This window comes from Sphaeramia orbicularis, chromosome 22, assembly GCF_902148855.1.
Source record: "Sphaeramia orbicularis chromosome 22, fSphaOr1.1, whole genome shotgun sequence".
NCBI lineage: Eukaryota > Metazoa > Chordata > Actinopteri > Kurtiformes > Apogonidae > Sphaeramia > Sphaeramia orbicularis.
Window position 1 is genome coordinate 24,220,745 of NC_043978.1, and position 72,089 is coordinate 24,292,833.

Here is a 72,089-nt window from a genome sequence, read left to right on the forward strand (position 1 = left end):
TCAAAAATAAAGAACCTGATTATCACTTTTTTTATATGTCGTTGATTGTCGAATGTAGTCGCAGAAGGAAGGGATGTGTCCAATGAGGGGCGGTGTTAAAGATCAGTTAGTGTTAAAGTGTTCAGTTTGGAGTCACTGCATCGAGAACTGACAACGTGAAGACGAGATGATGAGCAGTTACAGTTTGCTTCCACCTCTTTGTGCATTGAACGCCACTCAGATGTGGAAAAATACCCATACAGTCCACTATAGATACAACATGAAGCCAGTGAGGATGACTTGTCGCTTGAATCTAATCGATAGCTCATCAGTTTTAAGTGGCTGGGTCAAAAAGGCAATGATCCCCATCTGTCAGCGCAGTTTTCTCCGTCTTTTATCTCTTAAGCGTTAAGTGCAAAGCAATTTTCCCGCTCTTTCCCGATAAGCCCAGAGTCCCATCATGGACGGCTCTCACGGATGATTTACTAATCCATCGCGGGTTATGAGTAGATAGACCAGTAGATGATATTAAACAGGATGTACGCTCCAGGAAAGACGACCCTCGAGTACTTGTCTATGGCGTGCGTGTCTATCCAAATGTTCACGTAGCCTCTGGAGGGCTTCACCTGGCTGGCGATCTGCGGGTCATTCAGCGCCACCTGGGCCAGCATTCGCTCCTGGCGCCCGCCGTTCTCCGGCATCCCATAATTCCCAGTGGTGTTGACGTCCATTGACCCGTAGCCTGTGATCTGGGGGTCAATCATCATCTCGTCCGGGTTGCCGATGCCGCATGTGCACGGCAGCTACATGAGGTGGAAAGGAAAAAGGTCAGAGGTCGTAGAAGTACACATTCTTTTTTTTTTTTTTCATTTATTTTGAATATGTAAATGATACAAGCCTCCTGATTGCTACTAATTGACTTCTTTGCACAACATAATATAGAAATGAAAATTCAAGGAAGCAAAAAATAATACACACAAAAAGAAAAAAAAGTCATATTTGAAAAGGAGCAAGAAGAAGTATAGCTTATTAGCTCTCGCCCCTTTGTCTTCATATACACATACATACATACACACATACATATAAATATATATATACACACACACACACACACACACACACACTGTTACGTACATACACATATACATTCACATAGGCTTCTCTGCCTCTAATCCCTATGCCATATCAATGAGTAAATGACAATAGTCAGTAATAAATATCAGTTATAACTGCTAAACAAAATATTTTTGTATATTTTCTTAAACTGGTTAATATTTGGACTTATCATTATTATTATTATTATATATTTGGACTTCTTCACTGTACCACGAGTACAGATGGTCTGGTACGAGTATAAGGAGTGATTCAAGATCTAGAAGTAGTAGTAGTAGTAGTAGTGTAGTTTTATTTCGAGCACATAGAATCATCAGATAACATTGAACCATACAACATGGTCAAACAAATTTTTTCAGTGCTCGAAAAGGAGTGGGAAGAAGTATAACTTTTTTTTTTTTTAAATAACCTTTATTTAATTGAAACAGCGGGGTTAAATAAATTAAAAAAAAAAAAAAGTCAAATCCATATTTTTTCACAATAAAACAGAAAACATATAATAATTATTTTGAGAGAAAGTACCATTAAAAAAAAAAGAAGAAAAATTCAAAAGTAATGTGGGCATCAATACACTGGAAAAGCAAGTGATGGAGGGAAATTTTGCAACTATTTAGGTGAAATGTCAACAGGTCAGTGGCATGATTGTGTATAAAAAGATGCATTAAAGATGGGCAGAGGTTCAACAGTCTGAAAAACTGCATCAAAAAAAGGCATAAAAATTGTGTAACAATTTCAGAATAATGATCCTCAACATGGAATTGTAAAGCCTTTGAATATCTCATTATCTATAGTATATAATATAATGAAAAGACTCCAAGAGAGGCTGAAAAATCAATATTAGATGCCTGGGATCTTCAGGTCCTCAGGCAGCATGCCATTAAAACCAGGCATGATTCTATAATGGAGATCACTGCATGGGCTCTGGAACTATTCCAGAAATCAGCGTCTGTGTCGGTTCACTGTACCATCCACAAATGCAGGTTAAAGCTTTGTCATGCAGAGATGAAACCATATGTGAACATGATCCAGAAACACCGCTGTCTTCTCTGGGATAAAGTTCATTTAAAACGGACTGAGGGAAAGTGGTCTGACCTCTGATGTCCTTTGTGTGAACTGTTTCTTGTAGACACCGACACAATCACTCTACAGAATATCCCAACTTGGACTTTGGAATTGGGATGGTACATTACTGTTAAGTATTTTTACTGCAGTACTATAACACTATACTAATTCGGATGCTTTGTGTTTTATTTGAGCATTTCCTTGCATAAATGTAAAAGTGAAACAAGCAAAGTGTGTACAAAAAAATTAAGAATAAATATATAGTACACATTATATCAAACCATGACTATTGAAGTGGTTTTAGTCACAAAATATTACTATTAAAGAGCTTAATAGGCCCACTTAACTCTTTATTTATTCTCACAGGAATAATTAGCATTTTTTCCAGAGTCAGAAGTATTTTCCTCGACAGGAATAAATTTAGCTCTGTTTTGAGTAAATTTGGCTCTATATTGAGTTTGGAGAGCTCTATCCAAAGAGTAACTTTTACTCTTTTTAGAGAGGGACCAAATATTAACTGAGTAGAGTAAAAATTTCTTAAATTTGAGTAAATTTTACTCAGGCAAATTTCCTGTGCTGTGTCTTATTTCAGTCAGAAGCTGTTTTATGACTCACACATTGCAAAAGGAATCACCCTGTCAAACGCATCATATCGTCACTGTCGGGTGGAAAGGGTTATTTTTCAGGAAACTGTAAAAACGATGTATTTCCTAAATAAATGAATTAAGAGATGTAGTCACAAGCCATTTTCAACACTTTTCGTTGGTTAAATATTTCTAAAACTGTCCAATAGACCAATAGAATCATTTTATGTCAAAAAAAAAAGGGAGTTACAAGGTTTCCACCTAACAGCGACAGTATCTTTATGTACAGGGGTTGGACAAAATAATGGAAACACCTTAAAAAATCAACAAAATATAATTTAATATGGTGTAGGTCCGCCTTTTGCAGCAATTACAGCCTCAATTCTCCGAGGTATTGATTCATACAACTTGTGAATTGTTTCCAAAGGAATTTTAAGCCATTCTTCAGTTAGAATACCCTCCAACTCTTTTAGAGACGATGGCGGTGGAAATCGACGTCTTACTTGAATCTCTAAAACTGACCATAAATGCTCAATAATGTTGAGGTCTGGGGACTGTGCCGGCCATACGAGATGCTCAACTTCATTAGAATGTTCCTCATGCCATTCTTTAACAGTTCTAGCTGTATGGATTGGGGCATTATCATCTTGAGGGGAAGGTGTTTCCATTATTTTGTCCAACCGCTGTATTTCTGAACAGAATCAAATCATCTGTCACAGGTCATGTCAGGTGAAATCCAAGTCTAAGTCAGCTTGTCATGAGGGTTAGGTAAGTCTCAACTCCAAAAACTGCCTTAAATCATGTGACACAGTAAAACCTCCACCTTTAATAACATCTGAAGTAAAAGTGGAATTGAAAGTATTGAAATATAGTCAAACTAGTGAAGATCAAATCATGTGTAGGGGGGTGTAATTTTTATACAACAATGTTCATAAATATGCATGATCCCTATTAAATAAACCAATAGAATAAAATAAAAATAAATGTCAAAGACAGACACTACACCAGATACACAGCAAGTGAATTATGGGAAACAAGTTTTTAAAATACTACACAGGTTATGGCAGGGGTGTCAAACTCATTTTAGTTCAGGGGCCACATTCACCCCAATATGAAGTCAAATGAGTCAGACCAGTAAAAGAAAATCAGTGAAAAAAGTAAAATTGCATTATGATAATGTTTACATCTACAACGTTTCCTTAAAAATGTGAATAACGTGAACAGCTAGAAAAACAAGTGCAGTTTTAACAATATTCTGCCTCAGTTTATCAGTTTATCATTTACACATGTGCATTATAACTTACTTTACAATTACAAATACACAAAGCATTTAGTTACAGGTATAATACTGATAAAATTGCATTTACTCTTCTCAAGACATTTCACATTGTTCATTTTTGTTCTGGTTATTCACATTTTAAGTGAAAAGGATAGTTTGTTTAAAATGTAAACACTTTGATGTAATTTTTACTTTTTTTTTTTACACTAATACAAAGATAAAATCTACAGTTTTCATTATTTATAGGTTATTATAATAGTATTTTTCTTGTCTGACCCAATTGAGATCTAATTGGTCTGTATGTGTATGTATGGAACCTGAAATAAAATGATTTTGACACCACTGATTGTTAATATCTCCAGTGTAATTTTTGCATTTCACAAATTCATCCCACGGGCCACACTGGACCCTGTGGTGGGCCGGATTTGGCCCCCGGGCCACATGTTTGACACCTGTGGGTTATGGTATGATATGACCAAACCAGTTCATTTTCGTGACTAAAATATCAATCATTTTTACAATCCTAAAGGTAGTAGGTGTATATTTTTGTTTTATGTGTTTTTATCCCAAAAAGAGATTCTTGATTCTTTTCAGAATCACATTGTTGATAGTAACAAATCTGACCATGCAATGTCAATGTACTGTCATCTCTGTAGTTGCAGTCGTGACTATTGGAATAAAATCCTGAATCTTCTTTGTCTGAATCTGAGAGAAGAGTTTGAGACATAAATGAGACTAAGGCCTTGAAGCAGAACTCTTCTATTGTGGCTGTTTCTGTAGAAATTTAACTGAACTTCACATCATGTTCATATAATATGAAAACTATTTTTAAAGGATTGAGAAAAGAATACGCTTGGTCAATATTATTGGTTCTAAATTATTCTTGAACATGACCTTTATCAGTCTTAAATTTTATTTTATTGTTTATAACCCAATACTCTTTTAACGTCAGCAGCAAAATCTGAAATAACATGACACCTTCTCTGTGCAGCACAGTCTCTGTTTCATGTGTGTTTCAGCTTATTGCATCTTTTTGCCTTGCTATATTTGCCCTATATAATATTCAACAGTAGAAACACAAGGGGATCATCCATTTATGACTTATTTTTCCATCCATTTAACCCCTAAAGACCCACTTCTACTTTTGTGGTCGTTCCCAAATGATGTTTTTCTCTCATATTAACAGTTCTTAAACAATTTATCATATTTTTTTTATATTATTCTCCAATAAAAATAATGCATTGTCTCATTGAAATTACTGATCATGTAGATTTTCATAAAAAGCTCAGATTAATGACAGGATGATACAAGATGATACAACAGAAACTGCTCCAAATACACATGATGCGTACATGTGATGTACACATTTAAATTAATGTAAGCAGTGTGTGTCAGGTGAGAAGGATAGGCAAAAAAATAAGCTTCTGCTTCTGGCTTATTCCTTTTTTTGTGTTTATCGTGGTTGTTGTACTGTGTGTGGTGATTACTGTACAAACCAAAAATAAACCATTCATTCAGTAATTCTGTGCAATAATATTTTTATAACTAGTTTAACCCATAACGACCCAAACATCCACCAAGAGCACCTACTAATCTAAAATGTTTAATACCTGTTGATCCACTAATTCTGTCAATCCATGTAAATAATTGGTGTAAAATACAGTTTGTCATCTTTTCATGGTCATCAGATATGACCCATTTGGACATTCAGAGGGTCTGTAGTTACCATGGAAACACCGTCATCTTCTACAACATTGATCCACTACTAAAATCCATTAAGTTTGATCAATGACAGTGGATGGAGACACTTGGTTTATGTTCAGTAAATGATAGATTTAACCGTGCAATAAACCATATCCATATCAAACCTGTGGCATGATCAGCATGTGCACAGCTATAAATTGTACATAGCTTTTTTGATTTTTGATTTTGTCTTTATTTTTGATTTTGCACTTTTTTTTTTGGTCTTGTGTGCTTTTGTATTTTGCTGTTGTAAACCTGGAATTTCCCCTTGTGGGACTAATAAAGCCATATCTTATCTTATTAACGTTGAGGGTTATTATATTAGAAACAGAGAAAACTGAAGAAAATGTTATTTTTACAGCAAATATATTAGTAACTTAACATAAAACAAGTGTTTCCGTCCAAAGTAATTTTTTTTTTCCCGCAATTTATCACAATACCCTCTCCATCTTTCAGTTAAAATCTGGTATTGTCATGTTTAATTTACTCATCATGTATGTTCATAAAAGCTCAGAGTAAAATTGAAGGTTATTGTATCAAAACTGTTGCAAAAATGGCTTTTTCAGCAAAGTTCGTCAATATCTGAATGTAAAAACAAGCGTCTACAACCACTGTCATTGATCTAGCTCCATGGGTTTTACTAGTGAATCAATATTGTAGAAGATGACGGTGTTTCCACGGTAACTGCAGAGCCTCTGAATGTCCAAATGGGTCACATGAAAAGACGACAAACTGTATTTCACACCGATTATTTACATGTATTGATAAGATTAATGGATCAACAGGTATTAAACAGTTTAGATCAGTAGATGGTTTTGGTTGACGATGGATGTTTGGGTCTTTATGGATTAAAATGAAATCTTTAAGTTTGGAATAAAAATAATGGATAATTCCTCAAAATGTATTAGAACTCTCTATTTTTGTGTTTGTTTAGGTGTTGTTTTTTTGTCTTAATTCATTCTGTCTACCAATTATTTTTACATTTGATACATGTATGTAATGCCTAATATTTTAAAGTGGGCACATGTATCTACAAGCTATGTCTATTTTTTTTTTTTCTTATTCTTTTTTCTTATTTTTTAAATTAACTAATTTATTTTTATTCTCATCTATTTCCGTTGGCTCAATTAATATTTTTGTTTAGAATAGAATATATATTTATTGTCACTGTACAACGAGATTAAAAAGTGCAATCCTAAAAGGTACATTCATCTGACATAAAAACATTGTAAAAATAAACAAAAATCACATAATAAATACAATAAGAAGTAAAAAAAAAAAAACCAAAAAAAAAAACCTCACAGATATCGCATATCACAGATTTGTTACTGCTTGTACTTAATTGATTTTCTACTGCACAAAGACTTTGTTATAATGTTCTTATTCCTGCTGTTGCCCCTTCTCGGAGGGCCTTGGGGTTGGTTTGGGCATGGGGGGGGAAATTATATAAAAGGCAATGTATAATGAATGCACTGTAATTCCACTTCTTTGTATGTAATGTTATATTGCTCAAAAAAAGATAAAAAAAATAAAAATATTACAACTAAGTAATGAGCCTGTGCAGATATTTGTGTTAAAATCTAGGGAGTAAAAGTAAACAGAGTCAGAAAAATAAACACCCAGACACTTGAAAAAACTATTGAAGAACAGAGTATTTATGCTTCGTTATTTCAACCCTCTGGCAAAAGTTGGAAAAGAAGCAAAAGGAGTCTGTATACTACAGTCAATAATGCAAAAACTCAGCAAAAACAAAAACTAGTAAATAAATACTTGAGCTTCGTAAATGTTGATCATTTTTCTTCACACTCCAGGCCTTAAAATACTTCATTTACTGGCATGAAGCATTCATAGAAGGATGTTTATGCTGGAAATGCTCCTCAGGGTACGTGAGGAATTTGGCTCCATATGCCACAGCATTTGGCAGATGAAGAACAGTAATGTAGTACACAGTCCCAGAAATTCTTTGCCGTAGCCCGAAGAGCAGCTTAAAAAGGGCCAATTTAGAAAATATTTATCTGTTCATTGGAAATGCGCATAAATTATTAACTTGCATTTCTACCAGCTTCGTGTAATTTAATAGATAAAATATTTTAGTCTGAAATTAGGTCAGCTTTGCCGTGTGCTGATTTTAAGAGCTATTAATGGTCCACTTTTGCCTGGATTTGGTTCATATCTGCACTGGCCTTGAAAAGTTTCCTTATCACTGAGGATTTTCACTGCAAAGAGGGTACGTGAGGTAGTTGGAAGCAGCAACTGAAGAACTTTAGGATGTTATTACGAGAGTTTTTGTGTGAATCTTTGTGGTTCTGAGTATTTTAAGTTTTCTGTCTGTTCTGTGCACAGCTGCAAACATCTGAGGTGTTGTTTTAACCCATAAAGACCCAAACATCTACAATCTACCAAAGTCATCCACTGATATAAAGTGTTTAATCCCTGTTGATCTACTAATACATGTAAATAACTGGTGTAAAGTACAGTTTATCATCTTTTCATGGTCATCAGATATGACCTATTTGGACGTTCAGAGGCTCTGTAGTTACTGTGGAAACGCTGTCATCTTCTACAACATTGATTCACCAGTAAAACCCATGGAGTTTGAACAATGACAGTGGACTGAGACACTTAGTTTATGATCAGTTAATGATAGATTTTACTGACAAAGTCACTATTTCTTCAGTTTTCTCTGTTTTTGATATAACAACCTTTGAATTAAATGAATTAAGTGAATTAAATATGGGAAAATACATGATTTGCACTGGAAAAAACTCAAACTAAAGAGGATAATATTACAATCAATGGGGATAAATCACTTAAGAAAGGTTAAATATAGAGAAAAAATAACACAGACGTCACACTGGGTCTTTATGGGTTAAAATTAGTGCACACTCGTATGCCTTTGTGTCATTTATTTATATTAGCTGATTACACTTTTAAACTCATGGTAGCTAGTGTTGTACACTGTTACTGCTGTAGAAGAGCAGAAGAGACGCAAGTAAGTAAGCAGGAGTCATTAACTTAGAAATGGAGTCAGCTAATATCTACAAACGGCTGAAAACAAGACATTGATGCAGATTTCAGATATGTGTATGGGAACAAATATTGAATTTTTGCATTCATTTGGTTGCAACTCATTTTCAACCATTAAATTCATCATTAAGAAAAATTTCTGTATTTAGTTTTAGAACTGCTTCTAAAGTTATGATCACAAGTAATAATAATATGATGTGACATGAATTTATTTTCTTAATTAAAATGGAAGAGGATTAGGGCCACTGGGGAAAAAAATAAAAATTAAAGTCCAATATATCTTTTTTTTTTAAATTATTCTGAGAAAAAGGTTAGAATTCTGAGATTAAAGTCAAAATTCTGCAATTAAAGTCAGAATTCGGACTTTTTTTCTCAGAATTCTGATTTTTTTTTATTTTTATTTTTTATGACATTCAGGGAGTGTCATTTTCGCGTTCTGGCATGCAGGATGAATACAGCAGGCTGACATAATGATGGATTTAGGTGACTTTATATGCATCTGAGGGGTTCTGGAGGAAGCCATTTCACTATTAGATGAACAAAAAAAGGTCAGAGAATGTTATGTTTTCAAACTTGTGTACGTACATCTGAAGAAAAAGACACTAACATCAATTTCCCTTCCTTTTGCTCATCTAATAGTGAAATTGCTTCCTCCGGAACCCCTCGGACGTGTATAAAGTCACCTAAATCCATCATTATGTCAGCCTGCTGTACTCCTCCTGTATGCCAGAAAGCGAAAGTGATACTCTCCCTGAATGTCCGACAAAAAAATCTGAATTCTGACTTTTTTCTCAGAATAATAATAAAAAAATATAATATTGGACCTTAATTGTTTTCTTTTTTCAGTGGCCATAATCTTCCATGGGACTGTTATCTGGACGAGTTTATATATTCTGACCTCACCAACACCTCATAACATAGAGGAGAGGCCTCAGTCATGTGAGATATTATGAAATGAAATGTACTCAAAGTACCAAACAAGGCAAAAAATTAAAAATTTTGTTCCATCTTTTTTACGAAAAAGAATCACATGACTTGTAACAAGATGACAACGACCCAAAAGATACAAAGATGAAAATGATGTAAACGACATGAGACAAAAAAAGATAAAAGAAGAAAATGATTTAAAAGACAAAACCAAAATAATGAAACAGACGTAACGACACGAAAATGATGGAACACGATGAAAACTGTTTTGACAGCAGAAAAGTAAGTCTTGTATTTGTTAGTACAGGGTGACCCAAAAAAACGGGAATTTTTGAAGTGCATATTGGCAGACATGAGCAAGTGGCAGCACCGCGAGACAGTGACCTTGAGCAAGTAAACACACCCCCATTTTAGTAACCATGGATCAGTGGAACAGGCAACAGAGTGCGTTAGCCATAAATATGTTTTATAAAAACGGTGATAGTTTGACAGCTGCGCAGAGGGAGTTCCGACGTTCCGAGGGAGACACGACTCGACCAAGAACTCTGGATGAGTTAAAACAGAGAATTCAGGATGAAATTCACAGTATCCCAGCTGAGATGTTGCAGCGGTCAATGAGGAATCTCAACAGCAGATTTCAAGAATGCATTCGTACAGGAGGACGCCATCTACAGGAAGTAATTTTTAAAAAATGAAAATTCCATCATTGTTTCTTAAATGGCATGTTTTAAGGTTTCAGTTACTATGAATAAAATATTTTTCTTCCATCACTCTCGGTTTTATTGGATTGTTAAAAAGTTCCCGTTTTTTCGTGTCACCCTGTATTTGTTAGTTGGTGAACAGTTAATGTTACTTATCATTGATGGAAGGGATTGTTAATGTTATTCTATTTCTGATTAACATTATGTGCATTTAATTCAACAATACTCTGACAATGGAAGAGTCAGTACAAATGTAGACATCATGGTAGTTTATGAAGTAGTTTTATAAATCTAGGAGCAGAACAGATTGACTTATTTGTGAACTTTAGTTGCCACACATTCATACACTGATGCCTTGTATGAATCACGTCCTCTGTTGTAACACTGGAAGTAAAAATTCAACTCTCACTAAGGATTATTCCACAAGTTTTGATGATTTCTAACCAGCCTGTTCGTTACTATGGTTTCATGCAGTTCAATATTTAACAGCCACAGTGAAAACCACACTTACTCTCTCCCTCAGCTTCCTCTCTTTCCTCTCCTGGACAGTGGAGAGGTAGTTGACCGCCGCGTACTCTATCACCGAGAGGAAGACAAAGACAAAACTGACCCAGAGGTAAATGTCTACCGCTTTGATGTAGGACACCCTGGGCATGGAGGCGTTGACCCCGGTGATGATGGTACTCATGGTCAGCACAGTGGTGATGCCTGGAGCCCAGAACACAAACACTTTAATCACACACAGTTTTAGTTTAGAGTCTCATCTACTCTATATTTAGCAAAAAAACACAAGAGCCCTGACTTTGTGCCTGCAACCCAGAACTTTTAACTGCACAACCAGCTCACGCCCCCAAAAGAAACCAGAAAAAATATGAGGTAGATTTACATTTTATGCCCTATTAAAAATTAATTGGTTGGGAAAAAAAAAAAGATTGAAAATATTGAGTATCATGATATTGTGTTTTATCGATTCTAAAAAAAATATCGTATCGTTTTTAATTAATATTTCACATTTATAGCTTTTGAATTATGTTATGGGCATAACTGGTGGGACAGATGCTCCCTCTAGTGGTAAACTGAGGAATGTCAATATATAAAAAACATGAAATTAAATTAAAAATCACATTATTCTCTAAGTATACATACAACCACAAAAAAAAACAAAAAAAAACCCTTAACCGAGAGATGACTGACATTGGATTTAATATAAATGATTCATTTTCTGTGATATTTTAAGGTTAATATCTGCCTATTTAATGCTGATGAATGAACAGTTAGAATATAAATAGTGAAAAATGTAAGCAGAGGTAGCAAAAACTATAATATATTAAAAATCCAGAATGTTGGGTCCAATCAGCAGTGAAAAATAAAAAAAAACATTTTTATTACTGTGCATAGTTGAATGAAGTAGAGCACTACTTTATTAGTGGTCATAATGGTGGTAGTTGTTTTTTTGCTGGGTTGCATGTAAAATGTTTGAGAATTGCTAGATTTAGAAGATATATGGAGAGAAATATATGTAGAAGAGGGCGACTGATAATATTTTTAAAGATATACTGTCAATAGTTTGTGTTTCATGAGAATGCAGTGTTATTGACATGATATTTACTATTTATATCATGTGTTCTCATAAAGTCTTGTTTTGTTGATTTTTATTACCTGTTAGAAATAAACAATCTAGATTAAAAGTTAACTTACAGTAAAAGCAGAGAGCCAATTAATCAACCAAGGTAAAATTAAAAAAAAAATATATGCTGGATATGTACCATTTTGGTTTTATTAGATGCTAGATTATAAACAGTTGAACTGAAATTCTAATTCAAAGCAAAATCAACCAAAAAAAAACCCAAACCTTTAAACCATAAAGACCCAGTGCTACTTTAGTGGCAGTTCCCAAATGCATTTTTCTCTCTATTTAACCTTTCTTATGTGATTTATCACTAATTATTATAATATTTTCCTCTTTATTATGCTTTTTCTCCCATGTAAATAATTGACTTTCCTATATTTAATTACTGATCATATAAATGTTCATAAAAGCTCAGATTAAAATTAAGAGTTATTATATTAGAAACAGAGAAAACTGAAGAAAAAGTGACTTTTTTCAGCAAAGATATCAATATTTGTACATAAAACCAAGCGTCACCATTGACTGTCATTGCCACATGTTGAGTTGTACAGTAAAAGTATTATAATATCTTTTCTTATTAACCCATAAAGACCCAGTGCTACTTTTGTGGCAGTTTCCAGATTTTTTTTTTTTCTCTATTTTTAACTTTTCTTAAGTGATTTATCACCATTTATTGTAATGTTATGCTCAGTATTTTGCATTCTTCAGTGAAAATCAGGTGTTTTCCTATATTTAATTTACAGATCATGATTGATGTCCATAAAAGCTCAAGTTAAAGTTAATGTTATAATATCAAAAACAGAGAAAATGGAGGAAAAAGTGACTTTTTTCTGTAAAATATATCATTAACTGAACATAATCCAAGTGTCTCCATCCACTGTCATTGATCAAACTTAATGGATTTTACGGATGAATCAATGTTGTAGAAGATGACGGTGTTTCAACGGTAACTACAGAGCCTCTGAACATCCAGATGGGTCATATCTGATGACCATGAAAAGATGACTAACTGCATTTTACACCAATTATTTACATGTATTGATAAGATTAGTGGATCACAGGTATTGAACATTTTAGATCAGTGGACGCTCGTGGTCGATGGTGGATGTTTGAGTCTTTATGGGTTAAATTAACTATAAAAATGTTGTAAATTCTAGGAGTTCTGAGTGAGATTTTATGTTTTCAGATGAGAAGCCTGATAGTTGGTCATAGGCCAGCGCTGGTTTATCATCTAAATCTATGCAGCTCTACTAGATGAAGTATCCAAATGTCAGTTATCTGCTATATTCCTGGAGGTTAAACTGAAGCACTTTAACAGTAGTTAGGTAAATGCTGACAAATTGATGATATTATAAATTAACAAATGCGTTAGTAACTAATTAAGTGATATTTGGCTAATGTCAGGTTTCTAACACTTTACTTGTCCCATTGCCATTTTTATTTGCAATCCAAATTCCCTCTGTGTCTCTATTCTGAGCACAGATAAATGCAAATTGTGGTTCATCTATCCTGGGAAAAGATTTTTAACAGAAAACGCCATTTCAATAGTTAGGGGTGACAAATAAATATTATTCATAGATGTACAAATAGATTTTTATTTTTCAACAATACTGAGTGTCAGCATAATTTTCCTTCCCTGTGTTAAATTAATCCTTTGACATATTGAAAGGTAGTGTTTTCAGCTGATAACAGGTGTTTTGTTAGTGGTTCTTGGTTTTACAAGCATATGACACATTATATTTGTGTATGCAAATGCACATAACTATTGCTCTGCTGTTGGATGTAATAGGGACTGAGATAAATTACACTGGTCTACAAGTCAAATGCTTCCAGAGTAAAAGCAGTGAAATTTTACCACATGTGAGTCACTGAAAAAGAAAAATTAAGTCAAAAATGTTGGTTGGATGAAGTGTCCAAAATACAGCCTTGGGTCAAAATGTGAATTTATAGAATTAACGATAGAATGGGTTTAACTCCAAAAAGAATATTTGTCTCAGAGATAAAACATCTACTTTAAAACACTGTCTGCACATGACAATACATTCACTTTACAGGTTCTATCTAGTGGAAGATTTATAAATCTATTGTATAAATGTGCAAAAAACAATAAATATGTATAGTAACACTTTATCATATACCTTGAAAACATCAACAAACCAGCACTTTTGTCATTTGTTTTCTAATTAATCTTATTAAAATACATGACATTTAGCACATTTAATCTTTGGCAGATATTTATATAATTTCTAAAAAAAAAAAAAAAAAAAAAAAAAGTAGATCGGTGTTACAGGTCACACTGTTTGTTATAATTAAAAAGTAAACTCAGATTTTTGCCAAATTGCAATATCTCACAACAGCATTTTTAGTTGACGATTAATTATTGTACAAGCATTTGTGATAGTGATTCATTTGTCATTTTCTGATATTTTATGCCATTCATTTTGTTTAATTGTGAAAATAGTTTATTTCTGCACATAATTATACCTAATGGAGAAAAGGAGTCATTTATTGATGATTGATGATTGATGATTCACTAACACCTAAATTAAAAAACAGATTTCTGTGTGTGTTTTTGGCTTTGTCAACAAAAATTACACATGACAGATTTGATATAAATAGCTTAAAAATACAAAGACATTACTGACAGTGACATTAATTCACCTGAAGATGGAAGGGGCAAGAGAAAAAAAAGTAGCAGAACTGTAGAATGGTGGAAAATTATGCAGGAATAGAGTTGAGAAGTGATTTTTTTTTTTTTACTTCATGTAGCTGTTGTTATACATTTGAATGGAGATGATTATTATAACTATAAACATAAAAAGTGTTGCCAGGTAAAACAAACCCCACCCCTCATACATATTGTAGCTTATTTTGGCATCGATTCAGCTGATGTCATCATGTTACTTTAATTAATGTTATTAATTGCCTCTATATATGTGGCAAATTTGAAGTAAATTGAAACAAAACATATGTTTTTATAGACGTGAAATTTCACCCATTATAAGTAAATGGGAGAAGAAAAAAGAATTTAAAAATTAATTTAAAAAAATTGGAACTTTGACCTACTTTTCCTTAAATGGGTCCTATTCTGGGTCACTGGCAATTCATAAACCCAGTTTAGTATGAATTCAACCAATCGTTTTGCTGCTACAGACATTCGAATTTCATCAATTATAAGAAATGGGAAAAAAATATATTGTAAAAATTCATTAAAAAATTGGAACTTTGACCTATTTTTCCCAAAGTGTAATCAGATCTATTCTGGGTCACTGGCAATCTATAAACCCAATTTGGTATGAATTCAGCCAATAGTTTTGCTGCTAGAGTGTTAACAAACAAACAAAATGAACCAAAAACAATACCCCTTGCCTCCCCTTTGGGGGGGCGGGGTAATTATGATAAAGTGATTATGTAATAATTGCGACAGAATATGTGTTGCATCACTAGATTGCTGCTAAAGCATACTAGTATATATCTGGTATATCAATTATTAAACAACCTTCAGGTCATATTTATAACCACTGACAGTGCAAGTAAACATCGCTTTATTTGAGCTAAAAAAAAAACAACAAAAAACAAGCCCCTGCACTGTATCCTTTAAAGAATGAGCCCTGGTTTCCCCCATTTTGTGACTCATCCTTTAGGTCTTTGAGAAGAGGATCTGTCCTACCTAAAGGGACCCTGGCAGGGACGGCCCTACGGTCAATCCAAAAGGACACCCAGGACAGCATGACCATCAGAGTAGCAGGGAAATAAGTCTGCAGCAGGAAGAAGAAGATGTGGCGCCGCAGGGTGAAGTGGATGTACAAACGATTGTACCAGCCTGCGAAAGAGAATATTACCGTTACAGCGAGCGCCTCGTATGTTAGCTGCTGATACACTGCACAAAGACTTGAGGCAGAGGTTCTCAGCTATTCTGGTAGGAAAAGATAGAAGACAAAATCCCTTTTACGCTTCACGTTGCACTTTTGAGCTGGAAAGTGACATAAAAAAGCTGGGGGGCTTTTACACTGGCTTTCCAGCAGCCTACAAGTGGTTGGCAGTAGTTTGGTTTTCAGTTCATTGCAGAGCAAGGATTAAATATTAGTATATTCTTCCTGGTGTGACATGCAAAGGACTTCAATTACATGTAAAGGAGCACTTGATCCTTAATCGAAAAACGGCTTATAAAGTAGAAAAGAATTCATTGATGTTGTAATTCAATTGTCATGTACTTTTTGCATGCTCGACGGACACATTTGGTCCATTTGCATAATCAGTTCGGTGGGAAAAAGGCCTGCGAATTACCTGTGCTGCTGTAAAAAGCCAGCTTGGTGGTGGTGTGAAATTTCTGGATGAGGAACTGGGACAGAGATATTCTGTCGTCAGTGTTCAGGGACTCATTGCCTTTTTTCCAGTACAGCATCAGGTCATCATCAGTGTACGCATCTGGAGGGGAGGCATACAAAAAATAGAAGTACACACAAACAAAGCACAACAAGGAAGACAACACTTTAAAAAAAAAAAAAAATTCCAAATCCCCAAAAGCAGCGCCGGAAAACTCAAGTGTTTATTACACTCTGTCTCAGAGCTTCTCCGACAGTAGTTTGTCCTGAAGCCTTAAAGCGTAGCATAAAACACGACGTGTGGACAATCATTTTGGCCACTGAACGAAGCTTTACAGAGTGTGGTTGAGATTGCAGCTGTGATTTAGACTGAAATTAGGACAGATCTGCATGTTTATTACATATACCAACACCAACGAATTTTATTTTCATCATGAACTAGTAGAAGTAGTAGGAGATGTTGTCATATTACTGACAGAAAAAGGAATTTAGTGCAGTCATTGTAATGTGAGCCAGATAGAACTGTTTTAGTTAATGTGGAAAGTCCCAAATATGTGCATATAGAACACATGTATTCTACAGGGTGTCCCATAAGTCTCCATACATAGGAAAAATAAACGTTTCTTGACATAAACCATTTTTATTTATATAATATGCTCTATATGACTGCCATTTTGTCGGGAACACATTTCAATGCGTGTCCTCCACTGCTGAAGAACTATAAAGAAGAAATATAAAGAAATACATGTTAGAACCATATGTATTATGTCTCCTATGTATGGAGACTTATGGGACACCCTGTATAATGATCAGATTAATAGGACTAACAGTATAATACATGAATACAATGGACACCCTGTAGAAGCCAGTAATGTACAAACAGCCGATAACATAATAAATTTGCCATTTTTAAAATGTAATATGCCAATAACGTAATAAAAGTCCTGAACTGATAACGTAATAACTTTTGGCCAATAACATTATAACTTATGGGCTGGTTATTACGTTATTGGCCTGGTAAAAAAAAAAAATTCTCTGCAAATGTAATAACTGAGCCAATAACGTAATAATTTATAACGTAACTGGCCAAAAGCTATTACATTATCGGTTCAGGACTTTTATTACATTATTGGCCAGATATTACGTTATTGGCCTATTACATTTTAAAACTAGCTTATTTTTTTAATTATCAGCCGTTATTACGTTATTGGTTGTTATTATTACATTATTGGCTTCTACACACCCCATGCATTTGTGATATTTTGCATTAAGAATCACTCTTAAGTCATTGAACTCTGCCATATATTGTTCCATTCTCCAAACCCAAATGCTCCTTTCTGCACATGCTCAGTTCCATCGAGGTCAAAACTGGATGTTTCAGCAAGATAATGAAATACATCCACACGGCCATGGCATGACATGTTGAAACTGTCAAGAATTTAGTTTTGTAACTCTTTCTTGTAAACAATTAACAAAAAAAAAAATGCATTTGTTTGTGTCTGTCTGATGCAGCCCCACCTTTTGAAACACAAAGATTTTTCTGCAAATACTTCAGGATAATATTTGAGATTGTGACTTTTTTCTACTAATGTATAATTCCTGTAAGGATTTAAGAACACTTCATTTAGGTCAGTGTTTTTGCCAGTGGGTTTGCCTGGACTTCAAATGGGGTCGCCTGAAATTTGTAGTAATTGATAAAATAAAAACTTACAAATAAAAATATATGGTGAGTTGACAGAGACAATCCCAATCCATAACAGACATGACAAACTGTGAAGCTGAAACTGAAGCACTGTGGTACTGTTTATCTGTCAAATGTTCATTGTGGTCAGTTTCAGATGCTGCAGCTCTTTCATAATTCATAGATGTAGTTCTTGTTTGTTCAGTATTAATTGTCGGCCTTGTAAATCCAAGCTGGACTGACTGTACATATCCTGACCCAGGAAAATAAAATTCTGACTTTGTGCAGTAATCTACACCTGGCTTTTCGGCCTCCGTCCATAATAATATACATTATATAGACTAAATGTCATCTAAAATTAATGTTTATTTACAACATAGCAAAGAAAACCATTACATGATCAAAAACAAATTAATTTTAGCAAAAAAAAAAAAAAAAAGTCTCTGTTTTGAATTTCTGGAGTTGCCAGAAATTTGTGATGTTAAAATGGGGTGACAAGCCAAAAAAAGGTTGGGAACCACTGATTTAGGTCATAAAAAATAATTACAAAAAATAAAAATAAAAAATAAAAATATGATCAGCTTTTTTTCCATGTCTTTCTGCTTGAGATAACCCTTTATGCATAGTGGTCAGTACAGTGGACAGCTATTCAAAAGCTGTTCTCCTGTATATTTATGGGTTTGACATTTTAGTTGCCAACACAGTGGGACGCTTGTACATGATCCCATACACTGTCACCTATTGGCCAGTCATGGGAAGTGGTTTTTTTTTTTTTTTTTTTTTTTTTTAACTCATAACCAAGATGGCTGACAGGAAGTCAGAAATGCTGAACATCCCAGGAATATCTTGTAAATCCTTCTATATCAGGACACCCCTGTAAGTAGAAAAAAATGCTAGCATCCAGTAACATCTAAGGATTAATATCAGTGTTAAAAATTCCAGATATTTATTTCATATTGGAAGAAATTTGCAATTAATCAGATCCACTAAATTGGATGCCATGCATCACTGGCTGTATTTCAACTTCAATTCATACCATTAGTGTAACTTTACTGTTCATCGATTGATCTGCAGTAACATGTTTTAGTGTAAATCAATTGCTAATTGTTCTTAGAGTGTAATTAACAGTTGTTGTTTTTTTTTTTTTTTTTTGCATAATATCTCCATTAAGTGAGTAACAACTAGTATTAGAATATGTTAAAATGTGAGAAAACATCAGATTAGGAGCATTAAAAATGTTAGATTGCATAGTCTTCCCACAGTATATCATTTTCCGATGTTGTTAAATCCACATTTCTTTGCTTCAAAAGTTAAAAGTATGGTGGACATTTTGTAACGCCATGAAAAATAGTTTCATAAAATAAAAGTATAAAAATAGCAATTGCATTGTTTTTATATGCCTAAAGACAAATAAAAACACTCCAGAGAAAAAAATCTTGATTAAGGTTCTTATAATTCATGCATGAAAGAGTTAAAGTGCTGTTCAAGACTAAACCGATGCCCTTTGTTGGCTTTAATATTCATGCAAACGTCCATAAATACACTCCTATGTCCTACTCAAATGCACTCACAGCTTTCGATCTCCAGTGAACAGGTCTGGGTGTCCAGAGGGAAGCGGCTCAGGTCCATATTACACATGGCAGTGACAGTGACTCTGCAGGAAAAACAGCAGCAACACAGTGAAAAAATTACACAGATCGACAAGTTTGTACCAAATAGAAGCAGAAATCCTGATCCCTGTCACCGTTCACCTCTGTCTGTTAAGTAATTTTTTACAGTTTCCTCGTTTCATTGTCTCCCTGTGGTGTTGCAGCGCGAATCCTTTTACCTCTGACAAAGAATGTAAGTTTTCATTGCAGTTACTTTGTGTTTCAATAGGATTACAAAAAATGACTCCATATGAAACTCTGTAGAAAGTTTCTGCATATGCTAAGGTGGAATCACACATATATATTTTAGAAGTTCAAGGTTCCCTTTATTGTCATTACATGTAGTATATACATGAAACGAAATCAGCACTCAGGACCAGCAATATACATGGTAAAACTCCTATAAAAATGAATCCTATATTAAAATAATAACAGTAAAACCTGATAATACAGTAAAACCTAATAATAAATAATGCATAAATACTGCTGTGCAAATTAAAATGAGTTTGATTCATGATTTTAGTCAAGTTTTAGTTACTTTTAAATGGAGATTAAAAGCTCTTATCTTAATTTTATTCAGGAATTGACTGTTTTTAGTTCAGTATTTATCTAGTTTTTTCATTATTATCAGAAATGCTTTGATTTAGATAAGTTGAACAAGGCAGGATGAAGGAGTATGTGATCTCAAATATGACTTATAAAACCATTGTTTTTTTCAAAGTCCAACATTATGCAAAGATATTTTATTGTTATTCACTGTGATGCATTAAAACAATGAGAGAAAACAAACCTGATTTTACTTTTGTTCTATTTAATTCTCAGACAAACTCCATAACACAGTTGTTGTTTTTTGGCAATTTTATACAGTTTTTTTTCTACTATTTACAGCTTTGTTAACTAGAAAGCCCTTGGAGGAACCCATTAAAGTAAATTAAATGAGACAATCCTGGATTTTATTTATATTTTTTGCTTTAACTCACATTGTATTTTAATGAATCACAGGTCTGTCCTTGGGGTTTGTGCTGGATTAGTTCCAGTTCCCACTAATTGGTAGTTAAAGCAATGATGTGTAGAGTTTGCTAATCTATGAATTATTATCATTATCTGATTTACTTTTCACCAGTTGGAAAAGTTAAGTCACTGGTGACCTTTAGTATTTGTACTGTCAGTAAAAAACATCCTCTAGTTGCTTATGTTTTTGTGTGCAGTCAATCTTTCCATAAACTCATAAATAAATCAGTGTTTATTCTAACACAGGCTTCACAGTGACATTGTGCAGACTCCTGTTGTGTTTCAACCTGAGGCTGTAGAGGACATTGCCGTCAGGATAAACCCTCAGCATGACATTGTCGGTAGTGGTGTCGTGAATGAACGAGCGCTTCGAGTGGACGAAGAACATGTCCGGGACCCAGATCTTCTTCACCAGGCGGCTGTCGAAGGTCATGCTCTGGTTGTTGGTGCTGGGAAACGACAGCCGCTCGTCCTTCCAGTAGTGACGCAAGTACAGAGTCATGGTGAAATCCTGAAGGGACGAAACAACACAGCGAAGTCATCCTGTTACAGATTTATTATTCATAAAAAGTATACCCGTGTTGTTCTAAAGCTGGGGCTCACGACTTTTCCAGCTCAAGACATGAAAGCGAAATGTGTCTCCTCAGGACACAAATGTACCAAAAAAATTTTTATTTACTGCTATAAAGTCTGTTATTTTTACTGACTTTTCTGAATGCACACAAAATCAGACCAGTGAAGCAAACAAGAACGATCTCCTCTGTTCTAGCTCAACTAGACAGAGGTAAAAAAAAAAAAAAAAAAAAAAAGGGTTCTGATCCTTAAGTAGAAATAGTACCTTTTAATAATACTTTACAACAAGTAGAAGTGTCTTGTGCAGAAATAAAAGTATACTGTAAAAAACAGTGTCAATTTAACTCTTAGGGAGCTGAATGAGTGTGTGTGTGTGAATAGATATATAAATATAAAAGAGTAAGTAAGTAAGTAAAGCTTTATTTATATAGCACTTTTTAAAACAACATGATACAAAGTGCTTCACATAAAAAATGTAAAATGTGAGTAACGTAAAAGGAAGAGGGACATATATATTATTAATAATATTTTAGGAAGAGGGGGTGGGATTAAATGAGTTGCACTTCTTCCCACCCCTTTTCGGGCATGTAAATGGAACTATTGTACTGTTCTTCTGTCTAAGATTATGATTGTTGATATTTGTATTTTTATGTTTTGCTTGTTTGCATATATGTTAAATTTCATTGCATGTTCGGAATAAATCACTATATTAAAAAAAAAAAAGAAAAAAAAAAGAATTTAACTCTGTTTCAGATAACATTTGGCCCCACTCCAAATTAGAGTAGAGAGAGTACTCTATGGCCAGTGTCAAATTTTCAGAGTTAATTCTACTCAATTCAGTGTCAAAATCAACAATGAAATATGTAAAAATATTTAACACTGTGGTGTTTTCACAATGTTGAGAGTAATATGATTACACTTAATAGAGCTATTTTTACTCCAAATTTAGTTTTAAAATGACTCTATAATGTTTTAATATTTATTTCTTTATAGTGTTATTTTCTTCATCAGTCTGCACCCTACGCTAATAATGAAACAATGTAGATTTGCAGGAGTTCCAAAAGTGGGGGTCATGAAGGGTATAAGTTTGCTCTATGTGTTGCCATCATCCTGGGACATGCTTTTAATTTGAAAGGGCATAGTCCTCCACATTTTTAATGCAATTAAAGTAAAGTATTGTTCTGCCTACAGGTTTGACTAACAGTGTCACATTAAATAAAAAAAAAACAAACAAACAAACATAAAAAGGCCAATGCATGTTGTAAAACAGACATATTAACCTAAATAAACATTAACACAACACCCCCCCCCACCCCCACCCCCACCCCCGAACCCCTGCACATAAAATAGAACACAACGAGTAAAAAGTCCAGTACCCACAATCCAACACAGCAGACTGGCACTAATCTCACTCTGTAGAGTTGAATTTTACACTGCATCTGTGCAGAACTTTACACTGACATTTAACTCTACTGTTAGAGCTGGTTTACTCTCCATAGAGCTATAAAGACTCTATCTAGGTTAAAATAGTTTGACTCTAAAATATTGACACTGTATTTTTTTACAGTGTAGGGCCTACTCACTGTACAGAATGGTTCATTTCAAAGCGTTATACTATTATGCTGCATTACATTTTTGTTTTTATCATTAAACAAATATACGTTACAGTTTCTCAGTATGGAGCCATTTTCAATCATTTGTAAATGAGTGGGTAGATCAGTAATATAGTACGATATCAGATCATATATCACAAGTTTTTAATGTAAAAAGTAACTTTAAATGTCAGATAAATGTAGTGGACTGACAATATTTGCCTCTGAAATGAAATGAAGGCAAGTACAAAATGGCATACAATACTTACATTTGGTGTTAAAAGCATTACTTCAGAGTTGCATCATGTTTCGTGGTTATGAATATTTAACAGGATATATTAAATCACTTTCCTTGCTTTCCTTTTTTTCCATTTTTATTTTACTTTCAAGAAACTGAGTCAGTCAAAATGTGTTTAATCCACTGGCAGTATTTTTATTTTTATTTTTTATTTTTGCATAATCCATAACAATTTAGGTATATTTAGGATTTTTTTTTTTTTTTTTAATATAGGGCTGTTTTTGTACTTCACTATATTTACTTGAAATAAACAAAGCTGCCGTTTTAAACAGGACCAATTATTAAGAATTAGGAAAATGACTCCACATCATTTCATTTCTGTGCATTTTATTCTGTCGATGACTAATTCCACAATCCTAAATGTTTGGGAAATGCAGTTATAAATAATCTCTGATAAAGTATTTCCTTCTTACCATGTCCACCTCAGAAATAGTGTCCAGACTTTCAACCTGAACATCTACTCCCACAGGAATAGGAGGACCTGGAGGAGAAAAATATATTCATGTCAGCAAAGCCTGACAAGTACAAAACAAGTTATTTTCTACATGGGAGCATGTTGAACAGGCTTTTAGGTTTGATATACATCCCATAAATATAAACCCATAGCAGCCGGTAGAACTAGTCTACATACAAATTCATGTTTCCCAAACAAACTGCAGCTCGAACAAATTTAGAGCGACTGTTTGTGCCATGACGGTGCCACTCTGCCTGGATTTCTACTTTTGACCTATTTCAGGCTTTCTGCTCTGCATCATCCTCCAATAGTACACAAATACAATTAGGTCACAATAATGGATCAAAGTTGATGCAGCAGTGGATGAAATCCAGCTCTGTTTCTCCACTTGTAGCAGACAGAGGCACACTTAAGGACACATCGGGGAGGATTCTGGAAGGGTCACTTGGTTTGTTTCAGCAGCAGATTGTGGTCTGATTAAAAAAAAAAAAAAAAAAAAGTCCTAGTCTGATGAAAATAACACGTGTTTTCTCTCTTAAGCATCAAAGTGAACGGCCTCATGTTGTAACAGGGAATATAGTTCATGTGATGTTATTGCCTCATAAAGCAACTAAAAGGCGACGACAGCTACAGATTATAAATCAACTGTATACTCCATTTCAATCTTCCGCTAAAGACAAAAGCCCGCCTTTATCTCGACATAATCCTGCAGTCTAAAAAGCAGACATCAAATCTCTCTAATATACGAGGCAAAAGACATGTATTAACACTTGATGTAAAGAACTGAGCCGTGTGCCTGCGCGACTGGAAACTGCAGCACAGCTTGCATGGATGGTTTCATTAAGAGCAGGAACAGCTTAGCTCACAGGACGAAGCAATGACCAATGTACAGACCTCGATCAGAAGGATTTGAAACGCAAGATGCAGTCGCTTTAATGCAAAAGAAGGAATTTGAAGACAACAAAGGAGTCTTATGTCTGATAATTCATTCATTTCATTCATTTATTTGTTGTGAGCAGAAGAAAAAAATAAATATAATATCCGAGCAGATACATGACTCCAATTCACCAACGCACAAACTTATATTATGCACTCTGTATAAAACTGTCTAACTTGCTCTATGTAAAAAACTCTAAAAACTATTTGCACTACAAAAATATAAACATAAACATATATATTTTACTGACTGTATTCCTGCACATATCCACTCACTGAATAAAAACTTCAATTTGCCCTTTCTGTACATGTTACAATATAAAACCCACTGTAAATAATATAAACATAAACATATATTTTAATAGATCGGATCCACACATCCACTCACTGTATAAAAACTCCAATTTGCCCTTTTTATGTACATGTTACATTATAAATCCACTGTAAATCTCAACCCATTGTTGTCTTTGTCTCTAGTCAAATGTTTGTCTATATAATGTCTAGGTCAGTGTTTTTCAACCTTGGGGTCGGGACCCCACGTGGGGTCGCCTGGAATTCAAATGGGGTCTCCTGAAATTTCTAGTAATTGATAAAAAAAAAAACCAAAACCTTACAAATAAAAAATACATGGCGAGTTGACAGTGACTATCCCAATCCATAAAAGAGATGACAAACTATGAAGCTGAAACTGAAACTGAAGCACTGTGTTTATGTTTCAAATGTTCATTGTGGTCGGTTTCAGATGCTGCAGCTCTTTCATAATTCATAGTTTGAGTTCTTGTTTGTTCAGTATTTATTGTCAGCCTTGTAAATCCAAGCTGGACTGACGGTACATATCCTGACCAAGGAAAATAAAATTCTCACTTTGTGCAGTAATCTACACCTGGTTTTTCTGCCTCCATCCATAATAATATACATTATATAGACTAAATGTTGTCTAAAATTAACATTTATTGACAACATAGTATAGCAAAGGATTACATGATCAAAAACAAATTAATTTTAGCAAAAAAAAAAAAGTCTCCGTTTTGAAAGTCTGGGGTTGCCAGAAATTTGTGATGTTAAAATGGGGTCACGAGCCAAAAATGGTTGGAAACCACTGTTCTAGGTCCACATGTTGTTCTGGGTTCATGTCAGAACTGTATGTCGTGAGCAATGTAAAAACTGAAGCCAAATGCCTTGTATGTGTTGACATACTTGGCCAATAAAGCTGATTCTGATTCTGATTCTTATACATTAACAAATAAAGGGGATCAAGACAAAATAGCAATTGCCATTTAAACTAGTAATAACAAGATAAATTCAATAAGTATTGCTCAAAAAGGGGTGGAAAGAAGAAAACTTATTAAATCCCACCCCCATCTCACATTTATACAACAGAACACATTAGTTTTGCTTCCTTAGTGATTATATTATAATAATGATAATGAGTCAGATTTTTTTATTCCAAAAAGAAAAATCATCTTGTCAGGGATGTTTTCATTAGAAAGGTAATCTCATTTTTGGAAAATATATATAACATTGTCTGAGTTGGATTCAGCACTCACTCTGCTTGGAATCAGTTAAAAAATGAGCTGAAATTTAAGAAGTTGGTCTCATCGGACACTTTTAGAAAGATTTTAAACAACATGCAGGTACACACATCTGGCCACAGATACGTTACCTGATTCATTTTTATATTATTACAGTTTATTTACATTTTAACATTTTATTAGGGCCTGAATGCCAAAAAATCAAAGATGGAGCTGCTATTGTAATTATTATAATCATCTCATTTTATGATTACTAATATTGTCATTTGTCTTTGCCGTCATCTCTCACACTTTTATGGGGACAAAATATGCTCAAAAACTCATGAAGACTTGTAAACACATCAGAAGAAGCAAAAAATTTTATATTTCACAGCGTTCACACTGCAAAAATTAAAATCTTACAAAGTGTATTTTTCTCATTTCAAGCCAAAATATGTCATCACACTTAAAATAAGACATAATCACCTAAAGAGTAACTTTTCAGTGAGATATAAGAACTTATTTTTAGACAATAGATCTTGAAAATCTTATTTCAAGAAATCTTACCAAGATAATTTCCACTTGTTCTATTGGCAGATTTTTTTTTTTTTTTTTTTTTTTGCTTAATTCAAGATTTTATTTTGTATTGGGTTTTTTTGCTTAATTTAATTCAAGATTTTTTTTTTTTTTATTTTTTTTTTTTGCTTAATTCAAGCAATTTAAAAATCTGCCAATGGAACAAGTGAAAATTATCTTGGTAAGATTTCTTGAAATAGGATTTTCAAGATCTATTGTCTAAAAATAAGTTCTCAGTATCTCACTGAAAGGTTACTCTTTAGGTGATTATGTCTTATTTTAAGTGTGATGAAATATTTTGACTAGAAATGAGAAAAATACACTTGGAAGGATTTTGATTTTTTTCCAGTGCGCAAATGTAAAAAAATGATTGTAGTTCCCCTTAAATACTACTGCTCCTGCTTACTTTCACTGATTAGAAAGAAATTCTGGACACATATATGTCATCTAGATTTACAAAAAGTCTCTGCACCCATAGTGTCAACCCAACAGGAAGTTGGCCATTTTGAATTTTGTGGCCATTTTTACAGATTTACTCATGTTTATTATTTTAATGAACTCTTAAAGATTTCATTCTGTCGACTTCAAATTTGGCCAGAATTATTTAAACATATTGATTTTATCATGAATTATTTGGGTAACCTACCACATGAGATGAGGAAATCTGACCGATATATTTTGTTAATATTAATAGCAGGGGCAAAAAAAAAAAAGCCTTAACTCGAAAATGGATGTGCAAAGATCAGCCAACACTTCTGGACTGGACACATGTTGTCAATGAAACTTATGACATGGAAAGGCTGACCTTCTCATTAAGACTCACTACTGACAAATGTAAAAAATATTGGGAAAAATAGAACGTGTATGTTAATCAAAGAAATTCTTGAACCTGTATAAACTTATACTTATATATGCTTATTTTGACTTTTTTTTTTTTTTGCCTAATTTGTCTTGAACCTGATTTGTCTAAAGGGTGAACCTAGATGCTCTAACTGTTGTGGTCTATTTTTTGTTCTTTTTGTTTATTTGTTTATTCTGTATACTGTAAAATTTGGAGATAAAGATAAAGTATATTTAAAAAAGAAAGAATTATATTAACATATTAATTAGAGTTTGCAATTCATATGATGTTTTAGGACATCTATGTGTGGCTTTAACTTTGTTGCTGCCTTTGTTAGCCATCTCTTTCCTGTCAAATAAAGTTAAATAAATACATTTAACCAGTAGCAAGCTTAAATGAATAAATGGTTTGCAGAAAATAAGAGACCAGTTGCACATCTGTTAGATTTAAGGATCTTACATCACTGTTTTCATTGCTTGAAGTCAGAAAAATGTGCTTCAGTGTGATCATTTTATTGTTCATTCTTCTTCACTGCAAAAATCCAAATCTTACCAAGTGTATTTTTCTCATTTCTTGTCCAAATATCTCATCACACTTAAAATAAGACATAATCACCTAAAGAGTAACCTTTCAGTGAGATATAAGAACTTATTTTTAGACAATAGATCTTGAAAACCTTATGTTAAGAAATCATACCAAGATAATTTGCCCGTTTTTAAATCTTTTCTTAAAACCCATCTGTTCTCCTTGGCTTTTTAGCACTCATGCAATGTTGACATTTTGTTTCTGTTTTTATATTTTAACTTGTTTTATTTTATTTTATTTTATTGTAATGTTTTTTAATGCTTTTATTAATTTGTATTGTGCTTTTATTCTTCTGTACAGCACTTTGGTCCACTATGGTTGTTTGAAAGTGCTTTATAAATAAAGATGGATTGGATAATTTGCACTTGTTCCATTGGCATTTTTTTTTTTTTGCTTGAATTAAGCAAAAAATAAAAAAATAAAAAAATAAAAAATCTTGAATTAAGGAGAAAAAGCTTGAATTAAGCAAAAAAAAAAAAAAAAAAAAAAAGCCAATGGAACAAGTGAAAATTATCTTGGTAAGATTTCTTGAAATAACATTTTCAAGATCTATTGTCTAAAAATAAGTTCTTATATCTCACAAGTTACTCTTTAGGTGATTATGTCTTATTTTAAGTGTGATGAGATATTTTGACCAGAAATGAGAAAAATACACTTGGTAAGATTTTGATTTTTGCAGTGTTGTAAGAAATCTAAAAGAAATCATGCAAAAATGTGTTGACTACTGGCTTAATATCACATTTTGGTGATACAGTAATTAAGAATATTCTGTATTTCAGCTACTAGTGCTGCTTTTGTAGAGCATTGTCTTTTTACTTTAAATGAACAAAACGTGAATTTCAAGCACTAAAGATGAAAAGGATGGTTCATTTTTTCACCTCCAAATGCCGGCCTCATGGTGAAATCGTGGTCGTCTATTCTCAGGAGCTGCTCAGATTTCGTCATGGGAGACTTGGTCATGTCTGGGCTTCGTTTGTAAATGGGACTGTGGAAGAACAACACAAGATGGAGCATTTAGGAATACATTTAGTAGCAACAACTGTACTTTAAAAAAAAAAACAAAACTGTAGTCTTTTAATCAGTAGGAAGTTTTCATTTTTAGCTGACCTTCCAGATTTGTGGCCTCCACCTCCATCCATTCTAGTCTCTCTTCGTGACCTGAAAATTCAGATCCATAACAGATTAATGAATAAATAATAATAATAATAATAATAATAATAATAATAATAATAATAATAATAATGAATAAATAAGAGCATATATGGCAGCAGGGCAATGAATAGAGTCAAAGCTTTTTTTTTTGTAAAGTCTTGGGAAAAACAAATCTCTTTGCAAGCTTGTTTGTGTTTTTGTTTTGCTGCGTCTGACTTAAGGAGATGTAATACATGCTGTTACATCACACTGAAACATTTTATCCACAAATCACAAAAAGGGCACAAGGGCATTTTCTCATCACATCGAATTGGGAGGAAGTGAGCTAGACTCTGTTGTGTCACATTTCAAGAGGGCTGCCTTCTCCACTTGTCTTTCAGGCAGCGTTTTCAGGCCACGAGCAGGAAAAAAAAGAGATGAATTCCAAAACCTCTAAAATGGATTAATAGAGTAGAGCATGCTGTGATAGACAGCGCCAAATCCCTGTGACAACCACAGACATGCATTAAGGAAATACCACAGACAGAGGGAGAGGGAGAGAGAGAGAGGGGGAAAAAGGGAGCGAAAAATGTAGAAAAACACAAGAGGAGACAGTGGAGGGTCTCAGTTGGTGCTGATGATGGGCAGTGGGTGCTACTCATCTGCATCCATCCAGCAGCTGGTTCCTAATCCTCTTGGCAGAAATGTCTCTCCAATCCCCTCTCTCCCTCTGCCGCCTGCCTCTATACCACACACACAACAGTCTGCTTGTCTGCATGAACCGCTATTCTGTAGCCGCGACCCTGAATGCATCACTGCAGGCGTTGCATTATGAGATAATGGGCCAGATTCATGCAAAGGTCACTCTGGATGCATTTATGTATGCAGCCAAAATACTCTGACTTGAGGTGGGATGTTTGGAATTGTGACAAAAAGTAAAAAAGGAAAAAAAAGTTATAACATGTTTCAATTTATCATCAAAATGTGCAGGAAACTTCATTCAAGTCCACATCCAGATCATAGAAACTGTAATATTTTGGTGAGGCTGAAATATGACACACTTACGAATATTTCATATCAGACAATTATCAAGATAAACATAAAACAATATATATATATATATATATATATATATATATATATATATATATATATATATATATATATATATATATATATTTCTTACAAGTTTTAAGGTTGTTTTTCTGATCATATGATTATTCCTATTATTTATGACCTCACCTAATATTGGACATTTTAGTAATATAGAAGTAAAACACTCAAAGCAGTTGTCAAACTTTTACTCAACAATAAAATATGCAGGAGTGAAATTAAGTGAAAATTGGGACATTTTGTACAATAATAATGTGATAAACATCAGTCTTGTTTTATATCCGAGTCAATACAGTAGAAGAATTGATCAAAATATTATTGTAAAACCAAAGGTAACACACAATAACATCAGAAATGAAGCATCCTTGGAAAAAAAACACATAATTGTATACATTTTTTCAGTTAATGATCAGTGATGACTTTCAGTTAATTGAAATATACATTTTATATGTTTTTGTTTTGACTACAATTTTGTTCAAGTTGTTGAAGCTTGATTTAATATGTACAACAAGAATTGGACAATATGTTCATAACATTAAATCTTGATTTTTTTTTTTTTTTCCAATGTTACAGTCAATTCACAAGTTTAATCAATTGTTTTCTGGCTATATGAACTTAAGATAAAACATAACTCAAAAATGTCTTTACTAAAACTACATGCCATATATGACAGGAGAAACACATTCACTGTCAATATATTACAAGAAGCAAAAGGTTGTATTTAAATTTTTTGCTGTGCAGGAAATTCTCAATTTTCTAATTTAGGCATTTTTCATCATTTTCAGAAAACAAAATCTTGATTAATTGAATTAGTTTGATACATATATTGCCCAGCACTGGGTGAAATAGAAAAATGAAATGAAGATAAGAAAGGAATGCAGAAAAAATCCTTAACTAATGTCAGAGTAACTACACACTAATGACAATGTTGATACATGTTCATATGAATGAATGAATGGTTTATTTTTGGTTTGCACAGCAATCACCATACACAGTACAACAACCACAATAAACCCAAAAAACAAAAAAAGGAATAAGCCAGAGGCTTATGTTTTTTCCCTATCCTTTTCACCTAACACACCGCTTTACAATAATTTAAATGTGTACATCATTGAGCATTGTCATTATAACAAAAGAATCAATAACAAAACAAAAACACATCTATCATCTCCACTTAATATTCCTGAATGATCTTATACTTCAGACATTTTTTAAATTTCATCAGAGAAGTAAACAACTTAAAATCATCTTCAAGTCCATTCCACAATTTCATAATTTCATAATTTTACACCCACAACCGAAATACATCTGTCAATAAAACAATAAATGTCAAATAATGATTTTTATTGACTTTAAAAGCTGATTTTGGAGCAAACCAGGAACATTCTCTAAGTATTTTAACTGACAATGTAAACAAAATAAACCTTAAAGACAAATAAAATGTTTATATTGTGATATAAAATGACTGTATTGCGGTATAAGCCCTAGATCAGTTTGTCAGTTTCATTCGTCCTTATATAAACCTCATCTGTTTCCTTGTGTGGGCTCTCTCCATAATTATCCCCCCCCCCCCCTCTCTCTCTCTGTGTGTCCTCATCCTCAAGAGGTAGCAAGACTTGTAAAAAAAAAAAAAAAAAAGATTAAGTAATATAGTGAAAACTCTCACTACCTATACCAACTGCATCCAACCGCTTTTGCAATTTCACACTATGAGAGGAACCGAGTGATGAGGAACTGGGAGGAGAAGAGTTGGAATTAGAGTTGGAATATGACACTTCTTCCCTGTGCTCGAGAAGGAGATGAGAGATTTACACTCGATTTGTATTCTCCGACTGTGAGTGTGAGTGTCAAGCGGAGGCTGGACTGACGTGAGACGAATGGTAACGAGTTGGAAAAAGTGTCGCACAGATTTGATAACACAGGGCGACACTGGTGCTTACAGATTATACATGGTGGATTTGGGCTCCTGTGCTTTATGTCTTTGCCAGATTTTCCACAGATGAACATGATTGTCTTGATCATCTTATTCACTGCGTGGCTGAGATGATCACTTTAAATGACTTTAAATGTTCCCTCAATAAGATCCGATTTGCCCTGCCATGCACGCTGACACTTTGACATAATGAACTCAAGGAGAAGGGGGTTATGTCAGAAATATTTGCTGCATCAAAATGGATGAGTCTCCTAATAGTGAGCAGATTGACGTCTCTTCTGATCTATAAATACCAGCTGTTTTAACCATGACGAGCGATACCGTATCTAAAGGCACGGGGGTGGGGGGGGTGGATTGTGATTGGACAGGGTTTGTTGAAAATATTAAGTGGATGCAAATCATTCAATGCTGATAGCATGAGGCATTCAGCTCCGTACTTCGCCTGCTTGAAGAAATCTTATCATCTCCACCACAGATTAATGCAATGGCAGTTTCTTGCTCGGTGCTGCGGGCAAAAGCTGAACTCTGCGATGATGAAAGAACAGTTTTTTTTGCACATATAAAATAATAGAAACTAGTGCAATGATCACTTATAGGACTCACCTGTAGTTTTCACATACAAGAGCAAATATTCGTATTTAATTTTTTTTTTTCTTTTTTTAGTTTTTTTTCTCACTTTTTTTCTCTCTAGTTTACAAGCACATATAAAAATCTGACTGTTTTGCTCTTCACATGCATCTTAAATTGAACTTTAAAACTTCCTTGTGCATGTAGGAATTCAGTTTTTCAGACACAGTTGCAGTTTGGATAAATACATTTGAGTTACAGCTCAAAAAACAATCCAATAGCAGAACATTTATTGTGATCATTTACAAAGTGATCAACTTTTGAGCATCGAGTTATCATAATTTCAGAGTTTAGATGTGTGATTTTAAAATATACTTCTTTTTTTATATACATATTTTTTTGTATTTTTCATTTTTGTGGTTTATTCAGAATTGATGTCTTACTGTAACAGTATAATAATAATAATAATAATAATAATAATAATAATAATAATAAGATGAAGAAGATGAATTTTAATGAGCAGTGCAATATTTTTCTGCACTCCTTTCAAGCTGTACTCAGGTCATTCTTTGTAAAATATGTATACTGCATATACATATTTTACTTTTTTGGTTCTGTAAAAGCAATTCTAGGGACAAGTGTGAAAAATCAGCATTTGCCATAAACACTGACACATACATGACATTTCTGTTCTTACTTTATCTGTGTACATGTATCTGTCCCTATCTAAATAAATAAATAAAACAATTCCGTGGTGATGAAATGTCTATAAACTGATATTGCAGGATGCTCATTCTAATTTTATAGTGCATTATTAAATATTTGACTGAGCCTTTACATGCTGCGCCCTGCACCGAACATTCAATATTCTTAATTATGTTAAACATTTAACCCTAAATACCTCTAATGACAAAGCCCTCTCAATCAATAAAATCTACCTGAGGATGCTTTAACAATTTCCAGATCTAGTTCAGCGTTGATGGAAGACATTTAATCCAATGACGCATAAACAAGGCAGCAATTAGCCTAAATAATCACCTGAAAATGACATTGACTACAACTCGCAGCCAGTGGGAAAACAGTCATTAACTGACCGGCAGCAGTTGTGGGGCAAGAGAACACAACATTCAGCAGTAGTACATAAATAGATGTGGGGATTTAGGTCTCCCTCTCCCCCCTGCTCTCCAATCTGCTGTCTGAATAAGTCTGTTTTCAAAGGGGGAGGGAGCAGCAGTAGCAGCACAGGTGACACAGGAAACACTGGGTGACATGGTGTAAAACATCTATAAGCACCTGATGAAGTCCTGCACGGAAAATAAGAGCTTGAACCGAGCAGTGGATTATGAAGCAAAACATAAATCCGCATAAAAACTGGATTCTTACACTCTTATATTTGTGTCTCTTGTGCATTACCTGCTTTGTTTGTAGGTCTCCAGCTTGTGACCCCTGGACTGGGCCATTTTCCCAGCTGCTCCCGCGAGCCAAACACAAAACAGCACAAGAACAGCATCCACCTGCATGGTTCACATTCCCCAGAGGACGGACCCTCTTCCTGTCAGTCAGAATCTACTCCCCTGCAGGGCTTGGAGGACTCTGCCTTCCTGAGACATTCCCTTTCTCAAGCGCCGGAGCCGATAAAGAAGAGGGAGAAAAACAGCAACAGCAGCAGCTACACTGGGGCTATTCTACGGCCTGAGTGGAAAACATCCTACGGTGCTTAATCTCCACAGTGGGAAAAGCAATTTTGACTAAACCCATAAATCCTTGAGCGTCAGATGGTACAGATTTGATCCCTCCAGCGGCGGATGTGCCTGCCTCTGTGTGCTCTGCTGTGCTCAGATATCCTGCACTCTGATGTGCTCTACTCTACTTTGCGCCGCCCAGAAACACCAATTCTCACAATGATGCAGCATGCTCATTTGTAAGGTCAACGGTTTAGAGATAAAGACTCACAGCAGAGGAGAGAGAGGGAGAACAGAAGCCGAATGATGTGAAAAGCATCTCAACTCAAATGTCAAAAATGTTTTTGTATCCTGCCAAAAAAGAAAAAAAAAAAACTGTCAAAGCCTCATTTCTGCTCGAGGGTGTTTGCTGCCTGAATCCTTGATATTCACAAGGTTTTTTTTTTTTTGTCTGTTTTTTTTTTTTTTAAGTAATTGCTCATGATTTCTTTTGCCTGCTGTTGTGTTTTTTTATTGTTTTCACTCAAGAGACCCAGATATTGGACTATTTTTGTCTGGTCCAGGTGAAAGTGTCTGCAGAAGAAACAACAACAAACCTGCAAAGAAAATAAAATGTCATATAATAAACTGTAGCAACTACTTGTATTCACTTTTTTTAATTATTATTTTTCATGGTCATAAATAAAGAACTACCCAAAGACATGATATGTGTGTTTATTTTATTCAGCAGTGCCTATGCCACTATTTGTCCCTTAAACTGTGCTGTCCGTCTGAATGGACCAATTGTAATTTGTCCCAGATGTGACGTCACATTAGCCAGGCCATGTGTCACCTCCTTTTTTTTTTTTTTTAACAGACTGAACAGTTGGATTATAAGATCATGAATTTGGGTTAGCTCCATGGACGTCAATCTGAAAATTGGTGTAAGTAATGTTAGGCATGGTTTGTGTTTCAGATTTTTTTTTTTTTTTTATCATTTACAGTAGCCTTGCTGACTGTGGGAATATAACAAGAAGTGCACAAAGCAATGCAGTTTTTTTCTGCTCTTAAATATATGCCCACAACACTCCATTTTCAGAAATAACAGTAAGAGTAGCATTATTACATATTTCATCCAGAAAATATGCACTTATGGATTTATTAAAGGTACACTGTAAAAAAAAAATCCTGTTGTTTTATGGAAAAAAATGGCAGCTGTGATTTCCAGAACAACACTGTAAAAAACACATCCAACTGTAAACATATTTACGGAATAACACGTAGATTTAACATTTTAAACAGGTAGATTTAACTGGTAAATGGACTGCACTTATTTAGCACATTTTCTACACCTTCATGGTGTCCAAAGCACTTTCCAAATCCACCAGGTCCAACTGGGAACAATTTAAGGTTCAGTGTCTTCCATGGACACTTAAACATAACACCTCACTCGGTCAGATCATCCACTCACACGGCTTCTCATATCATTGCTATGCTGATGATACCCAGCTCTATCTGTCATTCCCACCTGATGACTCCACAGTCTCAGTGCGGATCTCAGATTGTCTCTCTGACATATCTGCATGGATGAAAGCCCATCACCTTCAGCTGAACCTGTCCAAAACTGAACTGCTGGTCTTCCCAGCTAAGCCAACCATACAGCAGGACATCTCCATCACTATTGACTCCATACCTCTGGCTCCTACCAGTGTAGTACGTAACTTGGGAGTCATGATTGATAATCAGTTGACCTTCACGGATCACGTTGCCTCTGTCACCCGATCATGCCGTTTCACTCTGTTCAACCTAAGAAAGATCAGGCCATACCTAACCGAACAGGCCACCCAGCTCCTGGTGCAGACTATGGTTATCTCCCGTCTTGACTACTGCAATGCTCTTCTAACGGGCCTCCCAGCTTGTGTTGTCAAACCACTACAGATGGTCCAGAATGCAGCAGCGCGTCTGGTCTTCAATCAGCCTAAAAGGGCACATGTCACCCCCTTACTCATTGAGTTACACTGGCTACCCATAGCTGCCCGCATCAAATTCAAATCTTTAATCCTAGCCTACAAAATTCTCAGTGGGTCTGCTCCTGTCTACTTAGGTGCACTAATAAAAGCTTATGTCGCCCCACGACCACTCCGCTCGTCTGGGGAACGTAGTCTGGTGGTCCCCAGACCTTGTACAAGACAATCCAGGCTCTTTTCATGGGTCGTTCCACGTTGGTGGAACGCTTTACCAAGTGCTACAAGAACAGTCATCCCTGCCTATCTTCAAGAAGCTCCTGAAGACCCAGCTCTTCCGAGAGCACCTCCTATCCTAACACTTTCAAACATTCCATTTTAAATATTCTAATAAGGTTTTTCCCAGGATAACCATAGATTCTTTCACGATTATCTCTGGACCTGCTGCGGTGGTCCGGCCTCTTCCCTGCCCACATCATCACCACTCACTTATCCTCAACCGCCTCCATGTGTCTCCCCCTACTCCCCCTCTCCCCCAGTCTCTATCTCTATCGCTCTCTCTTTTTTTTCCCCTTCTCTACTCTCTCTCTTTAACCCCAACTGGTCAAGGCAGACGGCCATCCTCCAGGAGTCTGGGTCTGCTCCAGGTTTCTACTGTTAAAGGGAAGTTTTTCCTCACCACTGTCACCAGTCACAAGTGTTTGCTCCTGGAGGATTCTGTTGGGTTTCTGTAAATTGACTTAGAGTCTGGTTTTGACCAACTCTATATATAAAATGTCAAGAGATAACTTTTTTTGTGATCTGGCGCTATATAAATAAAATTTGATTGATTGAGTGATTTAATTGGTTTTCCCCTGTAAGTCGCTTTGGAAAAAAGCGTCTGCCAAATGCGTAAACATAAACAAACATAAATGCGTAAACATATGGACAGTCGGAGCCAGGATTCGAACCACCAACCCTTTGGTTATTGAATGAGCCGCTCTACCAACTCTACCAACCCATTCATTTACAAATTTAAAATGTTACATTGTTAAATGTTTACTTTTTTATGACGTTTTCATATATATATATATATATATATATATATATATATATATATATATATATATATATATATATATATGTATGTATGTATGTATGTATGTATATATATATATATATGTATGTATATATGTGTATGTGTATATATGTATATATATATATATATATATATATATATATATATATATATATATATATATATGAAAAAGCAAATATGGCGTTATTTCAACATTATGGTCTTGCAGTATAAACGGCACCACATTGTTTTTCAATTTACTGGTTTATTTTCTAAAAACAATACAAATACATCATTTCTACACACAAATCTGGTTTTGTTCACATACTCTTCCTGTAAGAACTACAGTTATATTTGATACAATCGTTACCACAAAAATCTTTTCAAATAAACAACTTTGCATTGTATTGTCACTTGCAGTTTTTTTATGTTCCAATTTTACAACTTTTTGGTGTTAATTCTACAGTCATTTTTTACAGTGTACTTTTTGGACGTTTGGATGAAAACACATGAAGATATAATAAAACAAAAACAAACAAACAAAAAAAACTGCAGGAAAATCCAAGTTACTTTTAACACTTACACTTATAAATTAAGGCTGCAGAGGGAAAAACTCCTGAGATGGGTCCCTGTGTTGCTCATAATGTTTTGAACCTAAAGAGCAAGCACCCCCCCACCCCACACACACATACACACACATACACACACACACACACACACACACACACACACACACACACACGCACACACATCCAATAGTTTTTGCTTTGTCTTATATTTTTGTTTTGTTTTGCTTTGTTTCATTTTGTCTGTGTATGTGTTGGTATGAATCTATCTGATGTGATACTTCAGTTTGTTGTCTTTTGAGTATTTAAAATTTAAGTCTTATGACTGTATGTCGAATGTCTATGTGTCCAATAAATAATAAGTTTAAAAAAAAACACTTACACTTACAACAATTATACACAAACTCCAATGCATGATAATAAAAGCATTATAATTGTTCAAAAATTGAGCATCTTTGATCTTTCTTGGATTTTTATGCCTATGTGTTTGCCTTCCAAAGAGCAACTTACTTTGGTTACAGTAAGTGTACATTTACAAATATGTTTTAGACAGAAATTAAAAGGGAAGGTCATATTGGGGGATACACAGACAGGTGACAAATTAAAGGATCTACATGAAGTAATTCTACTATAAATTGTGACCAAAAATGAGCATTAAAGTATTTAGAATAAAGAGCTAATATGAAGTTATGCCAAAGATGTATTGGATTATGGAGATATGAAATGAATATATTCACACTGAGGGGCTGGGGGATTTATGTGACCACTAGAGGGAGTAGTGAGTAACTTCACGTCTTGGATTCAGAGCAGTTCCCATATTGTTTTTTTTTAGAATCAAATGCCCATATTTGAATTAAAGGAGTTGGAAAAGAGCAAGGAATGGACCCAAAAGTTACTGAAAACATCAACAGCATCCACTAACTGTGTCGTAATGAACAAGTATGAAGTATTTTCAGCTAATTAATACATTTTAATACACACAGTTGTGCTTAACCCTTTCATGCATGAATCATGAGAACCTTAATCATGATTTTTTTTTTCCTGAGTGTTTTTCTCCCTCTTTAGGCATAAAAATAATAATTCTATTGATTTTTGTTAGCCTATTTTTATGGAGTTACAAAAATGTCCACTCAGCTGGACACCATGCATTTAGTTTTCGAACCAAAGAAACATGTATTTACTTATATACTGTGTGAAAACTATGAAATAAAAACATTTTTAATGTTGCTAATCTGATGTTTTCTCACATTTTAACATACCTGCATGGAGATAATATGCAAAAAAAAACAAAAAAACAAACCCTGTTAATTACAGTCTAATAACAATTAGCAGTTTTTTTACTCTCAAACATCTTACTTCAGATCAGGTTTATCTAGAACAGCAAAGTTACAGTAATGGTATGAATTGCAGTGTATGGGATGATGCATAAGCATCCACTGTGTTGGCTGATATGGAACTAAAACAACTAAATCCATGAATATACAAGAGAACACTTTTGAACAGCTGTCCACTGTAGTGACCAGTGTGCATGAAAGGGTTAATAACAGTAAGATATTTTATAGCTATTAATATAGTTTTTAGTTAATATTATTTTATTTACTTTGATCAACTCTATTGTTTTAAATGTGCTTTATGAATAAATTTGGATTGGATTTGGATTGGAATGTCAAAGTTTAAATGTACAAACACAATAATTACAGCTACCTAAGCTAATTATCAGGCCATCTGATTGACCTCATAATTCAATACAAATGAATTCTAACATCATCTATTCCAGCTAAGTTTGTCAGTTATTGTAATAAAGCATCAGTAAACATCATGATAGTATTCATTGATGGCCTTGTAAGTGTAAACCTCCTTAATCCTCAAAGACCAAGACATCTATAATCTAAACCGTGTAATAACTTTTGAACCATTTATCCTGCCAAAACATGTAAACAATCCAGTTAAAAGGCAGATTCTTAGCTTTTCAGCAGCATCACACATAAGCCATTTGGACATTCAGAGGCTCCATAGTGAACACAGAAACACCGTCGTCTTCTGCGACATTGATTCACCAGTAAAACCCATGTAGACTGATAAATGACAGTGGTTGTGGATGATTGTTTTTGCATTCAGATATTGATGAACTTTGCTGAAAAAGCCATTTTTGCTACAGTTTCTCTGTTTTGATACAATAACCTTCAGTTTTACTTACATGACAATACCTGACTTTAACTAAAAGATGGAGAGGGAATTGTAACAAACTGCAAAAAAAAAAAAAAAAAAACTTAGGAAAGGTGAAATGAATAGAAAAATTGTTTGGATCTTGCCACAAAATGCTTCTTTAACCAAGCGAGAGCAAAGCTGTCAAAGAGAGAAATATATTTTATTATGTTACTCAAAACATCTGACTCATCAGACATAATGCTAACTGCCAATCAAACCACATAACTCTACAGACACAGCAGCCATTCCTTTTATTATGCAACACTTTTGGATTAAATACAATCTAAATTTGTGTATTATGATAAAAAATGTACACCCTGTACTGTTATCTAAGAACAGAAAGTTAACTACAGAGACCAAACCTATTGTGTACCAGGCTCCAAACATATTTATTTCTGCTCTAAATGTGTGCACTGTAACATGAGGGTCTATGGGGATTGATTCACCTTTGGATCCAGCCCCCAGTGGATGTTCAAGTTTCTGCAGTTTTCAGCACTTGTTCACTGACTTCACTTTCAGCCACAGCAGTTGATGCTCCACTATTCAGCTTATGAGGTTTATCCCGGTTTTGACCGTATTGGTGGTGATCATACTGGATAAGGCAGTCATATGAGACAGAGAAATATGGTCATGCATATCGGCTAAAATTTACTTAGGGGGTCAAATGAGTGGCCACTTTTGTCAAAAAAAAAAAGTTGTAAGAAATGCATAGAACTGTGTTGAAATAATGCTAATACATTTGTGCAAAGACTACAGATATTATTTGACAGTGGAAGCTCTACTTTCAGAAATATTGGATTTTGAATAGCACGTGTATGTGAAAACTTTTGCTGGTGGACGGACGTGACATTACCCATGATGCTCTGGTCAGTACCAGTACTTTATTAGTAATAAACTCATATACTTACTATTGCTAATTCTCCTCTTATTCATAAATGTTAGTATTGTGGATCTAAAACAATAACAGCTGACACAAAAACACAAAATGTGGCAGTGGACGGATGTGACATGGTTGTTACGGATCCCATCATACTGATGCTCGGCAGCCATGTCACCGTTTCCACAAATGATCCCTGTGCAAAAACTAGTATCGGAATTATTTATTGTATAGTTTATCATCATACTAGAGAGTAAATAACAATATAGAATTGTTATTTCTTTACAAAAATGCTTATTATTAGAAAACTGTTGATTTAAAAAAGTGACGTGTGACATTCTTTTTGTATGTATTGGCGTAACATAAGCAGGATGGATCAGCACCACACTCCATATTACAACCTGTAAAAATAAAACATGTGATATGTAGGATAGAATCTTGTAAGAAAAACTGGGCAGTCTAAAAGAATAGAATATTTGTTTTTCAGGTAAATTCAGTTCAAATATAACTTGGCCATTTGTGACATGAAAATATAGCATTAATTGTGATGAAATTGGACATTTTTGACCTGAAAACATAGTTCATATGACCATCAACATGTTGCAACAGAACTGAAATCCTGTAAATTTGCATAACTTGCATTTACCAACACAAAGTTCCTTTGGGGATTCACTTCTATTGATTTCTTATGCACAAAGACATAAACAAGACCCCTAAGCAAATTTTAGCCGATATGCATGTTTACCATGTTTATGATAACTACTTGCTAATTGGTTGGTAATTGCTTAAGTTTGCTTGTGTGCTTATGATGTGATTTAGTACAATCTAAAATTAAAATGGCAGGAACAGATGTGGCTGTGCCTATAGAAAATATGGACACTTTGTTTTACCAAGTTTTATATATTCACTTATTAATTATCTGTGTGGAATATCAACAAAGTTTTGGCTCGGATAGATCATAAACGTGAATATAAAACGACGACCTACTTAAAGTCGCTGATAAATGTAAACATATGACTGCTTTTCTTATGAAAAATCGACATTCTCACCTTTATTTCTAAGTTTCTAACCTGGTCCTGACCGCTCCAATATGGCGAACGTGTTTACGTATAGAGGATACGCAGACGTCAGGCTTGAGCATTAACCAATGAAAACTCACCATTTTTATAGTGATATTTTGCCCTAAATATAAACTGTCAGGCGGTTGAACTCCGCTCCGTTTTATTACACCTGTCACCAAATCCGTAGAAATCAAATAACTTATGATAAAGTGCTACCTTGATAAGAATTTGGAGTAGTTTTAAGATCCTAATGTTTTGTTTTTATTTAGCGTTAGAAGCTGAGTTGGTACCTGTAAGGATAAACTAAGGGTATAATTATACCCATAAACTTCAGCGTGCTCATTGGTTTCCGTATTACTGGCGGGGCTTTGTGAAGTTTACTGAAAAACATCATCTAAACGAATAGATGTGTCATTTATGTGTTGGAATATACGGAGCCTTATCGAAAATGTAACTGACATCGATGACTTTAATGGACAAACAAGCACACGTATTAGACAAAACAAGATGAAAAATTGTTTAGTTTAATCAGTTTGTGATCTACATTCAGTGCTAAGCTAGTGGATCCGGCGCGCTCTGTTGTCATTTATTAGCATCTCTGTGCTAGCTAACAACATGAGCTCTTCACGGGAGATTAAACGTAAGTGTCGTGCTTTAACAGGTAGTGTTACAAGTCTTTTAATGTCTTGCCAGTTTGATTGTTCATTGTATTTGTTGTGATTATTCGGCAGAGCTGCAGAAAGCGAAGAGTAAAGCTCAAAACAGCAACAACCTCAGAGAGGAAGCGAGTCTATGTAATCAGCTGGGAGAGCTACTGGCTAGAAATGGTAAGTAATTCACATGAGGACGAGGATCAGGGTTAGTCAGACCCAAACAGCTGGTCCAGCTTCTTTTTTCTTCTTATCTGAGATTACACAAGAGAAAACATCTGCCTTACCCTGTCATTGTGGGTGACACATAACAAAGGAACTGTCATCCTTTGCCCTCTCTACCACTTGCACACACAATTATACCTTTTACAGCACGATTTCATCTCAATTCTGTAGTCATATCAAGCACATAGTCTTATATTTTGTAACAACATGCTCTAGTATACTTTACATTTCCCACTTTTGGCCTCAGTATACTTTAGAATACAGATTAATTTGTTTAATCAGAGCTGAGAGAGTTTCTGACTCTGAACAAAACTGTTATACCCATTTATTATTGTTAGTACTGAGTTTAATACTGACCATAAGTCTTCTATTAGTTTATAAGACACCTCTTCAGTTTTCATTCTCTTTCTAACCACAGGCCTAGATATGAATGTTTACTCTGTCAGTTTCTCAATTCTGTATGTTTTGTAAGATACTTTGTCTCTAATGATACCACAAGATACAGCATAACCCAACTCCCTAAAACTTCCCAGGACAACTCCAAGGTCTTGCATTCTGTCTGTTTGTATCTTATTTTCTTTCTTCTGCTTCGCGACAGCGTCATACATCATATTAACCAATCACATTTAAGCTTAGCGCAAGCTACTTTAAGTTAGACTGACTTCCTGGACAGGTCAGAACTGACTTCTGAGAGAGGGCGAAGCTTCGTTTGTCAGTTTCTCACTTGTGCACAATAAAGGAAGGCCTGATGGACAACCAGTCCATACCCTACGAATTTCTTTGTTGTTTATGCCTCCACAACATTATCATGCTATAATCCTGCATTTGTTTCGACTACTGGTTAATTCTCTTTGTTCCATCTGGTTTGTCTTTGTCCCAGGTGACTACAAAGCTGCTATTAATGAGCACCAGCAGGAACTGGCTCTGTCAGAGGTTCTCAATGATGTGATTGGACGAGCAGTGGCCAGTCGAAAGATAGGAGAGTGCTACGCAGAGATGGGAAACACTGAGGCAGCTTTAAAAGTGAGCACAAAATTCTGCATTCAGATGTTTTTTTGTGTGTAACTAGATACAGATTAACATAAATGTTCGTGTTTGTCTTTTCCAGCACCAGCGACGTCACCTGGACCTGGCTCGGTCTGTGAGGGACCATGCAGAGGAGCAGAGGGCGCTCGCTACGATTGGTCGAACTTACCTTTTCTGTTACGAATCAGACCAATCAAGGACCAGTTTAGAACAAGCGGAGGAGGCCTTCAAGAAGAGCCTGGCAATAGTGAACGACCGTCTTCAAGGTGTGTAATGCTTCTATCAATGTGTGTCTGTCAAGGTGGATCATTTCGGGGCTCATAGACCTCATTTGGACTACATATTCTCTTGTTGTGGCCCCCATGACATTTGACTTGTTCATGCTTTCTCTCGTACTCTAAAAGTGATGTAAAATACAAACAACTTCAGCCATTGAGTGCAAAATATCAAGTTTGTTAAGGTGTAAAGTACTAGGTTTAATATTTAGCTCCAAAATAATTTTTAGATCAAAAGTGAACAGAGTGATAATAGTAAAATAATCCTCAACTGAAGTACTATAAATGGTATTTTAATCTAAATCTACTTAGAAAATGCTCATGTAAGTTACCTCACATTTATCAGTTTTCAAGCTGAAGACACATTTCCATCCCTCATGATAACAGATGGATAATACAGCATGTCTAACCAGCTTTTGAAAACACCTTGACTTGTATTCACTTAATCAGATAGGCATCTCTTCCTTTTTAATATGTTTATGCATTTCTTCTACACAGGTGTATTTGATTATGAAACTTATGATGGTATAAAATTATATGTTATTATCTTTGCTAAGCTGCTGTTTGTTGATCCATGGTTCAGACTTAAGTGTAACAGTTCTGATCTGTCAACCGATCATTAGTGTGGCTATTGATGAGACAAACCATGCTGGAAATGGACGTGATTTGTGGTTTTACTGTGGCTGTTTTCTGTCTACAAACAGAGCTAAAACAACAGAGCTATAATCTAAACTATCACGATGTGAAGATTATAAGATACAGTGAGATGGACAACACAGCTCACCTTTGTTGTAGTTTTTCTGCCTTTTTTCTGTGTCACTGGTTTCTTCTAATAATTTTCATTTTGACCTTGTGTACTTCAGGGACTGTGCCCGATCGAGAGATTTGTGAGATGAAGGCACGTCTGTTCCTCAATCTCGGTTTGGTTTGTGATCATCTTGGAGAGCCCAAACGCTGCAGTGAATTTATTCGACGCAGTGTCTTCATTGCAGAGTAAGAACATCATCCCCTCTGTACCTTGAAGGTTATAAATATCAGGTAGCCAGATGGAAAATGATGAGAGATATTGGGATTTAAGAGTATTGAATCTATTAGAGGTTCATAAAGTGTTGTCAACTGTGTGGCCTCTGTTTTTATCCAGGCAGAGCCAGCTACTGGAGGATCTTTATCGAGCCAACTTCAACCTTGGCAATATCTACTTCCGAATTGGGCAACAATCTAATGCTGTGCGCTGCCTTGAACAGGCCAAAGAGTGTGCCAGGAAGATAAAAGACAAGTTCAGTGAGAGCGAGTGTTTCCACTGCATCGGCAAGGTGAAAAAGAATACTGGAAACATATTTGGCTATAATGACTTAGCTTTTCTATCACAATTGCCTTATATTTACATGGTTTTTGTCATTCCTTAAAAAGTCTTGAATCAATAATCAATGGTTTAGGGCTTTGCTTGGCCCGAAACATTGATTGGATTATGAATTTAACATTTATGAAGTTGCATTAACCTGTATTTTCAGGAAAAACATATCAATCATTCTATTACAAAACTACAAAACATAACAAAAAATAGAATTTATCAGATATACATTAAAAAAATTATATCTATTTCTATTACCCGTATTAGATGAAATATAGACTATGTGTAACAAAATCTAGCTTGAGAGCAGCAAATAACAAATAAATGTATTTTTTGAGTCATCCAGGATTCTAAGGCTTCTCTTTATGCTTTGTACTTTATTGTGCAAGTATGGACAATGAATAGATCTTGAGTTATATTTATAATGTGTTCAAAAAAGTGTTAAATTTAACTTGTCTAAACCTACAGAATCCCTGATTTTGTAAACTCTTTCTCTTTACAGGTGCAGCTTTCTCTGGGTGATTTTGTAGCAGCCAGAAAATCTCTGAAGAAAGCTCTGCAGCTCGGTTCCCAGCAGCCGATGGACCGGCAGGCGGTGAAGAAAGTTTTCAAATATGGTGAGGGTTCAGTTTTTACTCTAGTCATACCGATGACTTTTATCAATATGAAATATTTTTTGATTATTTTGCCACGATGGCTAAGTTCTTGGTCGTTCTCTTCTCACAGCGGACCAGGGCTGTAGATTGGAAGAAGAGCTCGGGGAGGATCAGGACAATAAGCTTAGCTCCCGTCGGTCTGTGGAAGTGGCCGAACAGCTCGGGGACCTGTACTGTAAAGTCGGCTGCTACAGCAAAGCTTTGGATGCTTATCAAGCTCAGGTGAGAAAGATGACGGACCTTAACTGCCCCCTTATATTTAACGTTATCATTGATTTATTCCTCTTTTGGCCTACTAGAAAATAAAATCAGGAATTCCCCAAATCTTTTGCTAATGTTCAGTTAAAAGGTGCTGAGGCAATAGGGAAGCCTGCGAGGGAGCTGGCTGTCATCCACGTGTCTCTGGCTGCGACATACACAGACCTGAAACAGCACAGCAGGGCAGTGGAACACTACCGACAGGAGCTGGCATTACGAACCGGCAACCCGGCGGAGGTACACATGAGCCATATTCATTCAGAGCTGCTTATTCACTGCTTTCCAGCTTTTTCTGTGGTGCCAGTCATGTTATGAACATTTTATAGAAATATTTATACAATTTTCTGACTAGTAAAATCACAAATGAGAAGAAGCTGGCATGGAATGTGATTTTAGCTACGTTATGAAGTGATATTAAAATTTACTTTTGATTTGTATTTCATTGCAGTCAGCATAAACACAATATATCTGACGTTTTGTCTAATCACTGTCATAATAAACATCCATTCTTGACATTATTACATAATCCCTATATCATAGGTATTTGAAATAATCATGATAATCCCCTCAATTCACATCCATGAAACAGTTGGTGAAACTAACAAATAACATAGTTAATCATTATCTTGACTGGTGTTCTTTTAAAGACATCAGTTTGTTGCATCTTATCCTCCTACTGCCATGAATTCAACAGAGAGCTGCTGTTGCTTTTTCAATTTTTTTTTTATTTGAGCTTGGTTGAATGTTTCACTAATGGGTTTTGTATGTATTAATGGGTCATGTTGCATCTGCTATGTTTGATTTTTATTAACATGGCAAACAGTTAATTTCTTGTCTTTGTCATAATCTTTATGTGCACAGCTGTTTTATTATTAGTGGTGAAATAAGCTTAACAGATTAGACAAAAATACTGTTTACTGCAAGAAGTTGTATGACAATCATCAACTCAAATTTCAGTTTTGTGGCTGTCCTAGTCATGAAGGAGTAAGAGGATTTTTTTTTGTGTGTGTGTGTGTGGAAAAACTGACAGTTCCTGTACATAGTAATCAGTAAACAGGCTATTATCATAGATGTAAGCAACTGAGACAATCCTAAAGTTAGACATGGAGTCCACAAATATCAACAAACTCCAACACAAGCTTCATGTAAGAATATAAAGTGCAACAGTTAAAAGTTAAACCTTCTCAAGTTGAAGTTTAAATTTAGTACTAGTTGATTCTGGCTTAATATACGATGTATTAAAGGTTAAATTTAAGAGTTTCACATATAATTGATATCAAAATGGCTTCAAAAGGTATAGGTCTGGTTGACAACTATTCCAAACCAAGACTTGTATTATCTCTAGGTACTCAGAGGAAATGACACTAACTCATACTGTTAAAATTTCAAAGCTGTCTAATGTAATTGTAATAATTATTGCTGACCTTTTAACATCTATAGGAATGTAGCACATGGTTGAACATCGCAGCAGCTCAGGAGGAGAGCGGCTGTGACCTAAAGGAAATAGACACCAGTTATAGAACAGCTTCACTCTGCGCTCAGAAAGATGGACAGGCTGGACTACAGGTGAGATGACAGAATCAACTGAAATTTCTTAAAATGAAACAAAACAAAAGGGACCAGTTTAGAGTATGGGAGAAAAAAAGTGTCCTCTGAACACTTAAGAGAAACGCTGAGGTTATTGGTCGTCTTTTTCCCTCCAACAGAAACGTGTATTGAGGCGATGGCTGGCGTCCCAGAGGCGAAGCGGCTCATCGAATGCTGATGACACAGAGGTGAAGCTGCAGGAGCTGTGCACCACAAAGGGCTGGAGTCCAGATGGAAGCGATGGTGAAGAGGAGGAAGAGGAGGAGATGGAGAACAGCGAGCCTCTGGATGACAGTGATGTTATCCTCTCAGACTCGGGTAAGCTGGGGAATCCTCTGATGACCCAGGGTTCTTCTGGATCCTTAAAAAAGTGAATTCATCAATTAAAAAAAAATCACTGTATTAATGTTTTTTTTAACATGAGGTGAACATCTTTTGTCTTCTGATTTGTATGCATTTCTTCCCTTTATGTGTTTCCTAGACGATGATCTGGAGGGTTATGACAAGATGGTGTCAGGAAGGAGGAAGGCAGGAAGGGTAAGTTACAGCTGTTTTGGCTCAAACTGATTTTACAGAAATAATCCTCTCATCTTAGAATTTCATGTCCCAAGTCTTAGATGTTATACCCTTTGTCCTTGTTTTAGTGGAACAAGCGGAATGAAAAGGGTGAGACGTCTCTCCATAGAGCCTGTATCGACGGAAACTTAAAACAGGTTCAATATCTGGTGGAGCAGGTGAGAAGTAAGACGCTCGGAAAACTGTAAACATGTCTACTGAAAAAACATGCAAAAAACTTTCCTATTGACATCACAGAACCTTGAAAATCCTAACATTCTTGATCAAACACATTTGAAGTTAATTATCTTTTGCATTTTTAATTTTTTTGAAATAATTATATACTCAGTTCGTTTTAAGAAGGCAGAACTAATCTGGCTTTAAATCATTTTTTTAAACTCACTTTAATAACCCTATAGGGAAATTTTGTCTGCATTTCACCCATCCTAATACACACACATGCACACACACACAGCATTGAGCATTATTACATAGCTCACATTAGGAGCAGCTGCCATTGAGGGAACATGGGGACCAACTCTAGATCATCAATACTGTGGTCAATGACACCGACAGGAGAATTAACCTGTACATGATTTTTTTAATCATGTCTAAGGAATGAGTTTCCTGAAGATGAAACATGGTGAAATACATTTTAAAATCAGTCGCTTGTCTTATATTTAATGATGTATTGTCTGTCGGTATGTCAGGGACACCCAGTGAACCCCAGGGACTACTGTGGCTGGACTCCACTGCATGAGGCCTGCAACCATGGTCACTATGGTAACGAAATTAGATTTCATGCATTACCTATAGTCTATGATCTTTCTTATCTGTTAAAATCTGCGCTTACATTTTTGTTTCTTTCTGTCCAGATATTGTAGCTCTGCTGCTGGAGCGAGGTGCTAACATCAATGACCCCGGTGGTCCCTTATGTGAAGGGGTCACTCCTCTACACGATGCCCTCACCTGTGGAAACTTTAAAGTGGCCAGACTCCTGGTAGAGCGAGGGGCATCTGTCATTCTACGCAACTCTAAGGTGTGTGTGAGCTGGTTGTACATCATCGTGTGGATGCAGGGTGCTTGTGCAGGCCTTGAAAGTCTTAAAAAGTATGGAATTTTGAAATGCTGTTTTCCAGACCTTGAAAAATTTGGAATTTTGTGTAAAAGTATGGAAAAAGTTTCTCATAGTTGAATTTTAGAGTATGCTCAAAGGCACATAATCTGGTATGATAAGAAATACATGAGGAAAGCATATATTTTTTGTATTCTTGTGTATGCAAAGCTGCTGAATACTTGAATTTCCCTCTGGATTAATAAAATATCTATCTGTCTGTCTATCTATGTATCTGTGTATGCATCTGTCTGTCTGTCTGTCTGTCTGTCTGTCTGTCTGTCTGTCTGTCTATCTATCTATCTATCTATCTATCTATCTATCTATCTATCTATCTATCTATCTATCTATCTATCTATCTATCTATCTATCTATGCATGAATGAATGAATGAATGAATGAATGACAGGGGTGTCAAACTCATTTTGGTTCAGGGGCCATATTTAGCCCAGTTTGATCTCAGGTGGGCCAGACCAGTAAAATATTGACTTAATAACCTATAATTAGTGACAAATCCAAGTTTGCTTGTTTTTTTTAGTACAAAAAACTCCCAATTAAATTATGAAAATATTTACATTTTACAAAAAAAGATGTGAATAACCTGAAAAAACTGAAAATTCATTTTAAAAATTTGTGCAATTTTAACAATATTATGCCTCGACTTACTATTTATACATGTACATTACATACAGTGTTACATAAACATTTGGTAACAGGCAGAATATTGTTAACATTTTGGAGTTTGGAACTAAAATTTAAACAATTTCTACAATATTCCATCTCTTATTATTAACACAACTACAGATCACAGTGGATCTATAAATGCACTAAACATTTAGTAACAGGCAGAATATTGTTAAAATTGCACATTTCAGGTTGTTCATCTTTGTTTTGATTTATGTATTTATTTGCATTTTACTGTGAAAGAATTGTAAATGTAAATATTTTCACAGTGTAATGTTATTTTTTTCACTTAAATTTTTTCCACATAATTTTTCCCGAAGAAAATTTGTAGTTGTCATTATTTATGGGTTATTGTGTTGTTATTTTTACTGTAGATCACATTGGTCTGTATGTGGAACCTGAACCAAAAGGATTTTGACAACCTTGACTGTTACTGTTCAGGTTAATTTTTACACTTTCATACTGCGGGCCGGAATGGAACCTTTGGCAGGCCAGATTTGGCCCCCGGGCCGCATGTTTGACACCTGTGATCTATGGCTTGATATGATTGCACTAACCGGTCGGTATTGGAATGATTCTAGTGAAACTTGTGTTTTTCATATGTTTTGAAAACGTTTCTGTCAGTAAAACATAATTTACTCTGAATTATTCATTCATTCATACATTTAGTAAAATGAATTTTTCTGCTACACACAACACGTATAATCTCGACCAAAAAAGTAGGCACACAGGTATAAAAGTACATAAAGTCAAGGTCTTGCGGAAAAAATAGCAGTTTTGAAAAAGTCTAAAATTTTTATTTGGATAAAGAGCAAGCACCCTGGTTTGTGTATCGACAGTGTGTCATGCTTCTTGTTGTCGTGTGTCCAGGGTGACACAGCCATGGATGCCTTACGCCAGTGGCAGAAGACTTACAGCAAAGAGCTGGACCAGGACACCAGGCAGGAGTGCTCAGCAACCGAGAGACTACTGAGGAAGGCGCTAGCAGGAGGAGGTGAGGCGTATACACATCATAATGAATCATCCTTTGTCCATTAAAAAGTCTCCTTAATCCAGTTTTCCATTTATCTATCCGCCACAGTGCCGTCTGCTCCGGCCCCAGCCAAACCTTTCGATGCCCTGCAGGACAGCCAGCTGTTTGATGCAGAGAACTCTGAGCCACTGGAGTCGGCCTCTGGAGGGGGCTGTTCCTCCAGCCAAGACTGGTCTCGAAGCAACAGGAACTCAGAGGTGAACGTACCTGGCAGCCCGCAGCGGTGGCAGAGCAACGGCTCAACACGGCGGCACAGAGCCAGAGGAACAGAGGCTGCTCTTCTGTACGGGGTAATGTCTGAGCGAGGAGAAGGACGACTTTAAGGCTGTTAGCGTTGCATCAGCAAGGATTAATGTCAAATTAAACCATAGCTTAATCAGCTTTGAACATTACATCACACCAAACCCTAAAACCGAGTAAATTCTAGCCTCTCTTTGGGTTAGCTCTAAACCTAGAATACCTCAACATACAGTAAAATACTTGAACTTTACTTTCATGAAAAATTCTCTTATCACACGTAAACACTCTAAGCATCTGGACACTTAGTTTCTCCAAACATTCAGCTGAAATAGTTTGCAATGCCTCTTGTAAAACTTTCCAAAGGTTCTTGTTGGAAATCTCTTTTTGTCCTTGGATCCAGTTCATCCCAGAGCAGTTCAATGGGATGTAGGTTAGGTCACTGGACGGGTCATTCCATGATGGATGACACTCCAGCCAACTGTTTTCTGTCTAAATAACCCCTACACAGCTTGGATGTATGTTTCAGGTCATTATCTTAGATATCGTAGGTGAAGTTGGTGTTGATGAACCATCAAACTGTTTTCGTTTTCCTTTTTTTTCTGTTTTATCCTGTCCTGTTTAGCAATATGACCTCCAATGTAAGTGTACCAGGGCCACGAGTTGCTTGACAGTTTTGATGTAAGAGGGTTTTGAACCTTAGATCAATTCCCCCTATTGGTTGGATTTAATTCTTTTATTACTGTATATGGATATTAGCTGATGGAAGAACAGGACAGCAGTTATACACAAACAAACACTGATACAGACCCTGAAACAGAAACAAACAACAAGCAAAAACAGAACAGTAACAACAACAAACAGTAACACTGTTTTTCACCCATCAGTTCATTTAGGGTCGACACAATAGTCAATCTACATATATATAATGACTCGGCATGTTCTCCGAACCTGTTGTAAACAGAGACATATGAAGTGGAACGTGACATAGCTACATGTATTTCATTCATAATTCACTGTTTTTGCATAAGGTGACAGGAGTTTTTTTTGTACAAGTCATACATTAGTATATATACTTGTTAAAATAATTTGTCGTACTTTTAAATTACCTCGGTTGGACTTGAGCAATACTTCAGCTCCGCCTGCTCTTAAGAGTTTGATTTTAGCTCAGTTATCTTGTTAGTTATCTTGCGGAGTTTGTGCATCGTGGGGTTTAGCTGCTGTTGAAAAAATAATGATGAAATGTTCCCATAAGTCTGTCAGCTGCAGAGTCAGCTTCTGAACACCAACACACAGTAAGCCTGATTTACACAGATGCTGCAGTTATGGTTGTGTTAAATTAGTTTTTATTGATTGACTGATTACAAAACTCTGGAAGGACAAATAAGGTTACAGTCTAGAGAGTTAATGGAGACACTGCAGCTGTATGTACAGGAAAGTGTGTACTTGTGTTTTTTTCATTGAGATATTTTCAATGTTACAAGAATTTTGGGTCAAAAAAACCAAAATGCAGAGTTTATAGTTACATACAAGAACAATAAACCATCAGACAAAGACTATCTCTCCAGAAATCAGACAAAACAAGAGGAAAACATGTATTTAGGTCATATTTCACCCAAGTTGTATAACACGAGAGAAAATTGCGATTCAGATTGATCATGATTCTAGCTTAGATAATTGCCTAATAATCTTGTGGTCCGATTGTTCAGCCCTATATTTAATAATGAATTATGTGTCATAATGTATATGATTTGTTTGTGTTCTAGACAGTCGTCAGCAGTTCTTCAGACGACAGTGAGTCCGACTGCCCGGTCAGTCCACTCCGTCCCGTTCGCCAAAGAAATAGTTTCCCAGCTGCCCCAAGTCACAAAGAAGCACCCACAAGCAAGGAAGGCAACTCCATCCCAAACTCTGGTCGAGAAAGCGTCAGGGAGGCCCCCCCTCCATCTGTCTTCGCACGAGAGGAGTACCACAGTGCGATACGAGGCTTAGGCAGCGCAAAGACCCTCCGTCAGGGTCCGTCTCAGCCTCAGTTCTCCAGCACACCTGCAGCTTCCAGCAGCAGCAAATCAGCTCTGGTTCCTGAGGAGGAGTATCTGGCAGATGATTGGCTGGAGGACGACTTGGGGGAAATTCAGCCAAAGAAGAAGAGGAGGATTCAAGGGGAGCAGAATGGGACGAGAGGGGAGGACACGGCCTCGTCTTTAGCATCCAGAGGTCAAACCAGGAACATGCATTCAGAGACGGCGTACAGAGGTTAGATCACAGTACCGTAAACACACACCTGACAGTTTAGTTAACGCTTTAACCCCTGAGACATTATTTCAGTGAAACCAACTGCTTGGAATGTGAAAGTGTCATAGAAGCTGCTGTAAGTATGTGCGTGTGTTTCTTTTCTTCAGTGGTTTTGTTTTACTGTGTGTTTTAGGGTCAAAACAGGGTGGAATAACAGACAACGACAGAAAGGAATTGAAGTTTGACAGGTTTTTACTAAATGAGGCACTCAGAATGTACAACAATAAGAGATTTAGGATGTTGAACATGAACTGTGAACTGGAACACATTGAACAACAAGTATTTAAATTTTGGGCCAGTGGTTTTTGTTTTGGGGGCTCTTTTTTTCTAAATCAGTCCAGTTGTTTTTTGGCACCTGGTTAAAAAAAAAAGGAAAAAAAAAAAAGGAAAATTACATCACCGGAAACAACAGTAAAAACAAAACATAAGAAGTGTGCAGTTGAAAGCCCTCGGTCTGACTTTCTAAGAGGACTACTTCCCCTTAGTGGCCTGACTTATCAGCGCATGCCAAAGTTTTTGGATGGGTGGAAGGACAACCAACTGATGACAATACCCTGCAGCTAGTGTGGCCGAGTGTAAAAATGACAAGTAAAACAGTGTAAAAAAAAAAAAAAAGAAAAAGCCCAAATTGTCTATTTTTTTCGCAAGTCGGTCTCACTCACTGCTCTGTGTTTTGCCCCCTATTCCAAGAGAGTCTATTCTCTCAGCATGTTATGAAATGTTTCTTATTGCTGAAGCGGTTGAATTTTTAGGAATATTTCAAATAAATCATACATTCAGAACGCTCACCATAGACACGTCAGGGGTTAAAGCAGGGGTGTCAAACATGCAGTCCGGGGTCCAAATGCAGCCCACCAAAGGGTCCAGTTCGGCCCCTGGGATGTTTTTGCCAAGTGCAAAAATTCCAAATTCTTGAATTGAATTAAGCAAAAAAAATGTAGCTTTAATTAAGGAAAAAAAATCTTCAATTAAGTGGAAAAAAAAGCTTTAATTAAATAAAAAAAAAAAATCTTCAATTAAGCCAAAAAAAAAGCTTCAGTTAAGTAAAAAAAAATCTTGAATGAAGCCAAGAAAAATCTTCAATTAAGTAAAAAAAAATCTTCAATTAAGCCAAAAAAAAGCTTCAATTAAGTAAAAAAAAATCTTGAATGAAGCCAAAAAAAAATCTTCAGTTAAGTAAAAAAAAAAATCTTGAATTAAGCCAAAAAAAATCTAGAATTATCAACTTAAATTTTTTGTCTTTGTTTTAGTGCAAAAAAATCACATTAAATTGTGAAAATATTTACATGTACAAACTGTCCTGTAACACTAAAATGTGAATAACCTGAACAAATATGAACAACCTGAAATGTCTAAAGAAAATTAAGCACAATTTAAACAATTTTTCTGCCTGTTCCTCAGTGTTTAGTGACTTTATAGATCTGATCCATAATGCACATGGAGAAATGAGAAGTTGAGGAATAATATTGTTAAAATTGCACTAAATTTTCTTATGTTTTTTTTATTTAAATTTCAGTTTTTTCAGTTTTTTTTTTTTTTTTGGGATAGTTTATAAAAGTAAGCATTTTCATAATTTGATGGGTTTTTTACACTAAAACAAAGACAAAAATTTGGAGTTGTCATTATTTGTAGGTTATTATGTTATTATTTTTGTGGTCTGGCCCACTTCAGATCAAATTTAGCTGAATATGGCCCCTGTACTAAAATGAGTTTGACACCCTTGGGTTAAAGGGTTAAAACCCAGCCACCCTCTGTTTATCTTATGCTGCCCTTTTCTTTCAGGTTCTGCTTTTTCGTCATCCTCCAGCAGGAGTCTCTCTCTGAAAAAGAATAGCTCCCTGAAGCCTCATCAGGTCAAAATGACTCAGATGCCAGGAATGGTCAGACTGGGCCGACGAGAGGTCAACAGGTCACACAGTCCCACTGTTACCGACGATGATGACATGAGGGCTGAAACACCTCCACCTCCTCTGCTGATGCACTCACAGGTGAGAGGGACTGTCACATCAGGGAAATTACTCATAAAAAACTATCACGTCCAGTAAGTAAAACTCAGATGTGTGTAACAAGTCATTTAAAGTGTGAAGGCGTCAAAGTCAGAATTACAGATTTCTCATTACCTATTCAGGACAACGCTAGCTGGGGCTAGATGATTATTAATGTTTGAGCATCACTCGGGGCCATCACTGGAACATTTGTCAAGAATCTGTCTTCATTCTTGATTAACTTCAGACATTGATGAATGCATTTGAAAGTGAGAGAGAGAGAGCTGAACAAGAAGGGGTTTTATTTCAAGGAAGTACTGGAGCTTGAATATCATCAGCTTCATCCAGGCTCTAAACTCTCGAAAGTCTCTTACTGCACATTTTCCATTTAGAGTTAATTTCTGGATTTAATGGGAAATGTCATGAACAGGGTATTTAGGCCCATCCAGCTGAAACAAATGATGTTTATGCTTTTATGAAACTGATTAACTCTTTATTGAGATTTAGATGTAAGAAGTAACTCTCTTTTGCATATTTTTATGTGAATATATATTATTTCAGCCACCAGCTCACACAGTAGCCGCCCCATTGCTGACATCACTGCCTCCACCAATCAGAATGAGGGTCAGAGTTCAGGAAGATGTGTTCCTCATCCCAGTTCCACAAAGGTTTGTATGTTTTGTTTAGTTTTTTTTTCAGTGAAAGAATGAACTGTTTGAACTTGAACCCAGTGTAAAAAGAAATAATGTAAACTTTCTAGTTTTAAACAATGTTAAGTATTTATTTCTGAATTTCCAAAGTGCACTTGAACATAACATCATGCCTGTCAGCATCCATGTGTTTTTCTTTACAATATGGTGGATATTTCAGAGGTGTACTGAACACACCCAGAAACAGAAGCAGCCAATCTATAAATTAAACCATGACATAAACTACAAACAAAAAATTAAGGATATGTCTTTTTTTTTTTGTCATTTTTTTTGTCATTTTTGCCATTAGTAAATAAAAATATGTCTGGTCATTAAACAAATGTGTTTCAATTCACATACAAAAAAGTAAAAAGCACTTTGCAAGAATCCCAACTGAAAGAAATAGCCCAAAAATTAAGAATATCCTTAACTTTTTGTTTCTAATGTATGACAGTAGAGTTTTACCACATGACTACTTCAATTCAAACATGTACCTGTTAGTGTGATGAACAACCTTGTGACATGTACCCATCAAACAAAATCTACCCGCATGCGGTGCTTCATGGGTGTCGAGTTAATTTCTTTTGTGTGACGGGCTGGTAGAACTTCGTGATTCTTATCGTTATTGCAAAATTCGTTTTGAGGTTTGAGTTTTACTGCTCTAGTTCTGACTCATTTCTTTTCTTCTTGTTTCGTCTGTTTCTTGTCTTTCTTCCAGTGAAGCCGACTCGTGCACCGTATCGTGGCTGTGTGAGCAGGCAGCTCAGCGATATTATCAGAAATGCGGTCTCCTGCCTCACCTTCAGCTGCAGAAAGAAGGAGCTCTGCTTTCGCCGCAGGACCTGTTACTTGCTGTTCTTCACACCAACGAAGAGGTCAGACCAGTGTCAAGGCATCATGTCATAAAAGCTGCTTCAAAGGGGTCGGATATAGCATTTGTACGCGAAAGTATTAAAAAAATTGCCAAAAATTATCATTAGTGTTTAGAATAAAGAGCTCTGAAGTTCTGCCAAAGATCCCAATGTATTGGATTATAGAAAAATATATACACCAATGGGCTGGGGCAGTGGTTCTCTCCCAGGGGGGCGAGAGCACATGGGGGGGGGGGGGGGGGGGGGGTCATAAGTGACATCGTTGTGTGTGCGGGTGTGTTAGCGACTACTGTTGTACATCACAACATTATAAATCACTCGGCACATATCTTCCCGCTCACGGATTGAGGTCTGTGTGTGTGTTTGTGTGTGTGGGGGGGCATATCGTCCAGCACATCGTTGTCCCCCCACACCCCGGTTGCAAATTTATTTTCAGGGGGGCAACAGATAGTAAATGATAAGGTGAGGGGAGGTCACTTCCTCTTTCTCACAGCTTTAGCTAAACGTCCTCCACATACAGGTCCATCGCGTTACTTGCAGAATTACATATTGAGGTCCGGGAGTGTGTGTGTGGGGAGCATATCGTCCAGCACGTACCCCCCCCCCCACCTGGTTGCAAATTAGTTTTCGCGGGGGCAGCAGGTAGTTAATGATAAGGTGAAGGAGCTCACTGTCACGTTCTCACAGCTTTATCCGCAGAGCTATATAACCCACCACGTCCTCAACACACAGGTCTGTCGCGTTGTAGAATTAACCCCTCCGGTCCCACAAATTTTTTCAGGCATGGGGGGAGCGCCAGTAGGCTCATGATGCCATTAGTGGGGCTTAGTTCAAAACAGGTTGAGAAACCCTGGGCCTGGAGATTTATGTGACCACTAGAGGCAGTAGTGAGTCATTCTGTTGGTCTCCAGTGGTGAGGAAAACTAACACCACTGGGCCTTTCAAAGTGTCAGAAAGTGAACAGATGGGATGAGAACCACAAAGAAACAACTTTTAGAGTCAAAGAAAGTGACAAAATGATAAAAATGAGAAGCACTGTTGTTTTCACCACTGGAAACAGCTCTAAATGAAAAAAGTGGAGTTTGATGCTATAATGGCAACATTTTTTACACGGATGAGTTTGATTATGAGGCTTATGAACAAATAAAGTTATTAGGGGATGCTATTATCTTTGCTAAGTTGCCGCTTTTTGATCCATAGTTCAGACTAAACCGTGACAGTTCTGACCTTATTTGGATGATTCCAGATCTTTAGTTCAGTTACTGACAACACAAACTGTACAGAAAACAGAGGTGATTTGTGGTTTTACTGTGTCTGTTTTTTGTCTAAAATAGAGCTAAGCTAACAGAGCTAAAAAGCTAAAATAGAGCTAAATTATCAGTGAGTGATTGAGTCTGGATGCATTGTGTTGGTATGTTGGTGAGTTTAATAGTTTTGCGTTCTGGTACATGACTTCCCTTTTGGAACATTAACACTACATATTCCCCCTTTAAGACCAGTTGTTAAACAATATGAATGCAGGTTTTTATGGTGGAATGTGTTGCAGGTTCTGGCTGAAGTTTGCTCGTGGGATCTTCCTCCTCTTCCTGAACGCTACAAAAAGGCCTGTCAGAGTCTGGCAGTGGGTGAGCATCAAACAAAGAAACAAAGACATCGACGACCGTATTCCAGTGTGGTTTATCTTTGTCTCTCTGTGTTTCTGCAGATGAGAACAAGCGTGTGACCAGGCTCTGTGAGGTGCAGGATGGGAGTTCGTCAGTGTCAGTGTGCGGCCTCAGCTTGGCCCCCTCCTCCCTCAACCCCCTCCTCCGAGCCCTGAAACTCCAAGCCAGCCTCACAGAGTTACGCATTTCTGGCAACCGGCTCCATGACAACCTTCTGCCCGATCTGATTGCCACGACGATCACCATGCCCAGACTTCGGCTGCTAGACATTTCTGCCAATCACATCACAGGGGAAGGGCTGGAGAAAGCAGTGAACGCTTTAAAGGGGATGAGCCATCCTGCATTTCCGGTAAAAAAAAACAAACAAATGTTTATAGTTCTTCTGCTGTCATCAGATCAGTTTAATATCTAAAGTGTCCATTTCCAGCTCAGATACAGATCTAACTAGAAAAGCATTTGCCAGACCTCTGCCAAGTTGGATCAGTCCCCACCAACACCAAAATTTAATCATTTGTTCCTCATGCCAGAATCAACATTTCCTGAAAATTTCATCACCCCCCCCCCCCCCGATCACCACCAAAATTTAATCATTTCTTCCTTGCACCAGTATCAACATTTCCTGAAAATCCATCCATAACTTTTTGAGTTATCTTGCTAACAGACAGACAGACAAACCCTGATGAAAACTTAACCTCTGCCGTTTCACTTGGTGGAGGTAATGATGGAGTTTTTAAACCCCCCCCCCCTTAAATTAGAATAATAGTTATTCTCCTTCATTTTTGTCTTACTTTTATAGACAGGCTCTCACTTGTGATGTGATAACTTGTTCTAAACAGTCAGAACTTTTCTCTAAGGCGTCAGTACTGATACATGTGGCAACCAGGATTTTACTTTAATTCCATAATACAAGGATCTTTTATGTGTTAGAGAAAATTCAGCTCTTTCACTACCTCCTACACAACACTCTGGATGAGATGGAAAATTTACTTTAGAGATACAGTCGCAGGAAAAATTATTAGACCACCCCTTGTTTTCTTCAATTTCTTGTTCATTTTAATGACTTGTACAACCAAAGGTACATTTGTTGGGACAAATATAATGATAACAACAAAAATAGCTCATAAGAGTTTAATTTCAGAGCTAACTTCAGTTCTACATCAATATCTATGGCATTGTACTGACAAAAACAGTGCTTTTAGGCATTCCATGTTTTCTTTTCTGTCTTTTTTAGTCACATAATACACACAAAAGTTACTACTTGATTGCGTAACCATTGTTTCTGATGACTTTTGATGGTCTAATAATTTTTTTCCACGACTGTACGTGGTTCTCCCAGGACAGCAATACTACAACCATATGATGATCCTATAGATTATGATGTATTTCTGTAAATAAAATAGTTACAATGAGCTCAAGCATAAACATCTACTGCAGTAAAATACAAAATACTTGTTATTGTAGCAGTCATGTAAACCCAGAACAGAATATATTATACTGACACTGACAGAATATTTATTTTTGCTTTGCATATTCAGAGTGCATTTTTCTGATATTACTTTACATCATAATACGGTTTTGATGGCACAACTCCTCTGGTGGTTGAGTATTTTCACAGTGCTATTGGTATTTTTACTTACTTTCATTTACAGGCAATCGACGGATCCTTAAAAAGTCTAAATTAATACTGTAATTTTCCTTAAGTCTGAGATTCAAAGGGCTTAAAAATTCCAGATACAATAAATGATATTGCTATATTTGCTTTGCTTCTTTATAAATAATTTGTCAAATTTGCACTTAGCTTTTTATCATAATGGAGATGGGAATGAGTGGTGCTTCAACTGTCATTCATGGGCAGAGGGGTTCAGGGATGAGCTTCAGCTGCTTGAATGTCAGAAGCAGAAACGTTAGTCATGGAGAATTGGAAATGTAACATTAACTGGATTGAAACACATTTAGGACTGGTTCAAGGCAATAACTATGAGGCCTTGTTGAGCCGCATTATGTAATAAATTCCCATTGTGTAATAAAAGTTCAAAATGTAATAAGAATGTCACGTCATCTTGTAATAAAGCCGCATTATGTAATAACCTGACGCATTTTGTAATAAACTACTTCAATGCATTATGTAGTAAATTTTTTCACATTATGTAGTAAGTTATTACAATTTGAGAAATTTATTACAAAATGCACTTCACATGTTTTTATTTTCAGGAAAATTTAATGTACTTAATTAATCTTTAAACTGTGTGGTTAAAGTTCTGATTACATTACCTGTAGCTCCTGTGACTAATTTCTTCTAAACTGCTCTGAAATTATGTTAATTTGGATTGTTATTACATAATGAACCATGCTATTACATTTTTTTAAAAATAAAAATGTGTCAAGTGCATTTTGTAATAAATTCTCAAATTGTAATAACTTACTATATAATGTGAAAAAATTTACTATATAATGCGTTGACGTAGTTTATTACAAAATGTGTCAGCTTATTACATAATATGGCTTTATTACAAGATGACGTGACATTCTTATTACATTTTGAACTTTTATTACATAATGGGAATTTATTACATAATGTGGCTCAACAGGCCTATTGCACTGTTATTTTTGTGAATGTTAAATATGACCAAATACGCTTTGAAAATTGTCTTAAAAGCCATAAATTTGGCTTCCTCAAACCTATAGATACAATGCACTTAAATAAAGGATCTGACTACTTCGTCCACCACTGGACTGACATCTTTTTTAGGTTTTCAAATACACTTCTTAGCAGACATAAGCTCTATTCACCTGTTTTTATTGCACTTGTGGCAGGGGTTGGATGAAGGATTTTTTAAAACCATCCGTTTGACAATAGATAATATGTGTGTCATTCATACAAAGTAAAGTAAAGCTGTATTTGTGTCGCGCTTTTTAAAACACATGGTTAGAAAGTGCTGTACACACATAAAAAAAAAGATAAGACGAAACAAGAAGACCACAAGTGTCTGTCTTTTCAGGCAGAGGAAGGGCTGTTTGTAAAGAAAGTCAAAGGTTTGTTGTTTGACATGTGTGTGTTAGTTGACAACTCCTGTTACTTTTGGTATTGTGGTTGTTTGTCTTTGCTGTTTTCTGTCACGTATAAGTGTGACACCACCTTGAAGGGAGTTATTAATCACATTTTTGCAGCTCCTCCCTGTGCTCAACAACCGCATCAAATGTTGCCTCGAACAACACGCTCATCCCTCGTAACTGAGAATAACCCACTTTGCTTACAGCATAAATGTGATTTAGATACAATCTCTTACACATTGTGTTTGTGGTCATTTCCTGTCGTAGTGCCTGGAGGAGCTTAACCTCAGCATGAACCTGCTGGGCGACGGCATTTCTGAGTCACTGTCCTGTCTGCTGTCCTGTTGTCCCCTGCTGGCCAAGCTGTCTATGCAGGCCTGTGGTCTCACTGCCCGTTTCCTGCAGCAGCACAGACTACTGCTGGCCAGCGCTCTGACAGGTAACGCATACAGTCTCTAGTGTTTTCCCTTTCAAGGCTGATGTTCGATGAGTTCATTCAGTTCAAGTAAACATTAGGGCTCCTTGTGCAAAATGCTCAGATTTGCTCCTGACAAAATAAAAAATATAAAAGAATAAAGAAAAATAGACTAGATGCAATTAAAGATTAAAGTTATTTACAAAGCATCTTAACCCTGAAGACAGGTGAAAAATGAGTGGGAAGTGGGTGTTGAAAAGGATGAAGTGTTGGCATAGTTACAGATAAAAAGTACAATGAATAATTTAACATGGAATGGAATTGCAGGTAAACACCGGTTTGTTTTGGTTTCACTTTGATGTTAATGGTTCATAGCGTACAAAATGCCTTCGCACAATATGAGACCTTTTAATAAACAGTGGTTTTGGAAATCGTGTTTGATGTCATGCATTCCATCATTCTTTTTTTCAGCTTAAATCAAGGTCGGCCTCATAAAACCTCAAAAACTAAAACTAAATGAAAACAAAATGGGGAAAAAAAAGCTAAATAGTTTCACAAAAAGCCAAAAGTATTTATGAACTCAGAAAAATAAATGAACTAAGCTAACATTGAAATGATAAAATGAATAAAACAGTTGTGATTCTTTTGATTTTCAGTTATAATTTGCATGTGTTAACTATACTATATTAGTAATTTGTAAATTTTATTAACAATATTATCATTGTATACTACAGGCACAGGTCACCTGAAGTCTGTGTGTCTATCCCACAATGCACTGGGCTCCACCGGCTTCGAGCTGGTGTTGAAGACTCTGCCTCTCCACAGCCTCACACACCTGGACCTGTCTGCTGTCCGCAGAGGCCCGTCTGACCAGCCTGCACTGGAACACCTGGCCAAAGGCCTGTCACAGGTCCACATGCACTGAACACACCCTGTAACCTGAAAGCAGACACACGTTTGTGCTCAAAAGGGTTACAATACGGAAATTTGAGTTGATTCACTGTCGTGCAAATAATTATGATTAACTCTTTAAGTGCCAGACAGTTAAGGGGCTAATAAGCCTTAAAAGTGCCACAGAATTTGGCCGTTTTTCAGTATTTCGCGTCGTTTTTATAATATTTGAAGAATCCTGCAGAAAACCGCTCGGTAACATCTGACCGATTGCTGATTAGATTCAAAACGCACCGGACACAGCCGATTCATTATTGATCGTAATTTGCATAATTTATAATAATAATAATAATAATCTTTATTTATATAGCACTTTTCATACATTAAAAACTGTAGCACAAAGTGCTTTACATATCAGTTTAAAAATCAGTACCGCCCCCCACCCACACCCACCCACTCACACACACACACACATACATGCAAACCCACAAGCTCACACATACTTAAGAAGACTGACTGAGCACGGGTAGACCAGAACAAAAATGTACAAGTAAAAGTAAAAGATCAGTTTAGGAGGCGCTGTCTCAGGGAGTCATCCGCACCAGGAGGCAGCCGCCGACCCCCCGGCGACCAGGCACCAGCAACACAGCCCCGTATCCCAACTAGTGGGAGAGGGCCAACTGGGACCCCCACCCACCAGAAAGGAGCGGACCCCAGTGAGAGAAGGCGCCGCCACAGCCCCCGGAGTCCACAGCTGCCCCCCGGCATGGAGGGCTCCCTCTGATGAAACACCGGGGAATAAGAAACATTAAAAAGATATAAAAATATTATTCGGTCGCGTGACCTCAAATTCCCGTCTGCTTGGTCTCAAAAGGGGGACACAGAAAGAACGTCATCGAAATGTGAGAAAGAAATGAGGGTGGATGGTTTGTTTGTACACAAATGTGGCGTGTTCTCCAAAGCCGATCTGATCGGCCCGTGGCACTTTACAGGTTGTTTTCGTAAAGCCGATTTAATCGGCCCATGGCACTGAAAGTGTTAAGGATATTATGATCTATTCTACATGACACCTTATACCACCAGTGTAAAAGTCTAATTAACCACAGTGTTTCTAACAGAGAGGTAGTGTTTCTATGACATATAAGTGTGTTTTTTATGCTCTTAACAACAAAATTGTAAATTTTAAAAAAAATTTTACCATCGAATTATTTGTAATTTTACAGTTACAGATAGACACAGCATCTCTGTTACCATGGTAATTGCATTTCACTTCTACCTGTGGTGCCATTTTTGAAGCCCTACTTCATTTAATGGATGTATAATGTTCTTTCATTAATGACATTTTGCTTCACCAAGTTCCCAGTACTGAGGTTGTTTTTCAGCTTGTGAGAGAGATGTTCAGTGCAGAGTTACATCGCAGTAGCTGGAATCTGAATGTTCACAGTATTTTCAGGTCATTGTAAGACCAAGGCAGTGCAAAACAGACTATGGTGGTGCATCATATTAATGGGAAACACTGAGCCATCTGCTACACCGTATGTCCCAAAAAAAAAATTACAGTCGGATTTTCTGCATTGATAATTTTCAAAATAAATAAGCAATCTAAATGTTATTTCAGGGTATCAAGCTATAACTTGTTTCCTACATCTTGCAGAAAACCCACAGAGAAATGGGGATCTTTGTAAAGCATGTCATGGGTTCGTTTCTTCCAAGTTTGGCACTTGGATGCTCTTGGCATCCGTATGAATGAAAATATTTTGCTCACAACTGACAGGGCAACTAACAAATAGTTGAAAATGAAAAGAAACAAGCAGTCACTTTTTCAAGAGATATTTTTGTGCGAGAACACAATGAACAGCTTCGTATTTGTAAGGCGGAAACACAATGGACAACACGTCTCGTTACAAAACTTGGAGGGAAGGTACTACTGACATGCTTCACAAAGATCCCCATTTCTCTGTGACCACTGAAGCAAATCGAATTGGGTTTTCTGCAAAATGTAGGTAATAAGTTATAGTTTCATACCCTGAAATTGCATTTTGATTGATTCACTATTTTTAAATTTATCGTTGCAGGAAGTCTAATTGTAATTTTTTTAGGACATACGGTAGAGTAAACAAGGTCATAATAAAACAGAAATTAAAGTGAGCAGATATAATGAGACTTAAAAATGCAAAGCTCAACATAAAATCTAAATAAACTGCTGTCCATTGAACTTATAGAAAACACACGAAAGAAGAATGAGATGTAGTGATATTATGAAGTGAAAGCTGAACCAGTCAAACGATGGTAAACTATGAAAGGAAAAATATCCATGATTATGTAATGACTGTCACAGCCTATTGCTCACATGTAAAAGACTCATGATCACTGAACAGTGAGCCCCATGTTAACATTTACCTTCCTTTTTTAGGATGAATGTTCACTGACACACTTCAGCCTTTCAGCAAACGGGTTAACAGACAACAGCGTAGCCACTTTGGCCAGGTGGGTTTGTTTACGAGTCCACCAGCAGGTTTCTTCTGTGGAACTAATCAATGCTGATTAACAGATTACACTAATGAAGCTGTGGAGAGTGTTTTCTCGTGTCATATGTTGGACTTTTCTCTCCAGGTGTTTGCCTTCATGTCCGACTCTGGTGAATCTGGACCTTTCGGGAAACCCCTCCATTACTTCATCAGGACTTCACAGTATCCTGACGTCTCTCAGAGAAGCTCATCGATCACTGGGTCTTTTAAACCTTCAAGGTATGTCTCGTATATGCACTGTAGATGAATGTATAGGACAAAACAACAGTATGTGTGTAGTTATTTTTGACTCAAACACATTGACAGGGTGGTTGAACGGATCTTGAAAGTCTTAAAGGAGTGATATTTTGCTTTTTAAATGGAATTATGCATTTGAAAACATTTCCCTGTGGTCTACATAAACTGTAAATGCTCTGCTTGGGTCTAAATTCTTCATTAATTCAATTCCACAGGTCCATCTTCAACCCTATTTCTGAGTAATGACACCAGAAAGGTCGTTTTGAGCACTGGCCCTTTAAATGCAAATGAGCCACTTCAGGCCCCACCCCCTCCAGGTTGTTTATCGTGCTTTCTATCCTGTTCAACCATTTGTGTTTGTTAATAAAACCAACAAGTGGGACATTTTAGGTAATCACCACGAAATTTGGACATATTTTTAGTATGGACTACAACCGCTGCTGCTGACAAACAATTATGTCATACTCGTAGAAATGTTCGTCGAAAGCCTTGACCTTATATGTGCAAATACTGTGGTGTAACTAGTTATAGATATAACAAATTAAGCAGGAATTAAAACGGGTTGTAGAAATCCACTTCATTTTTGCCAAAATGAATATAAAGATAGCTTTGCAGCACCTGGAGGGTTCAAATTCAAACTTTTTTGAACTATTAGGGTCTAAATACACAAATAAATGAACCAAAGACTAATAAAAGTGGGTTTAGCAAGATATGACCCCATTAAAAAGTAGGGAATTTTGAAACGCTGTTCTCCAGACCCTGATAAGTCTAGAATTTTGTGTGAAAGTCTTAATGAAGTATGGAAAAAAGTTTCTCTCATAGTTGAAATTTAGAGTATGGTCAATGGCACATAATCTGGTAAGATAAGAAATACATGAGGAAACATTAAAAAAAACTGAATATGATTTCACTAACCGGTCAGTACTGGACTGATTGTAATGAAACTTGTTTGTGGTATCCATGCAATTTTGTGATTTTCATATGTTTTGGAAACATTTCTGTCAGTAAAACATAATTTACTCTGTGAATCATGTATTTATTCATTCAGTCATTCATTTATTCAATTTTCAGTTCAGTTTTATTTATAGAGCCCAATATCACAACAAAGTCGCCTCACAGGGCTTTACAGAAATTGTTGAATTGCTAAAAAAAAAACACAATGAAAATAAACAACCAGTCAAGTAATCAGTTATTAAACAGTTGGTGAAGCAAATGGATCAATGTCCTGGGCATCCCCCTGTCCTTAGACCGTCCTTCTTGGCAAAGAAAAACACCAAAACACCCAGTGGGAGAAAGAGAAACCTCAGGGAGAACCACAGTGAAGGAGAGATCCACTCCCATGGACGGACAGGCTGTAGATAATTAAAAAATTCTAAACTAGAAAAGCACTCGGAGAGCGCAGACCTCTGGCAAGGCAGATCAGCCCCCCCCCCCCCCCCCCCCCCCCCCCATCGCCACCAAAATTTAATAATTTTTTCCTTGTGCCAGTATCAGCATTTCCTGAAAATTTCATCCAAATCCGTCCTTAACTTTTGGAGTTATCTTGCTAACAGACAGACAGACAAAACCCGATGAAAACATAACCACCACTGTTCCTTGGCGGAGGTAAAAATTATTAAAATGAAACACAACAGGTACAGTCTCAACCAAAGTAGTAGGCACGCAAGTTTAAAAGTACATAAAGTTAAAGTGTTGGGGGGTGCTGTTTTGAAAAAATCTGTAATTTTTAGTTATATAAAGAGCAAACACCCTGATTGAGCCTCATTGACTTTACATTAACATTGCTCCTGAAAACAGTTTATCTTGCTGTTTTTTTGGGTTTTTTTTACCAGGGAAGAAACCTGCCTGACCTGCAAAGGCAGTGTGTTCCAGAGTTAAATAATAGTCATGTGAACTAAACGATTTTCTTCAGATCGTGACCCATCCCTAGTCATAAATAGATGAACACAAAAATAATGCAGTTTCCACCAGGTTTCCAACTAGTTTTTTTTTTTTTTTTCTGACTTTGTGAATTTCATTGTTATTATGTTAAATTATTTGATGATGAGAGTGGGATTAAATAAGTCTTTCTTCTTCCCACTCATTTTTCAGTGTAGGTGAATGATTTTGGAATTTTGAATTTACATGTATTCTGTACATGCTCGAAATAAACAAATAAAATAAAAAAAAGAATATCATTGCAGTAGTTTTGACAGAATCCTGCTGATATAAAGACAAATGTAACAACTGAGGGAAACTTTGTTGAAGGTGTACAACTGTGAGGCAGTAATTCTAGTCTTCCTTATGAAACAATAGCAGAAATTATATTACAGCCAGAAAAATGAAAGATTGTTCTGTATATCTGACCTCTTCTTTCTCACAAGCGGCTGAAAGCACCACAGGCTAACGTCTTTACTAAAGGTCTAACTAAATCTGGAGTTTGATGCAACACTGTTTTCCGGCGTTTCCATCAGGTTGTCAGGTGTCGGGCCCCTGGGACGGTGCAGGTCTGGACGGTCTGACGGAGCTGGTCAGGGATCTGCGGCTTTGCTCTCAGGTACTCAACAAACTGGACAGACGGGCTTTAAAGCAGAGCTGGGACGACGACGGTCGATCACACGGACACTTTGTCGACCGAAACGCCAAGTTCCTCCTCACAGTCGGTTCCTATGAAGAGACAGTGAAGGAATGAATTTAGACCCATGTGGAGTCAGTGGCTGTGAACATTTTACAAGGTTGTAAACATATTTAATGGATGCTAGTCTATATTAAAATTATGTTCAGTTAATAGTACACACTAAAGAATAGCCAGATTTGGTCTTTGTCTATGTACTTTGTGTAAGTCTGATATATATGTGTGTGTGTGTGTGTGTGTGTTATGTTGCTTGAAATGTTATGTCAGGAAACTCTTACTCGTGCAAAATAAATTTTTACTCTCAGTGAGATTCTCCTGGTAAAACAAAGATTGATCAAAAAATAAAAATAAAATTTGACTCAAAAGCAGCTGCCTCATTCTGTTTCTGCTTGTGTGAATTCAACAAAGATAATCTGTGGTCACTAACATGAAACCTTAAAGATGAAACTGTATAACGTCATTTCACAGGATGTTGTTCTTAGAACACTGTTCACAAAGATGTAATGATATGATATAAGATAAAACCTCTAGTTGCTTTGTGACATCGATCATTTTGCTAATAATAATTCACTGTGTACGTTTCTGTTCCACAGATGTGATGTTGCACTGCTGACACTTCCAGTCAAATATTTCTGAACAAAACTGCAAAAAATTCTACTTTCGATCAAGTTTTACTTTAACCCATAAAGACCCAGAGTGACTTTTGTATCAGTTCCTTTCTTAAGTGATTTATCCATTTATTATAATATCCTCTGTATTTTGTGTTTCTTCAATAAAAAATTAGTTTTTTTCCCATATTTAATTTACTGGTCATGTAGATGTTCATAAAAGCTCATATTAAAGTTAATTGTCATAATATTAGAAACAGAAAAATGAAGAAAATGTGACTTTTTCAACAAAATACAGTTTATCATCTATTCATGGTCATCAGATGTGACCCATTTGGACGATCAGAGGCTCCATAGTTACCGTGGAAACACCATCATCTTCTACATCATTGATTCACCAGTAAAACCCATGGAGGTGGATCACTGACAGTGGATGGACAGTTAAATGGTATATTCTACTGAAAAGTCACCTTTTCTTCATTTTTTTGTTTTGTTTTGATTAATAACCTTTGAATTTACTCAGAGCTTATATGAACGTTTACATGATCAGGCAATTAAAAATAGGAAAATAGATTATTTTCACTGGAAAAAAGGCAAAATTCAGAGGATAATATTTTAATAAATGGTAATAAAAGGTTAAATAGAGAGAAAAAATCATTTGGGAAATGACACAAAAGTCCCACTGGGTTAAATATATGAAACTGCCTGTTATTCACTGTAGAATGCAGTGAATAAAATAATAAATGATGATGAATCCCTTCGGAAAGTAAAGTAAAAACTCTTTGGAAGTTGCCACAAAACAGTTCTAGGTCTTTTTAAGGGTTAATACAGTTTATTGTCCATTCATGTGATATCTAGTATATTCATTAACAGGAAATAGGAATCTTACTTTATTTGGAAGATGACGGCCAAGCAGGTTGTTCTTACTAGACTGTATTTTTAAAAAAAAAAAGTACTTCAGATATTTTACAGAATATATAGAAAACAGACATTCCTCCAGTTCCAAGCATTTCATTTTTTTTTTTTTTTTTTTTTTTTTTTTTTTTTTGTGTGTGTAATGTATAATGTACATTCATACATGAAAGTCTAGTATCAGTTAATTTCTTCAGATTCATTTGTTTTTCCAGGTGGAATGAGATCACTTTAACACTACAGTTCTGAGATCAGTGAGTGGCTGTGTCTGTAGCATCTGTTAAACTTGTGGCTTTTGTGCATTTCATTTCTCTACCATAAGCCATCATGAGCTGTTTCAGAGAATTCATGAAGAAGACTGTGCGAGGAAAATGGTGGTCACACCAAATACTGACTGGTTTTCTGACCCCCCTGGACCACCCAGTACAGTAAAAGTGCACATTTTAGAGTGGCCTTTTATTGTGGCCAGCCTAAGTCACACCTGTGCAATAATCCTGCTGTCTAATCAGCATCTTTCTGCCTGTTAAAGGGAAGTTTTTCCTCGCCACTGTCGCCAGTCACAAGTGTTTGCTCCTGGAGGATTCTGTTGGGTTTCTGTAAATTGACTTAGAGTCTGGTTTTGACCAACTCTATATATAAAATGTCAAGAGATAACTTTTTTTGTGATCTGGCACTATATAAATAAAATTTGATTGACTGAGTGATTTAATTGGTTTTCCCCTGTAAGTCGCTTTGGAAAAAAGCATCTGCCCAATGCGTAAACATAAACATCTTAATCTGCCACACCTGTGAGGTGGATGGATTATCTCAGCAAATGACAAAGGCGAAGTGCTCACTAACACAGATTTAGACAAATTTATGAACAATATTTGAGAGAAATAGGCCTTTTGTGTACATTGAAAAAGTTTTAGATCTTTGAGTTCAGCTCATGAAAAATGGGAGCAAAAACAAAAGTGGAGCATTTATATTTTTGTTCAGTGTATATACCCGCTTTCTGCACCTGCTTTTATCTGTTTTTCATGTGTTTCATTTCTGTTTTTATCTGCTGTATGTAAAGTGTCTTTGAGCTCCATGAAAAGCGCTATACAAATAAAATTTATTATTATTATTATTATTATTATTATTATTATTATTATTATTATTATTATTATTATTATTATTATTATTATTATTATTATTATTTATAAATGAGGAAAAATAAAAAAAAACTGGGTATGATTTCACTAACCAGTCGGTACAGGAATAATTCTAGTGAAACTTGTTTGTGTGATATCCACAATATCCCCACAGTGAGTGGCTGTGTCAGTAGCATCTGTTTAACTTGTGGCTTTTGTGCACATCAGAGGTCAGGGACTTTGCAGCAAAACCTCTGCAATCCCCCACTCACAAAAACCCACACCACAACCAGCATCTGGTCACACAATGCACACACTTTCAGACATTAATGGAGACAAAAACACACG

General features: G+C 35.9%; 2 protein-coding genes across 2 annotated transcripts; one reads left to right on the top strand and one right to left on the bottom strand.

Moving 5' to 3' along the window:
* Positions 1-479: 479 nt before the first annotated feature.
* On the bottom strand, positions 480-34,771 carry LOC115413790 (gamma-aminobutyric acid receptor subunit rho-1-like). The gene is made up of 10 exons (XM_030126883.1): positions 34,235-34,771; positions 29,185-29,235; positions 28,956-29,062; positions 23,588-23,655; positions 20,999-21,222; positions 19,623-19,705; positions 16,333-16,473; positions 15,716-15,868; positions 10,927-11,123; positions 480-782 (listed from the first exon to the last, which is right to left on the bottom strand). Exons 1-10 carry the CDS (start codon positions 34,339-34,341, stop codon positions 480-482), a joined length of 1,434 nt encoding a protein of 477 aa, XP_029982743.1. The 5' UTR covers positions 34,342-34,771.
* A 7,825-nt stretch (positions 34,772-42,596) lies between these two features.
* Positions 42,597-69,483, top strand: tonsl (tonsoku-like, DNA repair protein). Its single transcript, XM_030125911.1, has 28 exons — positions 42,597-42,855; positions 42,947-43,042; positions 43,971-44,113; positions 44,199-44,382; positions 45,255-45,384; positions 45,533-45,704; positions 46,245-46,359; positions 46,469-46,620; positions 46,741-46,893; positions 48,097-48,222; positions 48,363-48,561; positions 48,725-48,780; positions 48,888-48,977; positions 49,509-49,581; positions 49,674-49,837; positions 51,466-51,589; positions 51,677-51,918; positions 53,632-54,121; positions 55,943-56,148; positions 56,707-56,813; positions 57,553-57,709; positions 59,253-59,331; positions 59,412-59,719; positions 62,689-62,860; positions 63,571-63,746; positions 66,141-66,214; positions 66,341-66,474; positions 68,946-69,483. The coding sequence occupies exons 1-28, from the start codon at positions 42,831-42,833 to the stop codon at positions 69,161-69,163; spliced, it is 4,365 nt and encodes a 1,454-aa protein (XP_029981771.1). The 5' UTR covers positions 42,597-42,830; the 3' UTR covers positions 69,164-69,483.
* The last annotated feature ends 2,606 nt before the right edge of the window (positions 69,484-72,089 follow it).

What these genes read in the sequence shown, in the direction of transcription:
- LOC115413790 (XM_030126883.1), bottom strand. Translation starts at nt 34,341, where the DNA reads ATGCAGGTGGATGCTGTTCTTGTGCTGTTTTGTGTTTGGCTCGCGGGA. An exon ending in GGCTTTTTACAGCAGCACAG is followed by an intron (nt 15,869 to 16,332) that starts GTAATTCGCAGG and finishes TCTCTTTCGCAG; the next exon opens with GCTGGTACAATCGTTTGTAC. An exon ending in AGAGGAAGCTGAGGGAGAGA is followed by an intron (nt 783 to 10,926) that starts GTAAGTGTGGTT and finishes CACCTCATGTAG; the next exon opens with CTGCCGTGCACATGCGGCAT.
- tonsl (XM_030125911.1), top strand. Translation starts at nt 42,831, where the DNA reads ATGAGCTCTTCACGGGAGATTAAAC. An exon ending in CTCTTCACGGGAGATTAAAC is followed by an intron (nt 42,856 to 42,946) that starts GTAAGTGTCGTG and finishes ATTATTCGGCAG; the next exon opens with AGCTGCAGAAAGCGAAGAGT. An exon ending in TGGATGCTTATCAAGCTCAG is followed by an intron (nt 46,621 to 46,740) that starts GTGAGAAAGATG and finishes GCTAATGTTCAG; the next exon opens with TTAAAAGGTGCTGAGGCAAT.